The sequence below is a fragment of the Manihot esculenta genome, chromosome 17 (assembly GCF_001659605.2).
Source record: "Manihot esculenta cultivar AM560-2 chromosome 17, M.esculenta_v8, whole genome shotgun sequence".
NCBI classification, from domain to species: Eukaryota; Viridiplantae; Streptophyta; class Magnoliopsida; order Malpighiales; family Euphorbiaceae; genus Manihot; species Manihot esculenta.
This window is the reverse complement of record NC_035177.2, coordinates 33,179,677-33,251,765: the sequence shown is the minus strand read 5'-3', so window position 1 is coordinate 33,251,765 and position 72,089 is coordinate 33,179,677. Positions and strand designations below refer to the sequence as shown.

The 72,089-nt window shown below is 40.2% G+C and overlaps 2 protein-coding genes and 2 long non-coding RNA genes across 5 annotated transcripts; 3 read left to right on the top strand and 1 right to left on the bottom strand.

Moving 5' to 3' along the window:
- Positions 1 to 7,666: 7,666 nt before the first annotated feature.
- On the top strand, positions 7,667 to 9,648 carry LOC110604969 (condensin-2 complex subunit H2). Its single transcript, XM_043952460.1, has 5 exons — positions 7,667 to 8,006; positions 8,094 to 8,202; positions 8,700 to 8,773; positions 8,859 to 9,010; positions 9,092 to 9,648. The coding sequence occupies exons 1-5, from the start codon at positions 7,838 to 7,840 to the stop codon at positions 9,446 to 9,448; spliced, it is 861 nt and encodes a 286-aa protein (XP_043808395.1). The 5' UTR covers positions 7,667 to 7,837; the 3' UTR covers positions 9,449 to 9,648.
- A 35,754-nt stretch (positions 9,649 to 45,402) lies between these two features.
- On the top strand, positions 45,403 to 45,860 carry LOC110604407. The gene is made up of 2 exons (XR_002486226.2): positions 45,403 to 45,492; positions 45,567 to 45,860. It is a non-coding gene; the product is annotated as an uncharacterized LOC110604407 (long non-coding RNA).
- A 4,875-nt stretch (positions 45,861 to 50,735) lies between these two features.
- LOC110605552 (gibberellin-regulated protein 14) lies at positions 50,736 to 52,307 on the bottom strand. Its single transcript, XM_043952256.1, has 4 exons — positions 52,050 to 52,307; positions 51,923 to 51,949; positions 51,312 to 51,801; positions 50,736 to 51,213 (listed from the first exon to the last, which is right to left on the bottom strand). Exons 1-4 carry the CDS (start codon positions 52,107 to 52,109, stop codon positions 51,029 to 51,031), a joined length of 762 nt encoding a protein of 253 aa, XP_043808191.1. The 5' UTR covers positions 52,110 to 52,307; the 3' UTR covers positions 50,736 to 51,028.
- A 1,421-nt stretch (positions 52,308 to 53,728) lies between these two features.
- On the top strand, positions 53,729 to 55,739 carry LOC122722180. 2 transcript variants are annotated; one of them, XR_006349119.1, is made up of 4 exons: positions 53,729 to 53,909; positions 54,621 to 54,697; positions 54,879 to 54,972; positions 55,485 to 55,739. It is a non-coding gene; the product is annotated as an uncharacterized LOC122722180 (long non-coding RNA). The 2 variants fall into 2 exon arrangements; XR_006349120.1 differs by lacking the exon at positions 54,621 to 54,697 and having other exon boundaries at positions 53,730 to 53,909.
- The last annotated feature ends 16,350 nt before the right edge of the window (positions 55,740 to 72,089 follow it).

Genomic DNA, 72,089 nt, shown 5'->3' with positions numbered 1-72,089 from the left:
TCATGAAATGCGTCATAACACAAACATTCCACATCTTGGATTAGACATGACCTCAAAACTCCCTCGACGGGCTATTGATGTCGCCTTGGTCCAATCCTCATAAACAACAATGATAATACAATGCACCATCTTCGTGATTCTAATGCAATCACCCTAATACATATCATGGCATTCATGATGCATGAACTATGCTGAAAAGCATTCTGTTTCGTTAATAAAAAGATTAAGTTTAGTTCTACTCACCTCTGCTCCTCTGGCAGAAACTGTACTGACTCTGCAACTGCTAATCCTGACGACCTCCCTGAACTGTCGGGTCCAATCCTACACAAATGGACTCGAATGAGGTGTCAAACATACTCCTATAAACTCTTAACCAATCCCCCATAACCCCTTCTGAACCTCTAAACACAATCACACAAAGCATGCAAAAGAAGGCTGGACAGAACACATTCGGCGGCAGGTTCGGCGGCCGAATGTCCTGAACAGAGCCGAAACTCAAGTACCTTCGGCGGCCGAATATCCTCTTTCGAGGGCTACTTTCGGAGGCCGAAACCCCTAAACAGAGCCGAACCTCAAGGCTCTCAGGAGCAAGCTGTGGCAGTCTAAGCCACCATGCAAGGGGTTCGGCGGCCGAATCCTTCTTCGGCTGCCGAACCTGAGTTCTTTAAGAACTCAGCTTCTTCCGCAACCTAGCTCCTCCATCTTTTCCTCCTCTCTAAACATGCATAACTCCAAACCTCAACTTACATATACGCAAGTATATGCTCCAAGGGGTCCAAAACTACCTATCAACCCCAACAAGCAACATACATAACACATAATCATGCATAAACCATTAAAACATCACAACTACACCTAGAAACATAACTCTACCCTTAACCTCTTAAACAGCTATGAGAAATCATTAAAACAAGACTTCCCTTACCTCCTGAAATCAGAAGAGGAACAACCAAACTCAGCAACTCCTCCTCCAAAGCTTCAAACCCTCACAACTCTTCTTTTCTCTCAAAACCGTTCAAAACCTTTTTGCAAATGATCAACCCTCTGCATAAGCTGATTAAAAGCTTGCAGATGAGTCATGGGAGACGTGGCCTAATCCTATAGCCATGATCTGGAGGCAACAGCTGGCCAAATCACGGACTGAGGAGTGTGCACAGCTTAACCGACCATCCCAGTTTCGACTGCCGAAACTGCATGCAAAACCATGCAACTTTCGGGGGCCGAACTTAACATTCGGGGGCCGAACATTGGGCACTTTCGGCGGCCGAACTTCACATTCGGGGGCCGAACATGACAGAAACTCCTTTGGCCATTTCTCCCTAAAACTCAGCTATTTCCTAATCAAACCGTTAAAATACTTTTTAGAAAACCTTCACTCTACCCTCAGGAAACCTCTGACATCCTTGAATCCCACCGAACGGTAAGAATTCCGATGCCGGGTTTAGCCGGGTATTACAATCTACCCCCCTTACAAAAAACATTCGTCCTCGAATGTTAAAAACAACAAAGAAACCATCAAGACCTCTACCTATTCCTGAATTCCACAGCTTTCGCTGCACTACTCTGATCCTTACTCCTCTTTCTCTTTATCTTTTTCTAACTGTCACTTTCTAACTCTCACTAGGTGATAGTCAAAGCTCTGATCACATCAAAATAATAATCAACTCTTTTATCAAATCAGCTAGTAGATCATCATTCTATCCTATCTAGGAATACCTGTAACTGCTTCGTAGTGATCTTGTTAACTGAAAACAGTTATAACAAAATCTCAAGAGTCTATCCTTCGTTTTCCACAACAACACTGGAATATTCCAGGGTGAGGTACTAAGTCAGATACACCCTTTATCTACTCAGCTCTCTTATACTTTTTTTACTCTTCTGAACTCTCTCTTTCTCTGCAGGTGCCATCCTGTAGGGTAGAAGGAAAGAAATGATTCTGCGGCCAGATATCATACTCATTCCAAACTCTAATGCCCTAACAGATGGTAAACCTGACAGCTATTCTGGGAAACATCTAGAACTCTCTTTTAGTAAAGGGCACTGAGGCTGATTCCCTGTCCTGACAAACTTGCTCACAACCCTCTGATAACCTTTCCTGAATAACCATGAGCCTGATGGACTGACATCAACTTCTAGGCACCACTAGACACTGTCCCTTTAAAGGACTGCCTAATCCATCCAATTCCCCTACCTTGTCTCTATGGACACAGGTAGTACCATGAGTAATGCATCAATCCGCCCTAGAATGACATCATGCAGTCACCTCTAGAACCATAAGGTCAGCTGGATTGCATCTACTCACCATAACCTCTGAACTGAACTGACTGACTCTACCTCAGATGGATCACACTCCGGTCCACTGACCCAGAGAAAACACGCTAAGCCCAGAAGTCATCAAACCCATCCTATCAACAGCTCACAACAACAGGAAAAGCGAAACACTAGGGTCCAACACAAACAGCATACACATCCAAATACTCACAAGCAAACGTACCTAACGTCGCCGTATTCGATATGTTAGCCTCCTATTACGTCAGGGTAAAGATCCAGGCTAAAGCTAATGGAACTTCTCTCGGGAATCTGCTGAAGAAAAGGCTCACCCTTTTCCTTGCCTCACTACCACCCAATCCCAGACTAATTCTAATCTCTTTCTAAGATCACTGTTACTTTTTCTTTTCCTCTTTTTCTTTTTCTGATCTATCCCACTAGGGTCCACAAAAGAACCATACACATCAAAAACTCTCAAAATGAGCATACCTGGCACCACTGAATCTGATGGGACTATCCCCTGCTGAACAGCTCTACCAGAAAATGTCCGCTGGGACTGAACTATCCAAGGCGCAACAGGACACTCACGTATCATATGCCCTTCCTGACCACACCTATAACATCCTGTTATCCCTACACGACAGACTCCCTTATGCAACCTTCCACACCTCAGACATTTTGGTCCACCTATACCAGCACTCGGACCCGCATCACTATATAAACTAGGGTTTATCCTATTCCAGAACTCCTTTTTCTTTGACCCTTGAAGGCCTCTAACTTTTTTCTTTCTCCCCCACTTCACTCCTTTCCAAGTAGCTGTACTCCAAGAGGAGGGATCATTTTCTCCTATACCTGACATCTTAGAATCTTTGGTCTGGGCAGTTTCTGAAGACCTTTCAGCCAAATTCACCTGTACACCTATATCCCTTCTTTGCACATCCCCTTCCATCTCTTTCCTACCTCCAGATACTCTCCCTCGATCCATTCCTTCCCTGCTTTCATCAAAAGACCCTTCAGACGGATCTGAATCAATCTGTGGACTAACACCACACATCTTAGCTCTTCTGAAAACACAAAACACAAATAGACAAACATGAGCACACATATCGTTCATATGAAAAACACATGAACTAGAACATATACATGCATAGCATACATCATGGCATTTCATAGCAGCATGCAAAACAAAACTTAACAACCTAATGGACATGATTTTTACTTATTGTGCTTGCCTTTCTATGACTGACTCAACCTCTTTCCGATGTGGGATCTCTAATCCTTGAACAAAAATGCTCAACACACCGTACTTAAGAGGCCCTATGCTCTGATACCATCTGTAACAGCCCGAAAATCGGTACCTCTCTGTAACGGTCCAAACTGCTCGGCACTAGGATCCAGATCGGCTTAAGGCCGCCTAAACCCGTAGTAAGCCTGCTATGAACTCTGTGCTCCTGTTAAAATCCCATACATGATCCAACAACTGGAAAACTGTTTTGAAAGACTACCAGACTTAACCTAAAAACCACTCAGATATACTAATCTGAAATAGCCCTTAGGGCTATCTGTAATACACCAGTGACACGTTACCAAGTAACCTCCATGCACTATGCGCTGTGTCATAGAACCCACTCTGTAAGGGTCAGCATATCATAAGTTAACTTGGCTACCATAGAGTCACAGGAATCAAACCTGGTCTTCTCTATTGGCCTCTCTATGGATCACAGGAATCAAACCTGGTCTTTCCTCCGCACTGGTCTTGGGTCAAAGGAAGTAATCCCTGTCTTCCCTCACAGTTATAATTCACTGGGTTTTCGAAACACAACATTTATTAAGCCTGGCTTGACTCATTTCTCATTAAGAAACGTAAAAACAGGATACATGCATATACAAGGGATAAAACATACTGTAGGCAAAGCACATACTAATCCATCAGCACCTTAACTGACTATCTATACATCTGTAACAAATATCTCTTTAATTTATATCATGTCCATTACTCTATTACACAAGCAAAACTGGAGCCAACACTCTGCTGCTTCTAACCTGCCCAGCTAACTCTGTACCTGCAAAACTGGGATTAAGGGAAAGGGATGAGCTATAAAGCCCAGTGAGTAGAAACACTGAAAACAGTTCAGTAAATACACTCTGTCATGAAATGCGTCATAACACAAACATTCCACATCTTGGATTAGACATGACCTCAAAACTCCCTCGACGGGCTATTGATGTCGCCTTGGTCCAATCCTCATAAACAACAATGATAATACAATGCACCATCTTCGTGATTCTAATGCAATCACCCTAATACATATCATGGCATTCATGATGCATGAACTATGCTGAAAAGCATTCTGTTTCGTTAATAAAAAGATTAAGTTTAGTTCTACTCACCTCTGCTCCTCTGGCAGAAACTGTACTGACTCTGCAACTGCTAATCCTGACGACCTCCCTGAACTGTCGGGTCCAATCCTACACAAATGGACTCGAATGAGGTGTCAAACATACTCCTATAAACTCTTAACCAATCCCCCATAACCCCTTCTGAACCTCTAAACACAATCACACAAAGCATGCAAAAGAAGGCTGGACAGAACACATTCGGCGGCAGGTTCGGCGGCCGAATGTCCTGAACAGAGCCGAAACTCAAGTACCTTCGGCTGCCGAATATCCTCTTTCGAGGGCTACTTTCGGAGGCCGAAACCCCTAAACAGAGCCGAACCTCAAGGCTCTCAGGAGCAAGCTGTGGCAGTCTAAGCCACCATGCAAGGGGTTCGGCGGCCGAATCCTTCTTCGGCTGCCGAACCTGAGTTCTTTAAGAACTCAGCTTCTTCCGCAACCTAGCTCCTCCATCTTTTCCTCCTCTCTAAACATGCATAACTCCAAACCTCAACTTACATATACGCAAGTATATGCTCCAAGGGGTCCAAAACTACCTATCAACCCCAACAAGCAACATACATAACACATAATCATGCATAAACCATTAAAACATCACAACTACACCTAGAAACATAACTCTACCCTTAACCTCTTAAACAGCTATGAGAAATCATTAAAACAAGACTTCCTTTACCTCCTGAAATCAGAAGAGGAACAACCAAACTCAGCAACTCCTCCTCCAAAGCTTCAAACCCTCACAACTCTTCTTTTCTCTCAAAACCGTTCAAAACCTTTTTGCAAATGATCAACCCTCTGCATAAGCTGATTAAAAGCTTGCAGATGAGTCATGGGAGACGTGGCCTAATCCTATAGCCATGATCTGGAGGCAACAGCTGGCCAAATCACGGACTGAGGAGTGTGCACAGCTTAACCGACCATCCCAGTTTCGACTGCCGAAACTGCATGCAAAACCATGCAACTTTCGGGGGCCGAACTTAACATTCGGGGGCCGAACATTGGGCACTTTCGGCGGCCGAACTTCACATTCGGGGGCCGAACATGACAGAAACTCCTTTGGCCATTTCTCCCTAAAACTCAGCTATTTCCTAATCAAACCGTTAAAATACTTTTTAGAAAACCTTCACTCTACCCTCAGGAAACCTCTGACATCCTTGAATCCCACCGAATGGTAAGAATTCCGATGCCGGGTTTAGCCGGGTATTACAAGAATTTTCTTTTCACAAATATTCTAAGGAAAGTACCTTTTCTGCTTTACCAGCTTATTCAGCTTTTTGTTCCTCCAACGATCACATTGATGGTTCCACTGGACCCATCGTTTACTGGCCCTGTTCCCATTTTTCTGGGTGTCTGCGCTGCTGGGTTCGGATGAGGTCCTTGTCCTTCTGGTTTCTTTATAAAGTTCTTGAGGTGTCCCCTCTTTATTAGCCTCTCGATCTCAGCAATCAACTGGAAGCAGTCATTGGTGTCGTGGCCGTGCGTGCTATGGTACTGACAATATTTATCAGGATTTCGCTGGTTTGCTTCCGTTTTCATAGGTCTGGGCCATTGGAGGAACTCCTTGTCCTGGACGGCCATGAACACTTCGGCTCTAGAGGCATTGAGTGGGATCAGCTTCTCTAGGACCACCGAAGGGAGTGGCCTCTGTTCCGGGATCTGAGGGGGGAGAGGTCTTTGGTCCCTTCGCTCCCAGGATTGTCTATACGGTTCAGGCCTCTTTCCATGCTTTTTCTCATGCCTTTCTGGTTTCCCTTCCTCTGGTGTTTTCCCTTTATCTGTCGCTCCCCTGGTGAACCTGCTTGTCACCAAAGCATCGTCCTGCTTTTATATTGACTGTGTGTCACCAAAGCATCGTCCTGCTTTTATATTGACTGTGTGTCACCAAAGCATCATCCTGCTTTCACAATTTTTACGTTATATTGACTGTGTGTCATAATTTTTATTTATTTTATTTTTTTATATACTAAAAAAATAATATTTTTTTATTAATTTTTAATTATATTATTTTAAAAATATTAAATTTATTAAATATTAAGTGATATTTTGAAAAAAAATTAAGAATAAAATAAAATAAAATTATAATATTTAATTTATATATTATTATAATGAAAAAAAATGAAAAATAATTTTGAGAATCAATAAAAATTATGAAAGGGTGAGAATATAATTTTTTTTTTGAAATTAATTACATAAAATTATTTTAAAACCTTAAATTCAAATAAAACTTTATTAAATTAAATCCAAACTAAAATTAAAATCAACATATCAAACAACTAAATAGAAATAAAAAAAATTGTACTTTGGTTTCAATTCCAAATGTTTATTTTCAATTTTATGCTAAAATTAAAATCAAAATATACATTTGAATGAATGCCAAAAGTATAATTTACTATTTTATTTGCTCCATTTTTTAATCGCTTTAATTTTTTTATTATATTCTTTTCATTTTATAATTTTTATTATTTTTTAGTTATTATTTATTTTATTTTTTATAATTCTATTTAATTTTATTTTATTTCTAACATTTTAAAAAAAATTTAATATTTAATAAAATTTATATATTTAAAATGAATATAATTAAAAATTTAAAAATATTTTTTTAATATATATAAAAAATAAAATAAATAAAAATTATGAGAATATAAAAATGAGATACATTATTTTTTGCAATTGGAGCATTATGTCTTTACATTTTAAGAATTAAATTATATAGTTTGGATTGATACTGAAAAAAGTTCAAGGAAAGAAAAATATTTTCTAAAAAAATTGATTTAAAGAAAAACATTATTTTAATTTAAAATTATTTTTATACTCTTTATTTTTTTGATTTTATTTAAAAATAAAAGATAAATAATAATATTAAGAAAATAATAGTATTTTCTTTTATTTTTTTATTAAAATAAGGAAAAAAAATTGTTATTTTATTTTTATTAATTTAAACATAATAAAGAAAAATAAAATATAAAAAGTATTTTCTTCAGATACTGTGCTTCCCCTCCGTAACTAATCCAACCAGAGTCTAATTATCGTCCAACATGAAAAACTCCTTTTCTCCAACTTTGAAAACTCATTTTGCAAATCAAATTAAATATCTGGGTTTTTAGGCCATTCCTTGCTCACCCCAGTCAACCCTACCTCTACTTCACCATTCTTTTTCTACTCTTTCTCCACCATGCCAAAACCAACAGAACAGCCTCCAAACAATATCCACACTCTCCGGGCAGAGAGAGACCTAGGAGCCAATTTGGAGGTAGATCTCGCATCGAAGCTCGAAGACTACCTGTTGAAGATTTACTCGGGTGAAATTACAGCCGCTACCGCCTCTCTAAATTTGGCCGAAGGTCTGGGTTCTTTGTGCTTTTATGGTAACACGTTCTTTGCGTTTCTGTTTTCTCGTTAATCAATTGCTGTTTATTTTGGGAATGGAGTTGCTTCGCTGCTTCAAGGATCCGTTCAGGTGTATAGCAGGAAGGTCCAGTATTTATATAACCTGGTGTTGCATGCTTTGGAGTCTCTTTCTCATTTCTTTATGATTAAGTTCTAATTGGACTAAACAAAGCAAATTTTCGTGTAAAAAGTTAATTTCTGTCTCTAAAGTTATTGGATATAGATTTTAGAGTTCTTGTTCAATTAGTTAAAGATCACATCTTTTTTTCCATTTAATTGTAGAATAATTTGTGAGAGTACATATATGTAGCTTTTAATTCTGTCATTGTGCTCATGATTTTGTAAATTTATTGTTGCAGAATTCAGATTGACTTTTAATTTTCAAAAATTTGTTATGTCTTTTTTATATCTGATATGTAAGGCTGACAATGTGTTATATATCTTAGAATGCATTATGTCCCTGCACACCCACAATTTATGCTTATTTTGTCAACAATTTTCACAAGGTTTACTTTTGTGGATATAGATGTCCAGATCATTTTATCAATATTTTGAATTTGGTTTACTTTTACATCAGCTTGCCCATTTATTGGGAGCCACTATGCCAACTATGTAGTACTTTTGTTGATTTTATGCATTTGGAATAGGCAGGAGCAATCAGAGGGCACATTAGTTCAGGCTGAGCAAAGTGGTTTTCTGATGAAGAAAATGATCAATTTTGGTGCCTAGATGATGTCCCTGGTGGGTTTAAATACTGCACTCTATATGGTGATGCTATAATGCAAATATCAGCTAAATTGTTCATTATACTGCAGTGGAAGCAAATAATTCCTTAGATGATTCAACTAGTAAAGATGCTTCTTTCTATAGCTTTGTGAAACCACCAGCAAACCTTGTTGTCCTTGAAGGGGATTGCTTGGATGCCAGTGGTGATGGTGGAGAATTAGAATCATACCTGGTATGACTTATGTTTGCACCTTTTCTATATTGATGAGTTTTCTATCTGCTTGATCACCTGTCTTTTTCTGCATTCTTGCAGTTAGCCACCAATGATTTCTACCGGGATTTTATTCCTTTAGACCCATGTGATTCTGTGGCGGTGGATGATTTTTTGAAGGGAGATGAAACTGGAAAAGTACCAAACAGTTCTGGAAGAACTGCACTCAAATCATCACTTGGAAAGAACCTGGATGAAAATTTCAACCAACCTCCTATGACTGATTGTAGTGTTGGAGTGAATAACTGTAATGTAGAGCCAGATCTACCTACTTATGGGAATTATGAAGATGGTAACCATGGGTTTGATATGGACGATGGATCTGGGAACTTGGAGGATTTAGAGGATGATGATAACGATGGAGCCCGAGGCATATGCAACTTAAATCTAGACCGATAGCTATCACCAAAAAGAAGATTTCATTTCTAAAATCTTTGCAAATCGCGACTAATTGAAACCTAGTAGAAGCCACCATATGTTTAATTAGGGTTGTGCATGGTTTTTGTGGGTTCTAATGCAATTTAAACCATGCGTACAGAAGAAAAAGAAAAAAAAAATTGATAGTGTAAAAAAAAAAAAAAAACTGATAGTGTAAAAATCACGATAAAAAATGATAGAGTAAAAATCAAATCAAATTTGAATGGAATTTATAAGTGATGAATTTTCTATCTCTTCAGACACTTTTCTTTTCTACATTCTTGCAGCCATTGATGATTTTTATAGGGATTTTATTCTTTTAGACCCATGTGATTCCGTGGCCGTGAATGATTTTTTAAAGGGAGATGAAACCGGAAAAGTACCAAAACAATATTTATAGGGAAGCACAACTTGCAAGAGCTTTCAGTCTTGTGAGTCCCCCACAAGACGTTCCAGGGAACTGCACACAAATCATCACTTGGAAAGAACCTGGATGAAAATCTCAACTTCCTATAGCCGATTGCAGTGTTGGAGTGAATAACTGTAACGTAGAGCTGGATTTTGCTGCTTATGGTAATTATGGTAATGAGCTGCCCTAATGGGCCTGGCCCTAGACCGGGGTGAAGAAACCCAGCGGTCATCAATTGCCCCTTTACCTTCTCGTCAGTTATTGCTTCGACTGATGAGGGGGTAAATCCCAAGAATCATTATGACCGCGTCTGTTTATGTACTGCTTCCTTCGTAATGCCTTTTCATCTTTTTGTCATTTTGACTTTCGAGTCCCCTCTGTCTTTTTCCATTTCTGGCTTTCCTCTGTCCTTCATGCATACTGCCATCTCCACTTTCTTGCTTTTATTTTTCAGGTACGCTTTCCTTCCCCATGAATATCTTTTAAGGATCCTGGTATCGCTGGCCTAGAGTCTAGCATCATCCCGTCCAATATAAGAACCTCATTCTTAGGGTATATCTTCATATTGTCCCTATTGCAATCTTCAGGACCCTTACCGGAATGGAGGATCTTTCTTTCCGATTTGCATACTTCTAGAGAGTGGCTTAAGATCGCCTTTGTGAGGAATGTCCATGGGGTCCTTTCCGAGGTCGGCCCGACTGCCGAGGATAAGGAACTCAGCCTTGTAGGTGATGGGGGTGTAGCGGAGAAGGTCGGGGGCAAGCGCCCCAGAGAAGTCTCGGCCTTCTAGAAGACCGGCTCCTGCCTTTCTCCCTTTCGGGAAGAAGGAGAAGGCTCCCATGGTGCCCCTGACATCTGTTCCTGACTCAAACTCATGGAATAACATGGTTTCTGAGACCTATTGTAGAATACAAGATGCAGTTCATATATGTAACATAAAGCGACTCGTGGCGGGCTCGTGTCAAGATTTCAATATAGGGCATTTGTGCTATGAGGGACAGAGATTTGCTACACTCAATCGAGCTTCTGTTGATGCTTTCAAACATGTGTTCCGTGATATTCAGAGTTTGGCTCAAAAATATGCAAGTGAGGACAATGCATTAATGGCTATGTTTAAATCAAGAAGCAAGGGTAACCTGCTAAAATTAGTCCAACATAGTATGTGTGTAGGTTTGTAACATTCACTTGTTCCATTGCTCTTCAGAATGCCTCGTCAATTTTCCCATGGAATGTTTTGTTCATTCAGTAACCAGTCGACAAGGCTGATCTTCCTGGGACTTTAACTCGAAGACTTATGTTTTTCATGCGTGATATACACACAACATATGATGGAACAGTGAGAGATGCTCATGGGTATCAACTCGTTCAGTTCTCCTATAATATCTAGGCAGAGTTTCGTTGGAATATAAGGAGCATCTAAAGGAGTGTAGGGAGTCTGCCGAGCTAAAAAAGAAGAGGAGAATCCAACAGACTCGTGAAGCTCATCCTCCGGACTGTAAGGATTTATTGAAAGCTAAGATAATAGTGTAGGTGATAGTGATGTAGATGATAATGTACCTAGGCATGTAAGTCCTTTGAGGACGGTTTTTCCTTCAGTGGCGTGTATGATTAGACTGTGGCCCTTCTTTTTCTTTGAATGAAATTTCATTTTCATTTATTTTGCTTGTTTTCCTCTTCTTTTGCTTTCAGACTCATCGGAACTAAAATTCTATTATTTGACTGGATTTTTAGCTTATAAACTTGTTTATTTTGCTAAGGCATTTTTATCCGTAAGCTCTTTCTGGGCTGAACTATCCTTGCCCATGAGCTTTGTTTTTAACATGGGACTGGACTCTCGACCTACGAGTCCTTGTGATTCTTGTAAGGACTTCATTATTATGAGCTCGGGCATACAGCCTTTGCTTAATAATAATAGGTCAGATCATGTACCTTTGAAGGTGATAAGCAGGGCTGGCCTTTTTGTCTTTAGTTCCAATTTGATAAGAGCTGAAACCGGGGTCTCATCTGCTCATGCCCTTGGATTTCTCCTCGAGTTGCCCCTTTTACCTCCTTAGTATTTATGACGTAAGTGGTGAGGGGGTAAATCCCTAGGCTTCATTTGGGATGGCACTGCTTTATTTTAGACGATTTTACCTCTCTATCTGGTAATGAGTTCGGGCATCTGGTCTCCTTTGAGGTTATCCTTTGTTAGTCGGTGCGGTGTGGGCTGTATGCCCCACTGGGAGGGAGAGTTCAGCTGTATTGTTGTTTTCCTCTTCCAGGGTTATTTTTGCTGAGCGTTTGTTTATTGAGAGTTAATCTGAGCTGTGGGCGGGATCATTTGCTTTTGTCGTGAGTTCATCCGTTCAGCGGATTAAGGAGCTCAGATTTCTGTTCTTTGCTTGAATTTTTGTGCTACAGCTTTTGCGCTGTTTGTGTGACGGGCTCAGGAGTTCGAAAATTCTCCTTCCTTTTTTGTGGAGTCATCACTTAATTTCTTGTTTTCTTGATGAGCCTCATACGGGCTATGTTCCAGGGCTCCAGGTCATTTTTGTTCCGAGGAGATCCTGTTGATCCCGCCGGTCGTCTTTGCTCCAGGAGATCTTACGGGATCCTGGCCGTTTTTGCTCCGGGGAGATCTTGTTGATCCCGCCGGCCGTTTTTGCTCCAGGAGATCTTGCTGGATCCTGGCCGTTTTTGCTCCAGGAGATCTTACGGGATCCTGGCCGTTTTTGCTCCGGGGAGATCTTGTTGATCCCGCCGGCCGTTTTTGCTCCAGGAGATCTTACGGGATCCTGGCCGTTTTTGCTCCGGGGAGATCTTGTTGATCCCGCCGGCCGTTTTTGCTCCAGGAGATCTTACACAAGATTCAGGCTCATTGACCTTACTGTCGCTTCGTCATCTCAGCTGGTTTTGTGCCTAACTGAGGTCTTGGGTAAGATTCAGGCTCGTTGGCCTTACTGTCGCTTCATCATCTCAGCTGGTTTTGTGCCTAACTGAGGTCTTGGGTAAGATTCAGGCTCGTTGGCCTTACTGTCGCTTCGTCATCTCAGCTAGTTTTGTGCCTAACTGAGGTCTTGGGTATTTATTTCTGTTTCATTTTTATTTCTTTCATGAAAGCAATGTGAGTAGAGACAAATAATGAGTTAAGACGATAAGCATCGCCTATTTTATTACCGTCCTTTTTAAGATACAATAGGTCTTTTGTATTTGACGATACCTTAAGGGAAGTACCTTTTCAAGTGCTGGATATTCCAGGCATGGGGCTCAGGGTTTCCCTGCATATCTTCAATTCGGTATACCCCTGGCCTGACTACTTTTGTTATTCTGAAGGGGCCCTCCCAGGTCGGTGCTAACTTGCCTACTGCCGCTCTTTTTCCCGTAGCCTCCAGGTTTCTCAGGGCTAGGTCTCCCACCTTTAGGCTTCTTTCTCTGACCCTTTGGTTGTAGTAGTGAGCTGCTCGTTGTTGGTAAGCGGCAGTTCGGACTTGGGCTTCCTCCCTAACCTCTTCGAGGGCATCCAGGTTGCTTCTCAACTTGTCATCGTTAGTGCTCTCGTTAGCAAATTGGACTCGATGAGTGGGGATTTGCAACTCGACGGGGACTACGGCCTCTGTGCCAAAAGCGAGTGCAAAGGGCGTTTCCTTAGTGGACGTTCTGGGGGTAGTTTGGAGTGCCCATAGGATGCTGTTGAGCTCTTCCGCCCAGTTCGCTTTTGCCCCATCCAGCCGTTTCTTCAATCCTTGGAGGATAGCCCTGTTGGTGACCTCTGTTTGGCCGTTGGTCTGAGGATGGGCCACTGAGGAGAACTTGTGCCATATGCCTATGTTGGCCGTAAATGCTCTGAAGGTGTTGCAGTCAAATTGCCTGCCGTTGTCTGAAACGAGCACCCTCGGTATGCCAAATCTGCAGATGATGTGCCCCCATACGAAATCTATCATCTGGCGGGCTGTGATTGTAGGAATTGCCTCCGCCTCTGGCCATTTTGAGAAGTACTCCACAGCCACCACCACAAATTTTCTCTGTCCTGTGGTCTTGGGAAAGGGCCCCAGGATGTCTATTCCCCATTGTGAGAAGGGCCACGGGCTGGATATACTGGATTGAGGAGTGGCTGGGATATTGATGGCGTTAGCAAACCTCTGGCATACATCGCATTTTCGGACGAACTCTTCTGCCTCCCTTTTGACAGTGGGCCAGTAATACCCTTGCCTGAATATTTTGTTAGCCAGTGTTCCTGCCCCTTCGTGAGCTCCGCATATTCCTCTCTGTATTTCTTCCATCACCTTCATTGCTTCCTCCGGGCTTACACACCGGAGCTAGGGGCTGGACTTCCCTCTTCTGTATAATGTCGCCCTTACTGCTTGGTAGTTAGCAGCTCGAGCTGCTATCCTTCTTGCTTCATCCTTGTCTTCAGGGAGCTTTCCCTTTTCCAGATATTCTAGGTATGGAGTCATCCAGTTCTGGCCTTGTTCTACCTGCAACACGGTGGCTGTTTTATTAAAAGTAGGTGTGTTGACATGCTGTATGTATACTTCGTCAGGGAGCTGTTCTAATTCTTCCTTGGACAATCGACTGAGCAGGTCTGCTTCCTCATTTTCTTCTCGAGGTATTCTTTGGTATTTGACGATGGTTCCCCGACCCTTGAGCTCGGCTTCTATGGCTTTTACCTTTGCTAAATAATCCTGCATGGTTGGATCTCTGGCCTGATATACCCCAGTTACCTGATTGATTACCAGTTGGGAGTCACTATTTACTTCGAGGTCGGTTACCCCTATCTCCGTTGCCACCAGCATCCCATTTATTAAGGCTTCATACTCTGCCACGTTATTGGAGGCCTTAAATTCCAGGCATAGGGCGTAGCAGACCTTAAACTCTCCAGGTCCTTTAAGCATTATCTCAGCGCCACTGCCCCCAGCGCTTGATGCCCCGTCTACATACAACTTCCAGTCAAATTCTTGGAGAGGCTCTTCTTCTCTCCCACTCCCCGACGCTTCAGAAGATGACTCTCCCTGTTCCTTGTTGAACGAGCATTCCGCTATGAAGTCAGTAAGGGCCTGAGATTTTATAGCGGTTCGAGGTCGATATTCTAGGCAGTAAGGGCTGATTTCCATGGACTAAGCGAGCATTCGACCTGATATTTCTGGCCTGTGCAGAATCTTCTTCAGAGGTTGGTCCGTCATCACTATACCTTGATGGCTTTCCAGATAGACCCTAAACTTCCGGACTGCTAGCAATAGAGCATACACCTCCTTTTCAATGTTCAGGTATCTGGTCTCGGCACCCTTAAGCACTTTGCTGACGTAAAATACCGGCTTTTGTTCTTCTTCGTCTACTCTTACCAATACTGCACTAATCGCTTGTTCAGAGGCCGCCAAGTATATCAGAAGTTTCTCTCCTTCCAAGGGGCTATTGAGCACATGGGGGTAGCTGAGGTAGCCTTTAAGCTCTTCGAAAGCCTTTCGGCAATCTTCCGTCCATTCGAAGTTTGGTATCTTCCTCAACTTTTTAAAGACTGGCAAGCATTTCTCTACCGACCTGGACATAAAGCGGTTTAACGCCACTACTCTCCCAGTCAGTCTCTGGACATCCCTTACACAGGTTGGTTCTGGCATATTCAGTATAGCTTCTACTTTCTCTGGATTGGGTTCGATGCCTTTTCCACTCACCATGTATCCCAGGAACTTTTATCCTCTGATGGAGAAAGCACACTTTGCTGGGTTCAGCCTCATTTTATACTGTTCTAACACACTAAATACCTCCCTCAGATCTATCATATGCTGTTGGAAAGTGGGGCTTTCGACTACCATATCATCTACATACACTTCTATATTCCTGCCGATCTGATTTTTGAAAACCTTGTTCATCAGTTTTTGGTATGTCGCCTCGGCGTTTTTCAGCCCGAATGGCATGGCTTTATAGCAATAGGTCCCATCTTCTGTTATGAACGGGGTCTTTTCTTCTTCTGACCTGTCCATTGGGATTTGGTGATAGCCAGACATAGCATCCAAAGAAGATATGTAATCGAAACCAGCCGTAGAGTCGACCATTTTATTAATATCAGGGAGGGGATAACAATCTTTTGGACAGGCCTGATTTAGGTCAGTAAAATCTATGCACATCCTATATTTGCCATTGGCCTTTTTGACTAATACAGGATTCGCTAACCATTGTGGGTACATGACTTCCCTAATAAAGCCTGCTTCTTCTAACTTCCGCACTTCCTCCCTGATGGCCTATTGCTTCTCCCTTCCTACCACCCTCTTCTTTTACTTTACCGGTCTGGCGTTGGGGAGGACGTTCAGTTTATGGGTCATCACCTCAGGGTCAATCCCGGGCATGTCAGAAGGCTTCCAGGCGAAGCTCGATGCGTGGCCTCGGATCAAGGTCATGACTTCAGTTTTTTGTTCTTCAGTGAGGCTAGCATTGAGACTGAAGATTTTATCTGTCTCTGCTTCTGATAAAGGAAAGGTCTCTAGATCTCCGATCGGCTCTGTTCTGGTCTCTTTCTCCTCATCCCTGACCTCTAGCACCTCTGGGTCGAGTCTCTCTGCCGCAGAGCTCGGCTTCGCCACTGTGGCCAAGTACACTGCTCTCGCTTCCTCCTGGCTTCCCCGGACTACTCCTACTCCTGCCTCAGTTGGGAACTTCAACGCCATATATCTGATACTGGTGACCGCCTCAAAGTCAAACAATGTAGGTCTCCCCAGGATGGCGTTGTAGCTCAACGGGAGTTTGACCACTAACAACACCGTATAATGGGTGCGAGTTCTTGGTGCTTCGCCTAAGGTGAGAGCCAGCTTCACTTTCCCTTCTACGGGTACTAGTACCCCTCCAATCCCCTTGACCGGTGCCTGATCCCGAACTAGCTGTTCCTCGGGGATTCCCATCTGTTGGAAAACCCGGTAGGGTAATAGGTTCACCTTGCTCCCATCATCCACTAGAATCTTCTTGACTCGATAGTTGTGAATGATGGATTCAACGGCAAGGGCATCGTCATGGGGCATCTAAACACCCTGGGTGTAACAGCCCGGACGTGATTCCCGGCACTGTTACCGTTCACGGCCCAGGGCTATCCCTCGCCTGGCCTCTTTGCCACCTCAGGCTTTCCACTGGCGTCGTGAACAGCTCTTAACATCCATTCACCCTTACGGGTTCCTGGCAGGATTTGTCCCCTTGGGTTCTTGCATCGAATGCATCCTTCCCCAAGTGGATTTGGCCCAAATTTCCCTTTGGAAATTAGGTCGCCTCCCCCACTACTCGAACCCTTGACCTCCCACTTTAAGGGAATAGTCTGGTGAGAGTGAGTACCAATTGTTCCTGGTACTCACTCTCACCAGACTATTCCCTTAAAGTGGGAGGTCAAGGGTTCGAGTAGTGGGGGAGGCGACCTAATTTCCAAAGGGAAATTTGGGCCAAATCCACTTGGGGAAGGATGCGATGCAAGAACCCAAGGGGACAAATCCTGCCAGGAACCCGTGAGGGTGAATGGATGTTAAAAGCTGTTCACAACGCCAGTGGAAAGCCCGAGGTGGCAAGAGGCCAGGCGAGGGATAGCCCTGGGCCGTGAACGGTAACAGTGCCGGGGATCACGTCCGGGCTGTTACACTGGGCATCCTCCGGAGAGAAGGTGATGGTTACTGGAGAATGCTCGACTACCTGCATGACTTCGGCACTGCTGCTTTCTCCCTCTCGACTCCTCTTTTTTCCCCTACGGCTCATCCGACCTCCTGTTCCTCCAACAATCATGTTGATGGTCCCCTTGGTCCCATCATTCACTGGTCCAGTTCCTGCCTTCCTTGGTGCTTGTGTTGCCGGATTAGGCTGAGGCCTCTGTCCCTCCGGTTTCCTCACGAAGTTCTTGAGATGCCCTCTTTTTATCAACCTTTCGATCTCTGTGATCAACTGGAAGTAGTTATTGGTGTCGTGGCCGTGTGTGCGATGGTACTGACAATATTTGTCAGGATCTCGCTGGTTTGCTTCCATTTTCATAGGCCTAGGCCATCGGAAGAACTCCTTGTCCTGGACGGCTATGAGCACTTCGGCTCTAGAAGCGTTGACCGGGGTCGGCGTCTCGGGAACCCATGGTGGGAATGGCCTCTGTTCTGAGATCCGAGGAGGGAGAGGTCTTTGGTCCCTTCACTCCCAAGGTTGTCTATACGGTTCAGGCCTCTTTCCATGCTTTTTCTCGTGCCTTTTTGATTTCCCTTCCTCTGGTGTTTTCCCTTTATCTGTCGCTCCCCTGGCGAACCTGCTTGTCACCAAAGCATCGTCCTGCCTTATGTATTTTTCAGCCCGCTTCATCAGCTCGGCCAGTGAGGTCGGAGGTTTCCTGCTCAATGAACCAAAGAACTCGACCGAGGTCGTCCCCTTTTGCATGGCTTCTATAGCCCTTCCTTCATCAAGCTCAGAAATTTGCAAGGCTTCCGTGTTGAAACGAGCGACATACTCCCTGAGTGATTCGTCTCTCCTTTGCCTAACTGTCTTCAGGTAACTCGTCTTCCTATCTGCGGGCACCCCGGAGATAAACCGGCTGATGAAGCGGGTGGCCAGATCTCCAAAGCTACTAATACTTTCTGTCTCAAGGCTGTTGAACCACGCCCGTGCTGGTCCCGAGAGCGTGGTAGGAAATACCTTGCACATCAATGCATCTGACAAAGTCTGCAGCTCCATGAAAGTCTTGAAGTTCAAGACGTGCTCCCGGGGGTTTTCGGCTCCGTCGTATGCGGCTATAGGCGGCATCATAAATTTCTTGAGAACGGTCTTCTGTTGTACCCACTTCGAGAAGGGCGAAGAGGTGTGCAAGATAGTTTGGTTCTGATCCTTCGTCCCCAGCTCAGCCAAGAGCTGCTCTCTCATCTTTTGCAGCTTTTGGTCTATGCTCTCCTCTTCTTTCCTGAGTTTCTTCTCCTGGCGGTACTCCTCTTCTTTCGCTTCGCTTCTTGTCCACTTGGTTGTTTCGGCGGAATAACTGTCGGCCCCATCGTTCTCAATCATCTCTCTCACTCTCCCTCCATGAACCCTGGCCTCTGGCTCTTCCTCTTCTCCAGCTCTTCTTTCCCTTTCTCCGGTTTCCTGGCTAACAGTTTGAGGATGGTTGTGGGTAAGTTGAGGTCCGTTGGTCTGGGGCTCTTCTACCATTGGCAATACGTTTGTTGGGGTGCTAAGGCCCCGATGCTGCATTATCTGCCCCAACCAGTGGGCGGTGTTTTGTAGTTGGAGGGCCATGGATTGGAGGTCCTGGTTGGACAAGGTAGCGGTGGAAGCGTTCCCTGCCAAACTTGGCGAGGGGTTGAAAGGAATGGGTGTTTGGTTGTTTGGTGTTGCGGGGCTAGAAAAGGAGAACTGCTGCCCCCTCTTGGGCAGAGCTCAGGTCATTCGGGATGTTAAGGTTGTTGTTTTCATTGTGATTAGCCATCGTGGATCTCAGTGGGTGTTGTAAAAGTGGAACTCCGGTGATGAAAAGATCTCCTTCGTTTTCCCACAGACGGCGCCAATTGATAATCTGAGATCCAGAAAATAGGGTTTTACAATGGGTTCTGTAAAAACTAGAAAAACTTAGACCTAGAGGAGGGTATTTCTCCTTTTATATGTTTCCTTTTGTCTGCTAGTAGTGACGTATTAACAGAACGAGTATCATTGGACCACCTGTCCCTGCTATGTTGATATAGACGTACGAGGGAATCAGATCTCTGTCCCATGCACAACGGCCCCTGATTCTCCCCAGACGCGCATGCGGATGGTCCCACAAGGCGAAGGGGTTGAACTCCTTTCGGGTTCTGAGCTGGGCCGGAGGATGAGGTTAAGACTAGGCCCGGAGGGGATCTGTCCATTGGGCCGGAAGAGCTAGACCGGCCTGCTTGAAGAAACGGACTGGAGCCCGGTCTTTAAACTGAATGGACTGAACCTGGTTCTTGGAGGAGGCTTAGTAGCCTTCAGGTTATGAGCTGCCCTAATGGGCCTGACCCTAGACCGGGGTGAAGAAACCCAGCGGTCATCAATAATTATGAAGATGCTCACCATGAAGTTGATATGGATGATGCTGCTTAGCTGGATTTTGCTGCTTATGGTAATTATGAAGATGCTAACCGTGAAGTTGATATGGATGATGCTGCTTATGGTAATTATGGTAATTATGAAGATGCTAAACATGAAGTTGATATGGATAATGGATGTTCAAAATGATGATGAATGATAGAGCTCGAGGCATCTTCAACTCAAATCTGAACCGATAGCTATCATCAAAAAGAAGATTTCGTTTCTAAAACTTTTGCCAATCGCAATTAATTGAAATCGAGTAGAAGCCAGCATACTCTTACCTAGGGTTGTGTATGATTTTTGTGGGTCCTAATCGAATTGAAAAATTATTTTAAAAGTATACAATAATAAAAAAAAATTCATAACTTAAAAGTCGAATAGAATTTATCTAGTTTTTTAATTTAAGTTATGGTTCTTTATGAAGACCGTATTAAATTTTATCAAAAAAATTAATATTAAATTAATATTATTTATATTTTTAAATAATTTATAATGATATTATAATTTTAATATATATTTCAACTATACATTTTATATTACATATAATTTTAATAAAATTATGGATATATATAATTGTAATAATATTTAATTTTTAAATATTTCTTATCATTTTATTTATATTATATTATATCTAAATAGATGATATATAATAACAATATAAAATTATTATATATTTTAATTACTGATTAATTATTAAAAATTTACAGTAGTATTTAACTAATTTAATTCATTAATTATAGTTTGTACTATTTAAATAGATTATATTATATAATATTTCTATATTAATAGAATTTATACAAATAAAATATAAATTATTAAAATCAATTACATATATACACGTACTTATTATTATTATCCATATATATAATTATTAATTAAATTATATATTAATAAAATTATAAATAATTAAATTAAATTAATTGTAATTATTTTTTTAAAATATACTATTTTCAAGTTTAACTACAAAACTACGTAGTTTTCTTATAGGAAACAAATAAAACTAAATAAATATACAGCATATTAGAAGAATGCTAAAAGTTCATTTAATTATAGTATATTTTTTGTGAAAAAAATGTAATAAAATTTTTGAAAGTTTTATTGAAAGTTTTTTTTTTCTTTTAAGAATTTAAAAATTATAATAATAAAATTATATTATATTTAGAATTTTTTATTAATTTAAAATTAAAAATAAAAAAATTATAAATTTAAAGTCAAAATAAAATATTTATGGATATGGGTTTCATCGTCAGATGGCGATAAAAAATAATCTCTGATATTTTTATAAAATACGTCAGAATTTTTTTTTTTAAATAATGGTTTGGAATCCCTTTGACATTAAGCTATTATTTATTTTTTAAAAATTGTGGCATGGTGTCATCTAAAGCCGCGTTAAATTAGTTTTAATTTTTTTTTTATTGTTAATATATTATAATAATATATTTATATGATATTAATTTAATAATATTATTTATATTTTTATAATAATAAATATTTTTTATAATTTTAATATATTAATATTTAAATAAAAAATTACTTAATATTATATAATTTCAAAATTATAAAATTAATATTATGTTGTAATTAAATATATAAAAATAATTCAATGATATTATATATATTTATTCAGTGATAAAATTTGTTATTATTTTAATAAATTAACACAGAATCAGTAATTTTATACATGTTTAATCATATAATAATATTATTTCATAACTCTATAAATTATTAGAACTAGTTATAAATAGTTATTATATTTTAAAAATATAATTTTAATATATAAGAGTATTATAAAATTTAATAGTAAAGGGGTTGCAATAAAAATATTTAAAATTATAATATTATTTTATTATTAAATGTATATAAAAATCACTTTGAATTAATTATTTAATTTATTTATTTTTTCTTTTAATAAATTATAAACACGTCAGTAATTACATATAATATTTAAAATTATTATATTATTTTGCTAATGAATGGTATACGAATATAATGTGTTGTTTATAATTTATAAAATAAATAAATAAATAAATAAATAATTCTAATTACATAATAAATTAATTAAATTTATTATCTTTCATAAATTATAAACAATTAAATAATTGCATATAACAGTATAATTTTATTCTATAATTTTAAATATTAATATATTTTTATTTTAAAAAAAATATTAATATATTTTATATATTAATATTTAATATATTTTATTATTCATATTTAAATTAAAAATATTTTGTATAATAATTATATAAAATATCATAAAATTAATATTATTCTGTAGTGTGTAGAATTGTAATAAAAAGTAAATTTAATTTTTACAATTTTAAACATTCATTTTAATTAATTAATTAATTAATTTTATTAATTATTTAATTCAATTCTTTTAATAACATGATAATATTATAATTTTAAATATTTTTAACCTTTTTCTTTTATCAATTTTTATAATATTTTATTATCAATTTTAAATATTATAATTTTTATAATATTATAATATTTTATTATTAATATTAAAAATAATAAAATATATAAAATATAATAATTAGATATCAATAAATTTATAATGGATAAATAAATTTATAATTAATATTATTTAATTATAATATTATTATAATAATATATTAAAATTAATAAAATATAATATAAAAAAATTTATTATAATAAAAAAATTATTATAATAAAAATTAATATAATATAAAAATAATATATTAATTATTAATATAATTATAATATTTTAATAATTAAAAAGATAAAAAAAAAAAATTAAATGCCATGGCGTCATTGTGGCTATTCTTAAAAAGAATAATAATAATAACTAATACTTTGGCGTCCCTTTTTAAAAAGACACTAAAAATGAATTTTGGCGCTCTTTTTTATAAAGACACTAAAAATCAATTTTGATTATGGTTTCGTGGACAAATTTTAAATTCATAAATATTTAATTTGTGATCTTAAATTGATAAATTTTTTTTTTATTTTTAATCTTAAAAATTGATAAAAAGAAAACTCTTATATTTAATTATTTAACACCTGATACATATTAGTTAAAAATATTATATAATATTATAAATTTTTAATATTATTTTAAAATTAAAATGTATGACTAATTAGTTTGATATAAATAATATTAATATTATTAAAAGTATTTGATTATTTGTGTGAATTTTAAATTTTATTATAAAAATTAATAACCACACCGAAATTAAAATAAAAATAAAAATTTATACTAAAGTTAAATTAGAATCGAAAATATATGAAACTATTTTGATTTTGATTTAAAAAATTGAAGAAACTTACTTTTAATTTCAATTTGGATCCTTACAAGAAACCGTGTCAAAATCAGAATGAGAACCACCGCACAGCTCTATACTTAACCATCAAAGAAAGGAAAAAGACACTTGTTGTTTGCCTTTCACACTAATTAGATTTAGCATGGACAACACAGATCTTGAGACCTCCTTGACTTACACAAATAAATAAATAAAAACATTAAATAATAAAAAAATAGTAAATGCGAAAATATTAAAATTTTCATAACTATCATATCAAATAACAAAATAAAATACTTGCATTCTCACTTACAACCGACCAAGACAAACTTATATCCAAATAAAATATATTTTTAAAAAAAATAATAACGACTACGAAAATCTGCTATCACATAAAAGAGAAAACGAAAGAAGAAAAATTTTTCTCTATGAGAATACAGATAAAAATAGACAGTGAAATTTTCTTATTTGTTTGTTTTATTTATGTATATGAATCAAATTTTACTTAATGCAGAAATAGAGTTTTTCATAATCTTTATTTTCTATTTCTGAATTTATACAAGATTAACTCAAAATATAAAAGATATCCTATGATGTTTGGAAGCCTGCTTCTTGCCTTTTTAAGTTTAATTGTGAGAGTTGAAAAAATAAAAACCATCACGGTTGAGCTTTATATTACTATTTATTTTAGTTTCTAGAACCGGCATGTTCAAGAAGATTAGAATACAAGAAAAAAAAACAATAGCAAAATCCATATTCAACTATGAAAGGATTTTGTTTTTACGTTATATTGACTGTGTGTCATAATTTTTATTTATTTTATTTTTTTATATATTAATGCACATGAACCCGCATCACAAACATCACATATCATTAATGCACATGCATATCATCATGGCATTTCACATCATCATTCAAGACAGGATTCTTTATCCTATCCTAGTGGACATGATTTTCCTATTGTGCTTGACCTTCTATAACATCTATGAGCTCGACACTCTAGGTCCGACCATATGAACTTAGGGCTCTGATACCATTCTGTAACGACCCGAAAATCGGACCGCTACCGGCGCTAGGATCTAGATTGGCATAAGGCCGCCGGGACCCGTAGCAAGTCTGACATGCATCCTGTAAACCTGATTAATCCCATACATGATCAACAACATACATAAAAATTTGAACTTTTCTTTTCTTTTACCAAGCTCAACCTGTGCATGCACATAAACACATACATAAACATAAACATAAACCCCACACTGGAGCTCTCAACAAACGCTCCAATGGGGCATCTCATCATACACGAGCTTGGTGGAGCATAAACATGTTAAACATAGATCATGTTTACAAAAGGGATTACTATACAAACTCGGTCAAGCACAAATTCTAAACCTCAATCTCAAAATCAACATTTACAAGACATAACTTTACATCATTATACAATTTATCATGTCCACATTCTAACTATTACAAACACATGACTTCACCCATCTTGACTTCTCTGTCTAGCCCGTACCTGCAAACCTGGGGGATTAGGGAGAGGGGTGAGCTACAAGAGCCTAGTGAGCAGAATAATAAAAACATTTAAAATCTCATGCTCTCATGTAATGCAACACATCACAACAAGTCACATCAAGGATGGTATTGTCACCAATAGTCCTCTACATTCCAAAGTGCCGGGACGTAGAATGGGTCAACCGGTCTTTCTCTTAAACATAACATAACATAACATTCCAATGTGCCAGGGACGTAGAATGGGTCAACCTGGACTTCCATACCATATCATACCGTAACATCATCATATCATATGAGGACTAAAGGATCATCCAATAACCAATCCGCATCGACATCATAAAGTGCAATGCAACATATTCATGAATTCTAATGCAAACAACCTAAATCATCACATGGCATTCATGATGCATGACCATGCTCAAACTTTAATAATTTATTTGCTTTAAAACATAAAGGTTTATTCTACTCACCTCAGTTAGCTCTGACAATGACTGAAGCAGTTGACTCACTGCTGGGGTCCTCGGTTCCTCGGGTCCGAACCTACACAGATGGACTCGAATGAGGGACCAAACAACTAGAACATGACTCTAAAAATATTCCCCAAAAACCCCCTAAAACACCTCAAAACAATCATGCAAAACATGCAAAAGAAGGCTGAACAGGGCACTTTCGGCGGCAGGTTCGGCGGCCGAAAGTCCCTTCAGAGCCGAAAGTCAGGCAGGTTCGGCGGTACCTTCGGCGGTCGAAACTCCCAGACAGAGACGAAACTCATGCATGTTCAGCGGCACTTTCGGCGGCCGAAACTGCCCTCCAGAGACGAAAGTCCTCTTTCAGGGGCAAGCTTCGGCAGCCGAAGGCTGCCTCCACAAGCGGGTTCGGTGGCTGAAACTCCATTCGGCGGCCGAACCTGAGTCTCTCCAAAGTGGCAGAAACTCAGCTCCAACATGCACAAACGCCTCCCAAACCTTCCAAACATGCATAGATCTATTCCACAACATGCATAGATCTATTCCACAACATGCATACTCAAGCATACAAGCTCCTAGGGGCTTCAAACTATCCTAAACCCCATCTACAACACATCAAACAACCACAAACATCATACATTGTCCATAAAACACATAAAACCTAACAATGCTCAACTAACATAAACATACATTTCTACCCCATGAATCAACTTAAAACTTGTTTAAAACATATAGTGAGCTCAAGATCGGCCCTTACCTCTTGAAGATCGAGAGGAAAACGACCCTAGCTCGGAGATGGGAGAGATTGAGTTTCTTGAACCTCAAAGCTCCAAAACTTGCTTTATACTCGAAAATCTTCAAAATAAAGGTGAAAACTTGAGAAAATCGTAAAAGATCTGAAGGAAGGAACTCAAAATGGCGAGGGATGGCGGAGAGCTCACCTTGGCCGACAATGGGGAGAAAAGCTCGCCCATTTTCGGCTAAGGGGTCCCTTTATAGGTGGCTGGCTAGGCCACATTCGGGAGCCGAACGTGCCTCCGCATGCATGCCATGTTCGGCAGCCGAACATAAGGTTCGGCGGCCGAACCTGGACTTCTCTCACTTATGCTTTCGGGGGCCTAAGGCATACCCGAAGCGCATGCATGTTCGGCGGCCGAACTTGAGGTTCGGCGGCCGAACCTGAGTTTTCCTCCAAGGCTATTTTCATGCAAAAAAACTCATTTCTTACTTGATTAAAAACATAAAACCCATTAAAACATTTTATGAAAACATGGTTTTACCCTTCTAGAGGTCTCCAACACCCGAGATTCCACCGGACGGTAGGAATTCCGATACCGGAGTCTAGCCGGGTATTACATTCTCCCTCCTTAAGAACATTCGTCCCCGAATGTTCACCAGACAACACATAGCATGGCATACACATAACATACATACAAAGCACATAAAAATCATGAAATACACATAAAGCTAACCTTAGAAGAGATAAGGGTACTGCTGGAGCATGGACTCCCGTGTCTCCCAGGTGCACTCTTCCATATTGTGGTGGTTCCACAGCACTTTCACCATCGGGATTTTCTTGTTTCTCAGCTTCCTGATCTGGGTGTCTATGATCTGTACTGGCTGCTCAATATAAGTGAGATCTTCTTGGATCTCCACATTAGGCTCACTAAGAACCTTGCTCGGATCTGACACAAACTTCCTCAACATAGAAACATGGAAAACCGGATGGATTCTTTCCATTGAAGCAGGTAAATCCAGCTTGTACGACACATTCCCAATCTTTTGCAAGATTTCAAAGGGTCTGTTGTATCGTGGAGCTAGTTTACCTTTCTTCCCAAAGCGAACCACTCCCTTCATAGGAGACACCTTGAGCAATACCAGATCCCCCTCCTGAAACTCTACTTGCCTCCTGCGGATGTCTGCATAACTCTTCTGTCTGCTTGCAGCAGTCCTGATCCTTTCTCTGATTACGGGTACCACCCTGCTGGTGATCTCTACTAGCTCAGGCCCTGCCAAGGCCTTCTCTCCAACTTCCTCCCAGCAAACAGGTGATCTGCACTTCCTCCCATATAAAGCTTCATATGGAGCCATCCCGATGCTAGCATGATGGCTGTTATTGTAGGCAAACTCCACCAAAGGTAGATGCTGCCTCCAAGAACCGCCAAAGTCCAGCACACACATTCTGAGCATATCCTCTATTGTCTGGATGGTCCTCTCAGATTGTCCGTCCGTCTGTGGATGGAAGGCAGTACTGAAATCCAACCTGGTACCCATGGCATTCTGCAGACTCCGCCAAAACTTGGAGGTGAACTGGGGTCCTTTATCGGACACTATTGAAATAGGAACCCCATGCAGCCTGACGATCTCATCAACATACACCTGCGCTAACTTGTCCACAGAATAGCCACTCCTGACAGGGATGAAGTGAGCAGATTTGGTGAGTCTGTCCACAATCACCCATATGGAGTCCAATCTGTTGGACGCCGCCGGTAACCCCACTACGAAGTCCATAGCTATATTCTCCCATTTCCACTCTGGAATAGGTAGCGAGTTAAGCATTCCAGCCGGCTTCTGATGTTCCAGCTTCACCCTCTGACACACTTCGCAGGCTGACACAAACTGTGCCACTTCTCTCTTCATAGCTGGCCACCAATAAACTTTCTTCAGATCTTGATACATCTTGGTGGCTCCGGGGTGAACGCTGTATCTGGTATTATGAGCCTCTCTCATAATGTCTCCCTTCAGCCCTACATCATCTGGTACACACAATCGGCTCCCATAGCGGAGGATCCTCTTGCTGTCGAATCTGAACTCACTAGCTTTGCCTGACTGAACAGTCCTGGCAATCTTCACTAATTCTGGGTCCTCATGCTGTTTCTGAGCCACCTGCTCCAGAAACACGGGTACCACTCTCATCTGAGCAATCAATGCACCTGTACCAAACAACTCCAACTGTAGACCTTCATCAATGAGCTTGTAAAACTCCTTCACCACTGGTCTCCTCTCCGTCGTGACGTGGGATAGACTGCCTAGTGATTTCCGGCTTAGGGCGTCTGCCACAACATTCGCCTTACCCGGATGGTACTGAATCTTGCAATCATAATCACTCAACAGCTCTACCCATCTTCTCTATCTCAAGTTCAAATCTCTTTGACTCAGGATGTACTGCAGGCTCTTATGATCTGTGAAGATCTCACATTTAACCCCATAGAGGTAGTGCCTCCACATCTTGAGTGCAAAGATTATTGCTGCCATTTCCAGGTCATGTGTAGGGTAATTCAACTCATGCTTCTTCAGCTGCCTAGAAGCATAAGCAATCACCCTTTCATTCTGCATTAACACACAACCCAATCCCACTCGAGATGCATCACAGAAAACTGTGAAATCCTCATTGCTAGCTGTCAAAGCTAACACTGGTGCTGACGTTAACCTCTTCTTAAGCTCTTCAAAACTCTCTTCGCACTAGTCAGTCCACACAAACTTCTGATTCTTCCTGATTAGTCTGGTCTGAGGAGCTGCAATTTTTGAGAAGTCCTGAACGAACCTCCTGTAGTAACCTGCCAAACCCAAGAAACTTCTAAACTCTATCACTGAAGTGGGTCTAGGCCAGTTAGCCACAGCTTCTACCTTCTTGGGGTCCACCTCTATTCCATTTTCCGATACAACATGCCCCAAGAATGAGATGCTCCTCAGCCAGAACTCACACTTGGAGAACTTGGCATACAAGCCATGTTCCCTCAAGGTCTGCAGAACCAACCTCAGATGATGGGCATGCTCCTCTGCATTCCTGAAATACACTAAGATATTATCTATGAAGACAATGACGAAGTGATCCAGGTACTGGCTAAACACTCTATTCATGAGATCCATGAATGCTGTAGGGGCGTTGGTTAACCCGAACGGCATAACAAGGAACCCAAAATGCCCATATCTGGTCCTGAAAGCTGTCTTTGGCACATCTTCCTCTCTTATCCTCAGCTGATGGTACCCAGATCTCAGATCTATTTTGGAGAAACAACCCGCTCCTGCTAGCTGGTCGAATAGATCGTCGATCCTTGGCAATGGGTACTTATTCTTGGTAGTGACCTTGTTCAACTGCCTGTAGTCGATACAAAGTCTAAGGGATCCATCCTTCTTTCTCACAAATAAGACTGGAGCACCCCAAGGTGAGGTACTCGGTCGAATGAAGCCCTTTTCTACCAGCTCTTGCAACTGTTCTTTCAATTCCTTCAACTCAGCTGGAGCCATCCTGTAGGGAGGGATAGAGATCGGTCGGGTTCCAGGCATCAATTCTATCTTGAACTCTATCTCCCTAACAGGTGGTAAACCTGGCAGCTCGTCTGGGAAGACATCTAAGAACTCTCTGACCACTAGCACCGAGGCAGGCTCTCTAACCTAACTACTAAGCTCTCTCACATGAGCCAAATACCCCTGACATCCCTTCCTAAGCAACCTACGAGCCTGAAGAGCTGATATCAGACCTCTAGGTGTACCCCTCCTGTCTCCCCTGAAGACAACCTCTGACCCATCCTGACCTCTGAACTTGACTACTTTGTCCCTGCAGTCCAAGGTAGCACCATGGGTAGATAACCAGTCCATCCCTAGAATGACGTCAAAATTAGTCAAATCTAGAACCACAAGGTCGGCGGAAAGGCATCTTCCCTCAACAAAGACTGAACTGCACTGGCAGACTGACTCTGCCACTGATGGATCACACTTGGGTCCACTGACCCAGAGAGGACACTCTAACCCAGAGATCATCAGACCCAACCTCTCTACGGCTCTCGGAGCAATAAAAGAATGAGATGCACCAGGGTCCATCAAGGCATACACATCTGAACAACCAATGACTAAGTTACCTGCCACCACGGTGTTAGATGCATCTGCCTCCTGCTGAGTCATCGTGAAGATCCGTGCTGGAGCTGATGGACCTTCACCTCTGAAACCCGCTGAAGAAGAGGTTGCCCCTCTCCTTCTGCCTCTGCCACTGGTCTGAGTCGTGGCTGGAGCTACTGGCTGCGCTACACTACCTGAAGCTGTCTGCTGGGACTGAGCCATAGGTACTGTCCTAGGACACTCCCGAGCCATGTGTCCCTCTTGCCCGCATCTGAAGCAGGCCGCTGTCCCAGCCCGGCAAACTCCCTTGTGTGGCTTACCACACTTTGCACAAACTGCATTGTCCGCACCAGAGCTTGAGCCACTCCCTAGTGCCAGACTGGACTTGATCTTGTTCTAGAACTTGTTCTTCTTCAGCTTCCTAGTGGTGTTACTCCACCTTTTGCTACCTGAAGCTGCTGCACTCAGAGAAGAAGAGCCTAGGATCTTAGAACCCGAGGGTTGTGCCACTGACTGCTTAACCGTCCCCTGAATGATGGCACTGGCCTCCATTTTCTGGGGCATATCCACTATGGCATGGAAGCTCTCCCTATCTGCTGACTGGATCAAGGAGGAATATCTGGAGTGGAGTTTCATGATATACCTCCTTGACTTTTTCTGGTCTGAGTCAAGATTTTGCCCTGCAAATGGCAACAGCTCCAAGAATTTGTCTGTGAACTCATCTACACTCATATCATCAGTCTGCCTCAACTGTTCAAACTCTATCATCTTCAGCTCCCTTGAACTATCGGGGAAAGCCCATCCTGCAAACTCGTTTGCAAACTCTTCCCAAGACATGCTGTCCACCCTCGGGTTCACATACATCTTAAACCACTCTCGTGCCTTCTTGCACTTAAGCGTGAACCTAGCCATCTGAATGGCTCTACTGTCATCAGCCCCAATCTCATCCATGATCACCTTGACTCTCTCAAGATACACAAACAGGTCATCCCCTTTTTCATACTGAGGAGCACCCAGCTTCATGTAGTCGATCATCTTGACCTTGCTCCCACCAAATGAGCTAGGCTTAGGTACTGGGATTTCTGGAACTGTGGGTACTGCTGGTGGAGGAGGAGGGGCAGCATCCCCTGGGATAGGGTTTGCTGGATTTGGATGGTAGGGCGGGGGTGGATACATTGGGTACTGTGGGTATGGTGGATAGTAAGGTGGGTATGGTATCTGTGTGGGATAAGGGTTAAAGCTATGGTAATCCGATGTGCCTCCCATCGAATACCCGGGGTTTTATGAGAAGGGTGGGTAGAAAGGTGGCTGAACAAATCCCGAGGCCTGAGTGCCTCTTTGGGACTCTCCCATTCCTTCTTCTGACATGCTAACTCCCAGACTGCCATCCCTCCTTTGCTCCACATCCATATCATCCTCCATGTCCTCTGACATTCCTCCCTAAGTTGTTCCCCTCACTGATCTGCTTCTACCCAGATCCAAAGACCTTCTAGGGTCTCTTACTGCTCTTTCTCTGCTGGACCTACTAGACATTGCCCTAGGCAATGCAGGAGGACAGGCGCTCGTGCCCTCATCCTCAGGTGGTACTCCAGTCAATCGTGCAGATCGACGATTTCCTCTCATTCTGTTTTCTGAAAAATAGTACACATCACAAAAACATTAGCACCAAATGGTTCATGTGGAAACACATGAACCCGCATCACAAACATCACATATCATTAATGCACATGCATATCATCATGGCATTTCACATCATCATTCAAGACAAGACTCTTTATCCTATCCTAGTGGACATGATTTTCCTATTGTGCTTGACCTTCTATAACATCTATGAGCTCGACACTCTAGGTCCGACCATATGAACCTAGGGCTCTAATACCATTCTGTAACGACCCAAAAATCAGACCGCTACCGGCCCTAGGATCCAGATCGGCATAAGGCCGCCGGGACCCGTAGCAAGCCTGACATGCATCCTGTAAACCTGATTAATCCCATACATGATCAACAACATACATAAAAATTTGAACTTTTCTTTTCTTTTACCAAGCTCAACCTGTGCATGCACATAAACATATACATAAACATAAACATAAACCCCACACTGAAGCTCTCAACAAACGCTCCAATGGGGCATCTCATCATACACGAGCTTGGTGGAGCATAAACATGTTAAACATAGATCATGTTTACAAAAGGGATTACTATACAAACTCGGTCAAGCACAAATTCTAAACCTCAATCTCAAAATCAACATTTACAAGACATAACTTTACATCATTATACAATTTATCATGTCCACATTCTAACTATTACAAACACATGACTTCACCCATCTTGACTTCTCTGTCTAGCCCGTACCTGCAAACCTGGGGGATTAGGGAGAGGGGTGAGCTACAAGAGCCCAGTGAGCAGAATAATAAAAACATTTAAAATCTCATGCTCTCATGTAATGCAACACATCACAACAAGTCACATCAAGGATGGTATTGTCACCAATAGTCCTCTACATTCCAAAGTGCCGGGACGTAGAATGGGTCAACCGGTCTTTCTCTTAAACATAACATAACATAACATTCCAATGTGCCAGGGACGTAGAATGGGTCAACCTGGACTTTCTCTTACATAGTGTCAGGGACGTAGAATGGGTCAACCTGGACTTCCATACCATATCATACTGTAACATCATCATATCATATGAGGACTAAAGGATCATCCAATAACCAATCCGCATCGACATCATAAAGTGCAATGCAACATACTCGTGAATTCTAATGCAAACAACCTAAATCATCACATGGCATTCATAATGCATGACCATGCTCAAACTTTAATAATTTATTTGCTTTAAAACATAAAGGTTTATTCTACTCACCTCAGCTAGCTCTGACAATGACTGAAGCAGCTGACTCACTGCTGGGGTCCTCGGTTCCTTGGGTCCGAACCTACACAGATGGACTTGAATGAGGGACCAAACAACTAGAACATGACTCTAAAAATATCCCCCAAAAACCCCCTAAAACACCTCAAAACAGTCATGCAAAACATGCAAAAGAAGGCTGAACAGAGCACTTTCGGCGGCAGGTTCAGCGGCCGAAAGTCCCTCCAGAGCCGAAAGTTAGGCAGGTTCGGCGGTACCTTTGGCGGCCGAAACTCCCAGACAGAGACGAAACTCATGCATGTTCGGCGGCACTTTCGGCGGCCGAAACTGCCCTCCAGAGATGAAAGTCCTCTTTCAGGGGCAAGCTTCTGCAGCCGAAGGCTGCCTCCATAAGCGGGTTCGGCGGCTGAAACTCCATTCGGCGGCCGAACCTGAGTCTCTCCAAAGTGGCAGAAACTCAGCTCCAACATGCACAAACGCCTCCCAAACCATCCAAACATGCATAGATCTATTCCACAACATGCATACTCAAGCATACAAGCTCCTAGGGGCTTCAAACTATCCTAAACCCCATCTACAACACATCAAACAACCACAAACATCATACATTGTCCATAAAACACGTAAAACCTAACAATACTCAACTAACATAAACATACATTTCTACCCCATGAATCAACTTAAAACTTGTTTAAAATATATAGTGAGCTCAAGATCGGCCCTTACCTCTTGAAGATCGAGAGGAAAACGACCCTAGCTCGGAGATGGGAGAGATTGAGTTTCTTAAACCTCAAAGCTCCAAAACTTGCTTTATACTCGAAAATCTTCAAAACAAAGGTGAAAACTTGAGAAAATCGTAAAAGATCTGAAGGAAGGAACTCAAAATGGCGAGGGATGGCGGAGAGCTCACCTTGGCCGACAATGGGGAGAAAAGCTCGCCCATTTTCGGCTAAGGGGTCCCTTTATAGGTGGCTGGCTAGGCCACATTCGGGAGCCGAACGTGCCTCCGCATGCATGCCATGTTCGGCGGCCGAACATAAGGTTCGGCAGCCGAACCTGGACTTGCCTCACTTATGCTTTCGGGGGCCTAAGGCATACCCGAAGCGCATGCATGTTCGGCGGCCGAACTTGAGGTTCGGCGGCCGAACCTGAGTTTTCCTCCAAGGCTATTTTCATGCAAAAAAACTCATTTCTTACTTGATTAAAAACATAAAACTCATTAAAACATTTTATGAAAACATGGTTTTACCCTTCTAGAGGTCTCCGACACCCGAGATTCCACCGGACGGTAGGAATTCCGATACCGGAGTCTAGCCGGGTATTACATTCTCCCCCCCCTTTAAGAACATTCGTCCCCGAATGTTCACCAGACAACACATAGCATGGCATACACATAACATACATACAAAGCACATAAAACTCATGAAATACACATAAATCTAACCTCAGAAGAGATAAGGGTACTGCTGGAGCATGGACTCCCGTGTCTCCCAGGTGCACTCTTCCATATTGTGGTGGTTCCACAGCACTTTCACCATCGGGATTTTCTTGTTTCTCAGCTTCCTTGTAATACCCGGCTAGACTCCGGTATCGGAATTCCTACCGTCCGGTGGAATCTCGGATGTCGGAGACCTCTAGAAGGGTAGAATCATGCTTTATAAAAATGTTTTAATGTGTTTTATGATTTTAAGTATGAAATTAAATGAGTTTTTGCATGAAAAGTCCTTGGAGGAAAACCCAGGTTCGGCCGCCGAAAGCCAAGTTCGGCCGCCGAACATGCATGCGTTTTGGAGGCACGTTAGGCCCCCGAAAGCATGAGTTAGGGAAGTCCAGGTTCGGCCGCCGAAAGTCAAGTTCGGCCGCAGAACATTGCATGGATGCGGAAGCGCATTCGGCCCCCGAACGTGGCCTGGCCAGCCACCTATAAAAGGGGCACTTAGCCGAAAAGGGCGAGTTTTCTCCCATTTTCGGCCACAGCAAGCTTCCGACCTTCCCTTTGCAACTCTTGTGTTCTTCCTCCAAATCTCTTCCATTTTTCTTGAGTTTTAAACTCACATTTGCAAGTTTGAGCATTTAAACCAAGTTTTGGAGCTTTGGGAACTCAGGAGCTCATTTTCGTGGATCTCCAAGTTTAGGTCGTCTCCCTCTCGATCTTCAAGAGGTAAGAGTCGATCTTAAGCTCCTTATGTGTTTTAAATAAGTTTTATGCAAGATCTATGGGTAGAAATGCATGTTAGGTTATATGTTGAGTTATGGATTAATGTTGATGTTTTGAACAATGTGTGTGGATTTTGTGTATTTAAAGTGTTGTAGTTGGGGTATATGACTGTTTGAGGCCCCTAGGAACTTGTATGCATGTTTTGGTTGAGATTTATGCATGATTTGAGGTTTTGGGAGGCAAGGGGTTCATGTGAACCAAGTTTCTGCCCTTCTGGCAGAAACCAGGTTCGGCCGCCGAAGGGAGTTTTGGCCGCCGAACCCCCTTGTGGAGGCAGCATTCGGCTGCCGAAGCTTGCCCCCGAAAGAAGACTTTCGTCTCTGTCTGGGAGTTTCGGCCGCCGAAGGTGCCGCCGAACCTGCCTGACTTTCGGCTCTGGAGGGACTTTCGGCCGCCGAACCTGCCGCCGAAAGTGCCCTGTTCAGCCACTTCTTGCATGTTTTTATGTGATGTTTTCATGATGTTTTAGGGGGTTTTTGGGGAGTAGTTTATAGTTATGCTCAGGTGTGTTGGTCCCTCATTTGAGTCCACATGTGTAGGTTCGGACCCGAGGAACCGAGGACCCCAGCAGTGAGTTCAGCTGCTTCGGTGTTGTCAGAGTCAGCCAGAGGTGAGTGGAACTAAACTCAATCTTTTAAATTAAATGTTTTATCATGTTTCATGCATCATGATTATGCAGTAGGATGATTGCATTAGTATTCACGAATATGCCGCATTGCATCGATTGTTGTTGATGTGGGTGAATGTTGGATGACCCAATTAGTCCATGACAGGAAGACCAGGCCCCATGCTACAGGCCTGGCACAGAGTAAGAAAGACCAGGCCCCATTCTACAGGCCTGGCACAGAGTAAGGAAAGACCAGGATCCCATCCTATGGTCTAGCACGGTTACGGGACTCGAAGACCAGGAGCTCAGAGGAGGCCCTGGGGAAATGGTAAGTAAAGTATGTTCTGACAGGAAAGACCAGGACCCCATTCTACAGGCCTGGCACAGAGTTAACTTGGACTAATTGGTGACAAGTTCACCCAACCCTTATGTGAATTGTTTGTGTTATGATGCATTTCATTAAAGCACAGCGTTATTATGTTTTATAGTTCTACTCACTGGGCTTTTAGCTCACCCCTCTCCCTTTAACCCCAGGCTTGCAGGTTCAGTATAGTGCGGGAGTTCGGATAGAGTAAAGAAGTCATGCTTTTGTAATAGCTAGCGATGGACATGATCAAATTGTAATGTAAAAGTACAGTATAGTTATGTAACGATGTTTATGGATGATTAGAGGTGTGCTTGACCATAGATTGTTGTATCCCTTTTATACATGATCTTAGAGATTTATATGATGTTTTTTTGTAAACCAACTCAGCATGTGTTTGTCACCCATTGGGGGGCATTGTTGAGATCCCACAGAGGGATTAATGTTATGTCAATGTTTATGCAGGTTGAGTTTGGTTGATGTTCATGTAAAGAAAAGTTTAAAATTTTTATGCATGTTGTTGATCATGTATGGGATTATACAGATTTGTAGGTTTCATGTCAGGCTTGCTACGGGTCCCGGCGGCCTTAAGCCGATCTGGATCCTAGCGCCGGTAGCGGTCCGATTTTCGGTTCGTTACATTCCTGATCTGGGTGTCTATGATCTGTACTGGCTGCTCAACATAAGTGAGATCTTCTTGGATCTCCACATTAGGCTCACTAAGAACCTTACCCGGATCTGACACAAACTTCCTCAACATGGAAACATGGAAAACCGGATGGATTCTTTCCATTGAAGCAGGTAAATCCAGCTTGTACGACACATTCCCAATCTTTTGCAAGATTTCAAAGGGTCCGTTGTATCGTGGAGCTAGTTTACCTTTCTTCCCAAAGCGAACCACTCCCTTCATAGGAGACACCTTGAGCAATACCAGATCCCCCACCTGAAACTCTACTTGCCTCCTGCGAATGTCTGCATAACTCTTCTGTCTGCTTGCAGCAGTCCTGATCCTTTTTCTGATTACGGGTACCACCCTGCTGGTGATCTCTACTAGCTCAGGCCCTGCCAAGGCCTTCTCTCCAACTTCCTCCCAGCAAACAGGTGATCTGCACTTCCTCCCATATAAAGCTTCATATGGAGCCATCCCGATGCTAGCATGATGGCTGTTATTGTAGGCAAACTCCACCAAAGGTAGATGCTGCCTCCAAGAACCGCCAAAGTCCAGCACACACATTCTGAGCATATCCTCTATTGTCTGGATGGTCCTCTCAGATTGTCCGTCCGTCTGTGGATGGAAGGCAGTACTGAAATCCAACCTGGTACCCATGGCATTCTGCAGACTCCGCCAAAACCTGGAGGTGAACTGGGGTCCTCTATCGGACACTATTGAAACAGGAACCCCATGCAGCCTGACGATCTCATCAACATACACCTGTGCTAACTTGTCCATATAATAGCCACTCCTGACAGGGATGAAGTGAGCAGATTTGGTGAGTCTGTCCACAATCAACCATATGGAGTCCAATCTGTTGGACGCCGCCGGTAACCCCACTACGAAGTCCATAGCTATATTCTCCCATTTCCACTCTGGAATAGGTAGCGGGTTAAGCATTCCAGCCGGCTTCTGATGTTCCAGCTTCACCCTCTGACACACTTCGCAGGCTGACACAAACTGTGCCACTTCTCTCTTCATAGCTGGCTACCAATAAACTTTCTTCAGATCTTGATACATCTTGGTGGCTCCGGGGTGAACGTTGTATCTGGCATTATGAGCCTCTCTCATAATGTCTCCCTTCAGTCCTACATTATCTGGTACACACAATCGGCTCCCATAGCGGAGGATCCCCTTGCTGTCGAATCTGAACTCACTAGCTTTGCCTGACTGAACAGTCCTGGCAATCTTCACTAATTCTGGGTCCTCATACTGTTTCTGAGCCACCTGCTCCAGAAACACGGGTGCCACTCTCATCTGAGCAATCAATGCACCTGTACCAGACAACTCCAACTGTAGACCTTCATCAATGAGCTTGTAAAACTCCTTCACCACTGGTCTCCTCTCCGTCATGACGTGGGATAGACTGCCTAGTGATTTCCGGCTTAGGGCGTCTGCCACAACATTCGCCTTACCCGGATGGTACTGAATCTTGCAATCATAATCACTCAGCAGCTCTACCCATCTTCTCTATCTCAAGTTCAAATCTCTTTGACTCAGGATGTACTGCAGGCTCTTATGATCTGTGAAGATCTCACATTTAACCCCATAGAGGTAGTGCCTCCACATCTTGAGTGCAAAGATTACTGCTGCCATTTCCAGGTCATGTGTAGGGTAATTCAACTCATGCTTCTTCAGCTGTCTAGAAGCATAAGCAATCACCCTTTCATTCTGCATTAACACACAACCCAATCCCACTCGGGATGCATCACAGAAAACTGTGAAATCCTCATTGCTAGCTGGCAAAGCTAACACTGGTGCTGACGTTAACCTCTTCTTAAGCTCTTCAAAACTCTCTTCGCACTGGTCAGTCCACAAAAACTTCTGATTCTTCCTGGTTAGTCTGGTCAGAGGAGCTGCAATTTTTGAGAAGTCCTGAACGAACCTCCTGTAGTAACCTGCCAAACCCAAGAAACTTCTAATCTCTATAACTGAAGTGGGTCTAGGCCAGTTAGCCACAGCTTCAACCTTATTGGAGTCCACCTCTATTCCATTTTCCGATACAACATGCCCCAAGAATGAGATGCTCCTCAGCCAGAACTCACACTTGGAGAACTTGGCATACAAGCCATGTTCCCTCAAGGTCTGCAGAACCAACCTCAGATGATGGGCATGCTCCTCTGCATTCCTGGAATACACTAAGATATCATCTATGAAGACAATGACGAAGTGATCCAGGTACTGGCTAAACACTCTATTCATGAGATCCATGAATGCAGCAGGGACGTTGGTTAACCCGAACGGCATAACAAGGAACTCAAAATGCCCATATCTGGTCCTGAAAGCTGTCTTTGGCACATCTTCCTCTCTTATCCTCAGCTGATGGTACCCAGATCTCAGATCTATTTTGGAGAAACAACCCGCTCCTGCTTAGGGCTGAGCAGATTTCGGTTTAAACCGAAAAAACCGACCGAACCGAACCGATTTAAAATTTTGGTTCGGTTTTTTATATATTTCGGTTCGGTTCGGTTTTTCATTTTAGAAATTTCGGTGATTTCGGTTCGGTTCGGTTTTAGATTCAAAAATTTCGATTAAACCGAACCGAACCGAAATCACCTATACTACGTCGTTTTGAAATATACTCTTATAAGCGTTTGCCCTAAATCTAAAAGATGTGCCATTGAGAGTAGAGACGCAGAATCCACGCCGCCTCACTCACCCCTCCCGTCACACCTGTGCCTCTTCTTCTCTGAGCACTGAGCTCCACCACTTCCAGCGGGTCCACCGTCCACCGTCCACCGTCCAACCTCCACTCTCCTCCCGACATCGACCGATTAACCATCGCGGCTAACTCGGGTCATCGATCTTCACTTGCAACGCTGAGTCGCCGACTGTCGTCGCTCTCCACTGTAGCTCTCTATTCTCTCTCTCCAGTCTCCACACAATCTTCGGCCGTCGCTCTCCACGCAATCTCCGGCCGTCGCTCTCCACGCAATCTTCGGCCGTCGCTCTCCACACAATCGTCGGTCGTCGCTCTACAGGTTAACATATGCCTTAACTATCCGCTTGTAGCATATTACATTGTTAAGAGTGTTGGCCAATTAAGGGATAGCTTGCTTCTCTTGAGACCTGTTCATATGTTTTAGATTTATGGTTCCCTCCTTTAAGTTCAACTAGCTTCCTGCTGTGGAAATAGAGAGCAGCAATACAAATTTTGTTGCTTGCTGGTGTTGTAAATTTGTATTGCTTGCTGGTGTTGGTTTCAATTTGCTATTTTATGGTATTGGTTAGTATTATTTTACTGTTATTGCTCTATTTTGTATTCTTGCGTTCAGATTTTATCTTCCCAATCTGTACATCCGATGACACACTGCTTTTTGAATTGAGTATTGGGGCATTTCAGCTGGGGTTCGCATGAATATATGAGTTGTTTGATTTTTTATTTGTAAAATTTAAAATTAAAATATTTTAATAGAATTTTAGAATGAATTTAAAAAAAAAAAATTGAAAATCGGTTCAACCGATCGAACCGACCGAACCGAACCGAACCAAATCGGTTCGGTTCGATTCGGTTATTCCTCTTATTCGGTTCGGTTCGATTTTTGTAAAATTCTACAATTCGGTTTTCGGTTTTTTCGGTTCGGTTCGGTTTTGAACCGAACCGACCGAATGCTCACCCCTACTCCTGCTAGCTGGTCGAATAGATCGTCGATCCTTGGCAATGGGTACTTATTCTTGGTAGTGACCTTGTTCGACTGTCTGTAGTCGATATAAAATCTAAGGGATCCATCCTTCTTTCTCACAAATAAGACTAGAGCACCCCAAGGTGAGGTACTCGGTCGGATGAAGCCCTTTTCTACCAGCTCTTGCAACTGTTCTTTCAATTCCTTCAACTCAGCTGGAGCCATCCTGTAGGGAGGGATAGAGATCGGTCGGGTTCCAGGCATCAATTCTATCTCGAACTCTATCTCCCTAACAGGTGGTAAACCTGGCAGCTCGTCTGGGAAGACATCTAAGAACTCTCTGACCACTGGCACTGAGGCGGGCTCTCTAACCTAACTACTAAACTCTCTCACATGAGCCAAATACCCCTGACATCCCTTCCTAAGCAACCTACGAGCCTGAAAAGCTGATATCAGACCTCTAGGTGTACCCCTTCTGTCTCCCCTGAAGACAACCTCTGACCCATCCTGACCTCTGAACCTGACTACTTTGTGCCTGCAGTCCAAGGTAGCACCATGGGTAGATAACCAGTCCATCCCTAGAATGACGTCAAAATCAGTCAAATCTAGAACCACAAGGTCGGCGGAAAGGCATCTTCCCTCAACAAAGACTGAACTGCACTGGCAGACTGACTCTGCCACTGATGGATCACACTTGGGTCCACTGACCCAGAGAGGACACTCTAACCCAGAGATCATCAGACCCAACCTCTCTACGGCTCTCGGAGCAATAAAAGAATGAGATGCACCTGGGTCCATCAAGGCATACACATCTGAACAACCAATGACTAAGTTACCTGCCACCACGGTGTTAGATGCATCTGCCTCCTGCTGAGTCATCGTGAAGATCCGTGCTGGAGCTGATGGACCTTCACCTCTGAAACCCGCTGAAGAAGAGGTTGCCCCTCTCCCTCTGCCTCTACCACTGGCCTGAGTCGTGGCTGGAGCTACTGGCTGCGCTACACTACCTGAAGCTGTCTGTTGGGACTGAGCCATAGGTACTGTCCTAGGACACTCCCGAGCCATGTGTCCCTCTTGCCCGCATCTGAAGCAGGCCATTGTCCCAGCCCTGCAAACTCCCTTGTGTGGCTTACCACACCTTGCACAAACTGCATTGTCCGCACCAGAGCTTGAGCCACTCCCTAGTGCCAGACTGGACTTGATCTTGTTCCAGAACTTGTTCTTCTTCGGCTTCCTAGTGGTGTTACTCCACCTTTTGCTACCTGAAACTGCTGCACTCAGAGAAGAAGAGCCTGGCGTCTTAGAACCCAAGGGTTGTGCCACTGACTGCTTAACCGTCCCCTGAATGATGGCACTGGGCTCCATTTTCTGGGCCATATCCACTATGGCATGGAAGCTCTCCCTATCTGCTGACTGGATCAAGGAGGAATATCTGGAGTGGAGTTTCATGATATACCTCCTTGACTTTTTCTGGTCTGAGTCAAGATTTTGCCCTGCAAATGGCAACAGCTCTAAGAATCTGTCTGTGAACTCATCTACACTCATATCATCAGTCTGCCTCAACTGTTCAAACTCTATCATCTTCAACTCCCTTGAACTATCGGGGAAAGCCCATCCTGCAAACTCGTTTGCAAACTCTTCCCAAGACATGCTGTCCACCCTCGGGTTCACATAATTCTTAAACCACTCTCGTGCCTTCTTGCACTTAAGCGTGAACCCAGCCATCTGAATGGCTCTACTGTTATCAGCCCCAATCTCATCCATGATCACCTTGACCCTCTCAAGATACACAAACGGGTCATCCCCTTTTTCATACTGAGGAGCACCCAACTTCATGTAGTCGGTCATCTTGACCTTGCTCCCACAAGATGAGCTAGGCTTAGGTACTGGGATTTCTGGAACTGTGGGTTCTGCTGGTGGAGGAGGAGGGGCAGCATCCCCTGGGATAGGGTTTGCTGGATTTGGATGGTAGGGCGGGGGTGGATACATTGGGTACTGTGGGTATGGTGGATAGTAAGGTGGGTATGGCATCTGTGTGGGATAAGGGTTAAAGCTATGGTAATCCGATGTGCCTCCCATCAAATACCCGGGGTTTTGTGAGAAGGGTGGATAGAAAGGTGGCTGAACAAATCCCGAGGCCTGAGTGCCTCTTTGGGACTCTCCCATTCCTTCTTCTGACATGCTAACTCCCAGACTGCCATCCCTCCTTTGCTCCACATCCATATCATCCTCCATGTCCTCTGACATTCCTCCCTAAGCTGTTCCCCTCACTGATCTGCTTCTACCCAGATCCAAAGACCTTCTAGGGTCTCTTACTGCTCTTTCTCTGCTGGACCTACTAGACATTGCCCTAGGCAATGCAGGAGGACGGGCGCTCGTGCCCTCATCCTCAGGTGGTACTCCAGTCAATCGTGCAGATCGACGAGTTCCTCTCATCCTGTTCTCTGAAAAACAGTACACATCACAAAAACATTAGCATCAAATGGTTCATGTGGAAACACATGAACCCGCATCACAAACATCACATATCATTAATGCATATGCATATCATCATGGCATTTCACATCATCATTCAAGACAGGACTCTTTATCCTATCCTAGTGGACATGATTTTCCTATTGTGCTTGACCTTCTATAACATCTATGAGCCCGACACTCTAGGTCCGACCATATGAACCTAGGGCTCTGATACTATTCTGTAACGACCCGAAAATCGGACCGCTACCGGCGCTAGGATCCAGATCGGCATAAGGCCGCCGGGACCCGTAGCAAGCCTGACATGCATCCTGTAAACCTGATTAATTCCATACATGATCAACAACATACATAACAATTTGAACTTTTCTTTTCTTTTACCAAGCTCAACCTGTGCATGCACATAAACATATACATAAACATAAACATAAACCCCACACTGAAGCTCTCAACAAACGCTCCAATGGGGCATCTCATCATACACGAGCTTGGTGGAGCATAAACATGTTAAACATAGATCATGTTTACAAAAGGGATTACTATACAAACTCGGTCAAGCACAAATTTTAAACCTCAATCTCAAAATCAACATTTACAAGACATAACTTTACATCATTATACAATTTATCATGTCCACATTCTAACTATTACAAACACATGACTTCACCCATCTTGACTTCTCTGTCTAGCCCATACCTGCAAACCTGGGGGATTAGGGAGAGGGGTGAGCTACAAGAGCCCAGTGAGCAGAATAATAAAAACATTTAAAATCTCATGCTCTCATGTAATGCAACACATCACAACAAGTCACATCAAGGATGGTATTGTCACCAATAGTCCTCTACATTCCAAAGTGCCGGGACGTAGAATGGGTCAACCGGTCTTTCTCTTAAACATAACATAACATAACATTCCAATGTGCCAGGGACGTAGAATGGGTCAACCTGGACTTCCATACTATATCATACCGTAACATCATCATATCATATGAGGATTAAAGGATCATCCAATAACCAATCCGCATCGACATCATAAAGTGCAATGCAACATATTCGTGAATTCTAATGCAAACAACCTAAATCATCACATGGCATTCATGATGCATGACCATGCTCAAACTTTAATAATTTATTTGCTTTAAAACATAAAGGTTTATTCTACTCACCTCAGCTACCTCTGACAATGACTGAAGCAGCTGACTCACTGCTGGGGTCCTCGGTTCCTCGGGTCCGAACCTACACAGGTGGACTCGAATGAGGGACCAAACAACTAGAACATGACTCTAAAAACATCCCCCAAAAACCCCCTAAAACACCTCAAAACAATCATGCAAAACATGCAAATGCAAAAGAAGGTTGAACAGGGCACTTTCGGCGGCACTTTCGGCGGCCGAAACTCACACACAGAGACGAAACTCATGCATGTTCGGCGGCACTTTTGGCAGCCGAAACTGCCCTCCAAAGATGAAAGTCCTCTTTCGGGGGCAAGCTTTGGCAGCCGAAGGCTGCCTCAATAAGCGGGTTCGGCGGCCGAAACTCCATTCGGCAGCCGAACCTGAGTCTCTCCAAAGTGGCAGAAACTCAGCTCCAACATGCACAAACGCCTCTCAAACCTTCCAAACATGCATAGATCTATTCCACAACATGCATACTCAAGCATACAAGCTCCTAGGGGCTTCAAACTATCCTAAACCCCATCTACAACACATCAAACAACCACAAACATCATACATTGTCCATAAAACACATAAAACCTAACAATGCTCAACTAACATAAACATACATTTCTACCCCATGAATCAACTTAAAACTTGTTTAAAACATATAGTGAGCTCAAGATCGGCCCTTACCTCTTGAAGATCGAGAGGAAAACGACCCTAGCTCGGAGATGGGAGAGATTGAGTTTCTTGAACCTCAAAGCTCCAAAACTTGCTTTATACTCGAAAATCTTCAAAACAAAGGTGAAAACTTGAGAAAATCGTAAAAGATCTGAAGGAAGGAACTCAAAATGGCGAGGGATGGCGGAGAGCTCACCTTGGCCGACAATGGGGAGAAAAGCTCGTCCATTTTCGGCTAAGGGGTCCCTTTATAGGTGGCTGGCCAGGCCACATTCGGGATGGCGGAGAGCTCACCTTGGCCGACAATGGGGAGAAAAGCTCCTCCGCATGCATGCCATGTTCGGCGGCCGAACATAAGGTTCGGCGGCCCAACCTGGACTTCCCTCACTTATGCTTTCGGGGGCCTAAGGCATACCCGAAGCGCATGCATGTTCGGCGGCCGAACCTGAGTTTTCCTCCAAGGCTATTTTCATGCAAAAAAACTCATTTCTTACTTGATTAAAAACATAAAACTCATTAAAACATTTTATGAAAACATGGTTTCACCCTTCTAGAGGTCTCCGACACCCGAGATTCCACCGGACGGTAGGAATTCCGATACCGGAGTCTAGCCGGGTATTACATTGCCCATTTATTGGGAGCCACTATGCCAACTATGTAGTACTTTTGTTGATTTTATGCATTTGGAATAGGCAGGAGCAATCAGAGGAGCAAGCAAAGGGCACATCAGTTCAGGCTGAGCAAAGTGGTTCCCATGCAGTTTCTGATGAAGAAAATGATCAATTTTGGTGCCTAGATGATGTCCCTGGTGGGTTTAAATACTGCTCTCTATATGGTGATGCTATAATGCAAATATCAGCTAAATTGTTCATTATACTGCAGTGGAAGCAAATAATTCCTTAGATGATTCAACTAGTAAAGATGCTTCTTTCTATCGCTTTGTGAAACCACCAGCAAACCTTGTTATCCTTGAAGTGGATTGCTTGGATACCAGTGGTGATGGTGGAGAATTAGAATCATACCTGGTATGACTTATGTTTGCACCTTTTCTTTATATATAAATAATTAAGAAAGTTTAATTAGGAGGTGGAATAATGTATATAAAGACTTCTCTTTCTTGGAAATTCTTTGGATGATGAAACCTATGAATATAATCTTATCTTGTCTTTTTGGAAAGTTGTTTATGACATAGTAGTTTTAATAGTTGACATTGGAATTGGGAAAATGAAAAGAAATTCATGGCCAATAAGGACATGGCAATTGATAAATGGTCTTTGCTGAGCAAATGATAATAACAAAAGGAAAAAAAAAATTTCTTGCTTAATTTCTAAAATATTCATTGTTCACCAATGTTGATGGACTCTTGTCGTATGTCAACTACATATTTGGCATTTCCTTTCATGGGTGGTAAAACTATTTAATTTTCAATTCAACTCTAAATTTTTAACTTTTCAAATTTGTTCTTACTGACCTTGAAATCAAATTTCAATTGGTACTATCTAATATCGTGATACTACCAATTAAAATTATGATATGTTAATTTTTTTTTTTATTTTTATGATTGGATGTACAGATATCTGGGTGTCTATAAATAAATTTGCAAGAAACAATGGACTTTATAGATATATTTCAAATTTTGAAATTTAAAAATACATTATAAAGTTGCAACAAACAGCAAAATTAACTAAATTAAAAGACAACCTAAAAAAGACGCATGATGTTTCTTTAAAAGTTACTTTGAAACATGTGAATACTATGATCATGTGATATGTTTCAAAAGTTCCTGGAGTTTTATGTCCCACAGGGGAAATGCTAGAGATCGTTGGGCAGGGACAGATCCGTGCCGAGCAGGCCATGTCTCTCCTGAAAAATTTTAAATTATATAAAAATATTTATATATATATATATATATATATATATAGTAAAAAAATTATTATTAAATCTCAATATATTTAAAAAAAATTATTAATTAATCTTTATTTTAAAATTACTTAATTAAAATATTTTATAATTTATAAAATTAAATTCTTTTAATTTTTTTATTAAATAAATTCTTATCCATTTAATACTATTTAGTTTATTTTATTTTAATTGTTCATTTTATTTTATCTCTTTCCTTTTCTTTTTTTTTTTCAATTTAAAAAATTTATTTTTTAATTTTTAAAATTTCAATTTTAATATGTAAATTTTTTTAAAATTATCAATTCATTGCGTAATTTAATTTTATATACTATTTTTATTATTAAAAAGTAATTATCTCACTTAATTAATTTATAATTTATTTATATAATTAAAATTATTTATTAAATTATTTAAATATTAAAAAATAAATTTTAAATTTTTATAAATAAAAGTGTTTATTAATTAATGAGTTTTATGGACTATTTAAATTTAGAAAATAATTTAATTTTAAAAATATAAATTTAATGAGTAATAGGTTAGATAATTTAAATTTAAAAATACTTTAATATAAATCAAGTATTATTTTTATAGATAATATGTTAAATTATTTAAATTTAGAAAAATAAAATAAAAATATTATTTTTATAGTTTATGGATTTGATAATTTAATTTAAAAAATAATTTTATAGTAAATATTATATTAAATTATTATTTAATTTAATAATATTATTTTTTATAAATTCACAACTATTAAATTTTTTCTATAATAAATATTATTAAAAATCAATCTCATAATAAAATGAGAGATGAGCTATAACAATTGAAAAATATAATTATAAATATTATAAATGAAGTTGTTATTAATATATTTTAATTAATAAATAAATAAATAGTAATTTAATTATAATATTTTATTAATTTTTTATAAATTTTTAAATATATATTTATTTTATCTATTTTATTTTTATTAATATTTTTTAAAACTAAATCCCTAAATAAAATTTTGAAATCCGTCACTTAGCCTCGATTCTGCTACTGCATTGGAGAAAGCAATTCATACTCAAATAATTATCCTTACATATAGCGCAATGCCAAGCACAAAACCTCATTCAATAAATCCACTTGAGTTTTGGCAAATTCATTCAGTCAACTAGGGCTCGCTTAAATATTGTTTTTCCGGAGAACCGAGGATGGGTGGCTTAGTTACTTTCTCTGGGTTCTAACTCCATTCACCTCTGTAGTACATGGAGTGAAACTTATTAAAACTCCTTTGTTTCTCAATATATGGTTAGTCATTGGCTCTAGTACTGATGGGTGGTCACCACTTTTCCTAACTATGGGATTGCGGCTTTTGTTAAGCTCTATGTTCAATTGAGCTTTGGTTCTTGAATATGTATCTTCTAATAATTGGGTCTTTTCTCCAAAATAATAGTGCCTTATTCTGAAGGCCCTTCTCTTTTTGGCGACCGTTAAAAGATCTCGTTATTATCTTACCAGTTAGGGTTTCAGTAGTGGGATTGATTTGTATTGGATTGAGCCTATATTTTTATTATATATATATAAATTAGTCTTTTCAACTAATTTTATATCGAAATTACTATTAATTTTAATAAAAAATTAAAATGTTCTTTATTATATTTTCAACTTAAAATGCATAACTCCTAAAATTTTATTTTATTAATAAAATAAAATATTAATTTAGATTTATATTTAAAAAGAAATAATTGTATATTGTATTATACATAATAAATATTTTATAATACTATAATTACACATATTATATAGTATTATTTTATTTTTTTTTAATATTACAGACATGTTAAATTTAATATTTAAATAGAAATTTAGATAGAGGAACCTATATATATATAAAAAAAATGTCTAAATTATTTGATTTTTAAATCATAAAAACTAAGTTATCTGTTTCTCTAAAGTTAAAAGACTATACTATAATTTGTCAGAAATTTTTTAAAATTTAATTTATTTTTATGGCTAAAATAAATTAAAAATATTAAATTTTATTATACAAAATTTAAAAATTAGAAATAATCATAAACCGTCGTAAACTAAATCCAGTAGGCCAAAACTAACTTTTTGTTCTATGAATCTAAAAATAGGTGAATTTTAAAGTATGAATTGTTTAAATTTTACATTTTATATTGAAATTTTATAATTTTTTATTGGACTAATGCCTCCCATCAATATAAAATATAACTTAAGCTATAATTATAATGTAGTTTATGAAATTTAATAAAATTTACAGTTAATTTAATAAAAAAATAATTTAATATATAAATTTTTATTTTATAATTAAAATAGTCATTCTATAAAAGTTTATTGAGTTTAATAATTTAGGGTGTGTTTGGAAACATGGAAAAATTTATGTTTTTTGTTTTTTAAAAACTAGAAATAATTTTTTAATTTTTGTTATTTACTTTTTAAAAATCGTTTTTTAACAATTATTTATATAAAAAAAAATAAAATAATTTTTTAAGTATGATATTTAATAATAAAATAAGAATAAAAAATAATTTTATAATAATTATATATAAAACTAAATAATAAATTAATTTTAGAAATTATAAGATATTATAATTAATAAAATTATTATTCGATTCCTCTGATTATATGAAAATTCATTAATGATCTAATTTTAAAAAATATATTAAAATATCTTTCAAATTTTAAAAATTTAATAGTTAGTTTTATCATTAACTTTTAATCGTTAAATATTTATAAAAAATAAAAATTATAATTTAGTCTTTATAATATAAAAAAATTTATTAAATAATCTGTTAATTTTAAAAATTAATTAAAATATCTCTAAAATTAAAAAAAAAATATTTTTAATCTATTCATCAATTTTAACTATTAAATATTATGAAAGAATTTTAAATTCTCTCTATGCAAAGGGATTCATTAATAGAAATTTTTACAAAACTAAAAAATCAACTAATAAATTTTAATATAGAGACTAATAAAATATTTAATAATTAAAGCTAAAAAATCAACTAATAGCTATTCTAAAAAAATTTTAAATTCTCTTAAAGAGATTTATTAATAGAAATTTTTACAAAATTAAAAGATCAACTAATAAATTTTTTTATATTATAGAAACTAATAAAATATTTAATAATAAAAAAATTAATTAATATATTTTTAATACATAAAAAACATTTTTTAAAATCAGGAATCAATTAATAAGTTTTCACAGTTAAATAGTAAATTTTGATTTTTAAATTTTGATTGCAAAAAATCTAAAATTCTCTAATGAAAATATTAATTAGTATGTATGTTTATAAAATAAAGATACTAGTTAATAAGCATTTCATATTTAATAAAATATTTAATAGTTAAAATTAATATAATAATTAAATAGTAAATTTTTTAAATTTTGAAGATGTTTTAATATAGAGATTATATATTAATTTTTTTATAATAATAATAAAATAAAAATACATTTTATATATTAATTGAATAAATATATATTCAAAAGTAAAAAAAAATGAATTTGATTATAAAGATAAAATCTTAAAATTTTTAATGATAATTTAATAAAAATTATAAAGAAAAATAATAATTTATTAGAATATGGGACAAGAAAAATTAATATTTATAGTTTTCAATTTTTTTTTATTTTAAAAATATTTTTAACAAGTAAAAAAATAAAATAAAACCGCATCACTAATAAACAAAGTCATGTGTTTTTTATCAAATAAAAAAAGATAGAAAATCACAATGATAGCGAAGGCATTCTTAATTATTTAAATTTCATTTTTATGGTAGTTTAATTTTTATAATTTTAATACTGATAATAATTTATGAGCCCGATTTCTTCAGCTATACTAATGGTAAATTTAATAAAATAAATTATTTTATAAAAAAATAAAAATTAAATTACTTAAAAAAATAATAAAAATATTTTTATATTTTTATGCTTTCAATTTAAAGCAATTATTTATAAAAATATTTAAATATTTAACTTTAAAAATATAAAAATCAATCTTATACAACTCAATAATTAAAATATAATTTACTCATTTATTTATTTAGTGAGAACTAAATGATTATACACAATCTTCTCAAGAGCTTAATATCTTTCTATTTAATTTATCAACAGAAAATATTTTCAAAAAATTTAAAAGTCAATTGAAAAACAAAGAGAAATTGCATTAACATATTACCAAAACAACTTATATTAATATCTCCAATCAGCATCAGAAAACCCAATAAACAGCTAAGATAAACACAGATTTGGCCACACTCCACAAAACAAGAGACAAAACACTGATTGCTCTATTAATATAAAAACCTGCTTCTAAGGAATAGATCAGAGATTAAACACTTATTTTCCTTTTGGCTTTTTTTCTTTTCCCCTGCTTCAAAACATTGATGACAACACATAATTTTTAATATTGGCTAGGCTAACATATACTGAATTTTCAGGGACACTTGGGCCTGTTGCCTCTGGTAGTCATGTTGGTGTAGCACTTGCCACATTTCTCTCTGTTTCCATAAGTTCCTGGAGGCACACACTTGCATCTGTCACAACAAGTTACACAAGCTCTCGCACATACATTCTTCCTCGAATGTAATTTGCATCTCTCTGCACACAGCGGTATGCAATCTGCCAACAATATCATCAAACACAATGTCGCTCAAATTTGGATCAAACAAGGAGGAAAAAAAAAAAACCTATTACTTGTAAGGGAAGATGGATTTTACCTGCTTTTGTCCTCACTGGAGGCATTGGTGTTCCGGTCGGTGGTTTCACTGGTGGCACTGGAGTTGGAGGCTTGACCACTGGTGGATAAGGAGTTGGAGGCTTCACTACTGGTGGGGTAGGAGTAGGGGGCTTCACTACTGGCGGGGTAGGAGTTGGGGGCTTCACTACTGGCGGGGTAGGAGTCGGGGGCTTCACCACTGGCGGGGTAGGAGTCGGTGGCTTTACCACTGGCGGTGTAGGAGTTGGTGGCTTGACAACTGGTGGAGAAGGACTCGGTGGCTTTACCACTGGGGGTATAGGAGTTGGTGGCTTAACTACAGGTGGAGTAGGAGTGGGTGGCTTCACCACTGGCGGGTAAGGAGCTGGTGTCGGTGGCTTGACCACTGGTGGGGAAGGAGTTGGTTTCTTGACTGAGGGTGCAGGACTGGGAGTCTTGGCTGGCGGAACAGGAGAAGGAGATGGAGCGACTAGTTTTTTCGAATAGATGTCCTGTACCAAATCAGCAAAAATGTGGTCTATATCATAAAGTGGTCCTGGATTCAACTTCTACTACCACATTGACAAAGAAACAAGAAAATTTACAGAAACAGTGACCAAAAGATAAACTTACCTTCTCCGAGAACTCTTCATATGAAGCCTGCAAGAAACAAAAAAACCCAGAAATTTTACAAGGACATGTCATGCAAGAACCACTTTAATCTGTCTGAAAGACAAAGACATAACCAATTTAATCGTACCTTAGCATCAGTAAGTAGAAGAAAAGAAGCAACCACAAACAACACAGCCTTGGAAGCCATTGCAGGAAGCAAGCAGAGTGAGGAGGTGTGCTATTGAAGAAGCAGGAAGAAGTGGGTATAAATAGAGTAACAAGAAGTTGAAGATTGATTGGAAATAAATGTGAATGCCAGCTATTCCTGATCAGACCGAGACATAAGAGTAATGGGTAGCAGTCCGAAATCTGACTTAAGGTTCGACCCCCACCTGCCCCAAGGAGAGTGTCTCCTAATTAACAAGATTTATCTTTTCAATCATATCACTCAGTGACGGTGTGTACAGGTGTAGCCCCATGATTTTTTTTTATTAAACGGTACACGAGGTCTGTTCTTGTGATACTTGAAAACGAAGTTACCATTATGGACTTGGGATTTTTATTTTATACAAAAAAAGGTTGGTGGGTTCTCTTGGTTTTGATTATATGTTGAGATTAGGTTTGTCTTTTGACCAACAGGAGAACTCCACATGACCAAATATTGAAGCATGTGGAGCTACCCACTACCCAACTTCACAAGTATATAGCTGTCTTAGTAATTTCAACGTTTTTGTTATTCATATAATGCAACTTTTACCAAGATTAATCCAAATATAGTCCACTTCAGATTTCCCATTTGTTAGAAGTAATAAATCCTTGATCTTGATTTGAGTAAAAAAAAAAAAATGTTGTCTTCTCAAGTCAACTATTTGATCAGCAAAATAGGTCAGCCGTATTAAATAAATTAACGGTTATAATTATGCAATAATTAATCAAAAGATTTGAGAGAATTAATAATATTATGAAATGAATGCACTTTATGGTATTTGGCTTAGTCGGTGCTTTTAAAGTGATTTTTTTTTTTACTCAAACGACGTAAAAGTAGTATGATCGAATATTATTTTCTGTTTTTTTAGGAATTGATATTTTTCTATATTATTTTATTACAACTGAATGTATTTTTTTAATATTTTTTTATTTATAATCTTACCCTTTGAAAGTTAGAAGCTAATGCTTTATAAGTTTTCTTCATTTTTTGTACATTAATAAATTTTGTATGACTTCTAAAACTGCTACAGAGAGATTATTCTTTTTATTTAGTACTGCTATTACCGATGATTGATATTTTTTTTTAAAGATAGACAGCAGCACAATTTGTAATTTTTAACTAGAATAAACTTGATTAAGAACGATTCAAAGAATTTATTTACTTTTTTGAATTATTTTTTTTATAAACTTACTAACTAGTAGGTGTTATGTTCGCTTTAGACTTTAACATTTAATATTTGTAATGAAATAATTTTTTACCTATAGGTTTAGAGGTATGATATAGTTGATATGAATATGTAAATATATGAATGAGATCCTTAATAATTTTGAGGGAAAAAAAGTAATTTAAGAGAATAATATGCTATTAAAAATTGTCAATACACTACAAAAAAACAAGGTATCAGTGACGGATTTAGCGACGGAATTTACTTCCGTCGGAAAAAAAAAAATTTAGCGACGGAATTAGCGACGGATCAGCGACGAATATTGTATTTTGGCATTTCTGACAGATTTCCGACGGATTAGCGACGGATTATAAAAATATTAGCGACGGAATAAATTCCGTCGCTAATCCGTCAGAAAATGCAAATAATATAAAAAAAAAAAACCCTAATCATTCATCCTCACTTCTGATTTTAGCCGCCCACTTCATCTCCTCTCCTCTCCTCTCCTCTCCTCTCCTCTCTCCTTGCCGAAATCGCCGCCGCCGCCGCTGCCGTTGATCCCGTCACTGTCGCCGCTGCTGGACGCTCCTCTCGCCACTACCGCCACTGCCGCCACTTCCGCCACTGCCTATCAAGTAAGTGTCTACTTTGATTTTTACTAATTATATTTTAAAAAAAAAAATAAATTGTGGGCAGCTACTGCTGGGCAGCAGCTTGCTGCGTGGGCAGCAGCAGCTTGCTGCTGCTGGGCTGCGCAGCTGCTGCTGCTGGGCTGCGCAGCTGCGTGCCCAGCAGCAGCTGCTGCCCACAGCAGCAGCAGCATGCTGCGCAGCTGCGTGCCCAGCAGCAGCTGCTGCTGGGCAGCAGCTGCAGCATGCTGCTGGGCAGCAGCTGCAGCATGCTGCTGGGCAGCAGCTGCAGCATGCTGCGCAGCTGGGCACGCAGCAGCTGCTGCCCACAGCAGCAGCTGCGCAGCAAGCTGCTGCTGAGCAAGCAGCAAGTTAATTTTATTAATGTATATTTAAATTTTTTATTTATGAGTTTAATTAATTTTATTTTATAATTATGTAGGATAATTATTAAAAATTAATCATTTTGATAATATTTAAATTAATTTTTTTTGGTAAGATTATTAAAATAATAAATTTAAATATTAATTAAAAATATTAAAATAATTATCATGATATTTTATCATTATATTTAAATTGGTAATTTTTTGAGTTTCATTAATTTTATTTGACAATTAATTAATATATTTTAATAATTATTATCTTAAATTTTTATCCTTGATGTAATTTGTGCATTTAAAATTTTGATATTTTTTAACATTCACTTTCATTGGTCAGATATTTCAGTTGGAGATGAGTATCTGCCAATTGCAACTGCAAATGGAAGCATTCTGACTTGGTCTATATTAGGCAGTGTATATCCCATGCATACAGTAGTTCTGATTATTTTATCTTCTTTGATTTATATTTTATTGAATGTTTTGGTTGTCCTAGTTTATACACGCACATGCACTCCCACTTATTTGTTATAAAAATGCTCATGGCTGGGTTATTTTGAAGTCAATTGATTTAAGCTTTTCGTTTACCTGATGGCAGGGGAGGATTTGGTAGAGGTCAGGGTCATTCTGGTGGAAATGAAACTGTTACTGGAAGGGCATGTCCAAAAGGGCTTTATGGTATATTCTGCGAGGTATTTTTACTAATACCATCTTGTCAATTTCTCGTTGACCATTTGAATATTTTGAACATCTTATGATCTTATGCCTGTACAATTTCTAGGACCACTGGCCTTGATATATTATTATATTTATATCCTCATTCTGGTTGCCCTATATTGAGAATCCCATTTGTGTTGAAAAATTATTATGACCAAGGATATGTATTTGTACATCTCTATGCCCAAAAACCTTAGCTAGATCTATAAAATAATCAGTCAGGGTTCTTACTGTTTGTCGATTGCATTTTTAATGTTCCCTTGTTAGTGGATTAGTCAAAGATGCTTTTTGGTTAATTGCTATAAATTGCAAAACAGGAATACCCTGTTGGGACTTTCAAGAATGTTAATGGATCTGAAATTTATTTTTACTTATTATATAAATTTATTTTTATATATTTTTAAAGACTTATTATTTGATGTTTTATTATTATTTACAATTATTGTTAATTGAAATTTATATATAAATTTTTTTTTCATATGTCTAGAAGAGCAGTATTATCTTAGAGGTAGAGGGCATGGCCAGCAGCTCTCTATGAATGAAAGACATGAGACAACAGAGATGCAAAAGGAAACACGAGAGCATACTCCACAAGCAAACATATTTTCATCATCACACAACTGTAGATTCTACTTCTCCATCAGATGTTTCAGCAAACTGATAGATTTGTTTTAAATTTTATGAATATTGTTAAGTATATGGATTTGTTCTAAACTTTCGATTTTGTAAATGTTGTGAAGTATTTGTGTGTTTGAATATGAATTATAATGATTATGAATGATTTTTAATTTATATTAAATTTATTTTTTAGTTGTAAACTATTTAGATTATAAGAATATCTAAATAAAATCGAAAAATATTTTGTTAACGATCATGAATATTATTGAAAATATAAATAATATTATTAATATTATTGAATATTAATATTTCCGACGGATTTCCGACGGAACTTTTCCGTCGCTAATTATTTGCGACGGATTATGCATCACGTGAATTATGAATTTCCGACGGATTTAGCGACGAACTAGTTCGTCGCAAAAATTTCTGACAAAATTATCCGTCGGAAAAGCCGTCGCAAATTTATCCGACGGAATTCAGATCCGTCGGAAATCCGTCGCTAATATTTCCGACGGACGCCCGATCCGTCGGAAAAAATTAGCGACATGACTTTAAGCGACGGACTTGAGTCCGTCGCAAATCCGTCGCTGAAAGTTTCAGCGACGGATTTTTTACTTTCAGCGACGGAAAAATCCGTCACTGATACCCTGTTTTTTTGTAGTGATACGCGTGTGATAGTTCCATAACTAATAAATTTATATGGAATATCGAATAATTTTATGGTTTATCTCTTAAATCTAAATTGCCATTTGATTTCTCATTTAAATTCTAAATTAATATATTTATGATTCGGATAAATTAAATAATAAAAGTCAAAAGTCGATATTTTTTGTGGTGCATCTATTATTTTTTAACTCAGTTGGAATAAATGTTTTTTCGTTTTTTATTCTCTAGGTAGTTTGCATTGCTAGATGAAACTTAGAGTTTTTTTGGCAATGAATAAATTTTTAAACTTGAATTTTTTATACCAAAATATAATTTTAGTAAAATATGAAATATATATTTATCATTGAGCTAGTAGTTAACAATTTTTTTCCAAAATAATAATTTCATTAATTATATATTGACATTAAATCATTATCCGTTTATTTAGTATGAATGATTTTATATGAAAAAAAATAAATTCTTCAAAATTATATATGATGAAAATTTTTTAAATTAAAAAAATTATAAAAAAATTAATTAAACTAAATTTTTGTAAAATTTTTTACTTCAAATAGAGGGTATATAAAAGGAGCTTACAAATAAGGACAAGGATTAAAAAATTCAATCCTACGCCTAACTGAATCTAGTATTCTATGCTTTTCTATTCAATTTACTAAAAGTTAGGTTTTGTTTAGCTAAAGATAATTTAATTAAGCAGTTTTCAAATTTCTATTTATTTAATCAATTATATTTTTCTCAACTTCACTCAAAACTTTACTTCATAATAATGTACTTTCTTTAATTAAGTTAAATTAATTTTTGAAAAGTAAATTTTCAAAACGAAACTTATTTCAACTAAGTATCACATTAGCAAATTTGGTAGGTTAATCATTAATGCATATTTTATGACGCTATAAATTAATATTAGGATATTTAGATTCTGTTTATTTATAAATAAATAATTTATTTTAATTTAAAAATTTATTAATAAATTTATATATAAATCTTAATAAAAATTTTAAAAAATAACTTTCTTTTAACTTATTTTTTTATAAAAAATAATATTTTTATTAATTAAAATTTATGAATATTTTAAATATTAAAATATAAAAAATATTTTTCGTCTAATAAATAAAGACTTCTTATAAATAAATTACTTTAATTAGAGTATCTAAGAGTATCAAATGCTGCGGTGGCGTTGCAATTTTCTCTCATGTTACACGTGAGTTCACATGCTATGCTAGACACTGGTCAAAATTATCGCTTGAAGAGTTGGATTTGGACATGCCCCAGAAACTTCTACTTTTGTTTTTTCCATTTCAAGATGAATTATTAAATTTGCTACTTATATATTTAGGAAATATTTTTTATTATAAAATATTTTTTTATAAAAATAATTTATTTTTATCTTTTAATTATAATTAAAAAATAAAAGTTATTAATAAAAAATTTAAAAAATATCTTTTTTAAAAGAAAAGGATTATTTTTCAAAAAAATATTTTTTTTTATTTTTAATGTTACTGAAATTAAATTGATAATGTGGTTGGAATAAAATTGTGTTATAATTGATTAGAACCTATAAAAAAAGAAACGTAAGGCGATGGTGATTGTCTATAGCAGTTACTCCGATATTCAAATTAGTATTTTGAAAAATATAGAAAATACAGTGAATTGCTAATTAAGAACTTTTGTATTAGAGTATAGCGTATATTTGTTTCTGTGATTTTTCTCCATTTATACTATATGAGATAGAAATGAGTATGTTATTTTTCTGATAATCTGGCAGTAATGCAGCTGTCTACTTGATACAAGATATCATTGGCCAATAAGTGGGAATCCCGGGATCACACAAGTAATATGTTTGATAATGGTAACTTTGTGTCAAGACTCGGCTCATTGAAGGAGGGGTGAGTCTTTTAGTGATGATGCAGGTGTTAAAGTGTCCGGGTCTTCTCTTCCTCGTGTTGGTTTGCATTTCCTAAATATCTGATCCTCGCCATGTGTCCCTACCAAGTAGCGACAGCTCACGGCTTACTTTATGTAGCATCAGAGGCCCCTGGACTAGTTTTTGATTCTTTAAATTCGAATGTGGCGCTTTGTCTTCTTGATTACATGACACAACTTGTCTGCTAGTATCCTCTTGTCTTCCTTGGTTATAATAACAGTCTCATTTTTTGGTCCATATTAAAGGCTTTACCGGTCATGCCATTGTATAAGAACCCCCCCCCCTTTTCTCCTTTGTTTTTTGTTATTACCATCTTCGGGAGACATAGATGGGGGCAGTTATTTTCTTCTTCTTAAGGGTAGCCATATATGTGTGGGAAATATCATCATGGTTTACGAAGTGCAGTTGAAGATGAGTTTTTGTGAGGATGCAGACATACTGCTGAAAATTGCATTTGGTCTGACTATAATGCCTTTTTGGAGTTGTGATTCTTAAATTTTTGACGAAGATGCAGTCGCATTACTTAGCTCCACGAGTTGCAACCAGCCCGACTATAACGTCTTCTCAATCCTAAAGTGAGGATTGTGCAAGATTAATTTCGAGGGTAAGGCCAGAAAGGTAGTTGAAGAGACAATTCTTCGTATGGCCTTCCAACCGGTGTCATAGGATGAGTGGAGTTTATGTTAATATTTTTTTTAGGGTTCTGGTGTAATAGAGACTTTATTCGAGTCCCTTTTATCTCCTTGTAATATTTTGTAATAAAAATGTTTATTTTGCTTATTCTTGTTTGTTAGTACAAACATATCTATTTGTTGACTTTTAATCTCGATTTATCAAATATTCCTTAAAAAATAGGATAGAATGAGTACCTGAACATATGGGCTGGCAAGTATGCGCTTCTTTCTCGCCCTATGCATTTTTGTGATAAATGGCCTTCATTCATCTTGGTTCTTGACTTATCCTTTATGTTAGCCTCTGATGTTTGATTGGCTTCTTCTTTGTCCTTTGAGGATTAGTATTGTAACGACCCGGAATCGGACCGCTACCGGCGCTAGGATCCAGATCGACTTAAAGTCGCTGGGACCCGTAGCAAGCCTAACATACATCCTGTCATACCTGATAAATCTCATACATGATCATACATTTACATAAAAACTTTAAACTTTCCATCTACCAAGCTCGACCTGTGCATGTACTGAAACTGAATACATAAAACTCTCATACTAGAGCCCTCATCAAATGCTCTAGTTGGGCCAACATTACATTAATCAAGCTTGGTTTACATTTCTCAACACATTAATAAAAATATTTCATAATGATCATGTATCAAAAGGGATTAACCATAACTCTAGGGTCAAACACAATACTAATCCTCCATACAAATCTGTACAATATCTTACATTACATTACATTACATTACATTACATTATCTTTCATGTCCACAACTAAACTATTACATATTTAAAACTTTTACTCTTGCTGACTTCCTAGTCTATTCCGAACCTGCAAACCTGGGGGTTAAGGGAAAGGGGTGAGCTACTAGAGCCCAATGAGCAAAATAGTAAAACAATATATTAAAATCTATGCTTTCATGAAATGCATCACATCACAAACAAATCACATCAAGGATGGACTTGTCACCAATAGCCATCTACATATCCAATTGTGCCAGGGGCGTAGAATGGGCCTCACTGGTCTTTCTCTTAACATAACATAACATAACATTCCAATGTGACAGGGGCATAGAATGGGCCTCACTGGTCTTTCTCTTACTCTGTGCCAGGGGCGTAGAATGGGCCTCACTGGACTTCCGTACCGTATCATCGTCATCATATCATATCGAGGACTAATGGATCATCCAACATCCATCCACATCAACATCATAGTATGCAATGCAATATATTTGTGAATTCTAATGCAAACAACCTAGCATATATCATGGTATTCGTGATGCATGAACATGCTCGAAATTTATTTGCTTTGAAATATAAAGATCCATTCTTCTCACCTCAGGCTGACTCTGAACAAACTCTGAAGCAGCTATCTCACTGCTGGGGTCCTCGGTTCCTCGGGTCCGAACCTACACAGGTAGACTCAAATGAGGGACCAAACAAACTCTAACATGACTCTAAACATCTCCCCAAAAACCCCCTAAAACATCATAAAACAATCATATAAAACATGCAAAGGAAGGCTGAACAGGGCACTTTCGGCAGCAGGTTCGGCGGCCGAAAGTCCCTCCAGAGCCGAAAGTCAGGCACTTTCGGGGGCAGGGTTCGGCGACCGAAAGTCTGTCCAGAGCCGAAAGTCACCAACCTTCGGCGGCAGGTTCGGCGGCCGAAACTCCACTCCAGAGCCGAAAGTCCAAACTTTTGGGGGCAAGTTTAGGCGGCCAAACCACCTCCACAGGCAAGTTCAGCGGCTGAACATGGTTTCGGCAGCTGAACTTGAGTTCTTCCAGAATGGTAGAACTCAAGCCTCTCACACACATTCAGCCAACCAAACCTCACAACTCAAACCAACTCATGCATAAACACATTCTTAAGCATTTAGGGGCTTAAAACTAGCCTATACCCCAACCACATCAACATTTAGCATACATTTAATCATGCATTTAACCTTCAACTACCATAAACCCTATCATTTTACAACTAGCCTAATCATACATCTTTATCCCATAACCCTTCATAACACTTGCTTAAAACATCAAAGACGGTGAGGATCGACGCTTACCTCTTGAAGATCGAGAAAAGGCGTGACCCAACTTGGAGATTTGGGGAAAACGAGTTTCGGAGGTCTCCAAGCTTCACAACTTCGATTTTGAGCTTAAAAACTTCAAAACAAGATGAAAACTTGTTAAAAGCTTGAAAGATTTGAAGGAAAACATCAAAACTAACCATAGAAGGGTATGGACTCACCTTTGCCCGAAAATGGAGAAGAAAACTCGCCTATTTTCGGACATGGGGCCTTTTATAAGTGGCTGGCCAGACCACCTTTGGGGGCCAAAGGTGCTCCCTAAGCTTCACCATGTTCGACGGCCGAACATGAGGTTCGGCGGCCGAACCTGGCTTTCCTTTCTTGGTGCTTTTCTTTCAAAAATTCAATTTCTTTCTTACTTAAAACTTTAAAACACATGAAAACATTTTAGAAAAACATATTTTACCCTTCTAGAGAGTTTTGACATCCGAGATTCCGCCGGAAAGTAGGAATTCTGATGCCGGGGTCTAGCCGAGTATTACATTCTCCCCCCTTAAGAACATTCGTCCCCGAATATTCACCAAAAAAGCATAGCATGGCATAACACACATAAACACATAAAAACACACAGATACTAACCTTAAAAGAGATAAGGGTATTACTGGAGCATAGACTCCCGTGTCTCCCCGGTACATTCTTCTATGTTATGGTGATTCCAAAGGACTTTCACCATCGGGATTTTCTTGTCCCTCAGCTTTCTGATCTGCGTGTCTAGGATCCGCACTGTCTGCTTAACATAAGTGAGATCTCCTAGGATCTCCACATCAGGCTTGTTAAGAATCTTGTCCGAATCTGACACGAACTTCCGCAACATGGAAACATGGAAAACCGGATGGATTCTCTCCATTGAAGCAGGCAAATCCAGCTTGTACGATACATTCCCAATCTTCTACAAGATTTCAAAGGGTCCGATGTACCGTGGAGCTAGTTTACCTTTCTTCCCAAAATGGATCACCCCTTTCATAGGAGACACCTTGAGCAACACCATATCTCCCTCCTAAAACTCTACAAGCTTCCTGCGAATATCTGCATAGCTTTTCTGCCGACTCACAGCAGTTTTGATCCTTTCTCTGATGATGGGCACTACCCTGCTGGTGATCTCTACTAGCTCAGGCCCTGCTAAAGCCTTTTCTCCAACTTCTTCCCAGCAGACAGGTGACCTGCACTTCCTTCCATATAAAGCTTCATATGGAGCCATCCCTATGCTAGCATGATAGCTGTTATTGTAGGCAAACTCCACCAAAGGTAGATGCTGCCTCCAAGAACCACTAAAATCTAGCACACACATTCTGAGCATATCTTCAATTGTCTGGATGGTCCTCTCTGACTGTCCGTCAGTCTGTGGATGGAAAGTAGTGCTAAAATCCAACCTGGTACCCATAGCATTCTGCAGACTCCGCCAAAACCTGGAGGTGAACTAGGGTCCCCTATCTAACACTATTGAAACGGGAGCCCCATGCAACCTGACCACTTCTTCAATATACACCTGCGCCAATTTGTCCACAGAATAGCCACTCCTAACAGGGATGAAGTGGGCAGATTTGATCAGTCTGTCCACAATCACCCATATGGAGTCTAGTCTGTTGGACGTTGCCGGTGTAATACCCGGCTAGACTCCGGTATCGGAATTCCTACCGTCCGGTAGAATCTCGGATGTCGAAAACCTCTAGAAGGGTAAAATCATGTTTTCATAAAATGTTTTAATGTATTTTATGACTTTAAGTAAGAAAGGAACTGAGTTTTGAATGAAAAAGACCATGGAGGCATTTTCAGGTTCGGCCGCCGAACATTGGATAGTTTAGGGGGGGCAAGTTAGGCTTCCGAAAGTGGCTCAAGTTCGGCTGCCGAACTTGCATGAGTTTTGGAGGCACTTTAGGCTTCCGAAGATGGTCTGGCCAGGCCCTATAAAAAGGGCTCCATGGCTGAAACGGGCGAGTTTCCTCCCCATTTTCGGCCAACGGTGAGTCCATGCTCTCCCATGGTCGTTTTTGATGATTTTCCTTCAATCTTTCAAGCTTTAACAAGTTTTATCTTGGTTTGAAGATATTTGAGCAAAAGAGCAAGTTTTGGAACTTGGAGACCCCAAGAACTCGATCTCCCCCATCTCCGAGTTTGATCGTCTTTCCTTTCGATCTTCAAAAGGTAAGAGTAGATTGTAACGACCCGAAAATCGGACCGCTACCGGCGCTAGGATCCGGGTCGACTTAAGGCCGCCGGGACCCGTAGCAAGCCTAGCATACATCCTGTGAACCTGCTTAATCCCATACATGATCAACAACATACATAAAAATTAAAACTTTTCTTTCCATACTCATCAACCAAACTCAACCTGTGCATAACATAAACATAACATTGATCCCTCTGTGGGATCTCATCTGTGCCCCCAATGGGTGACATAGCATACGTTGAGTTGGTTTACATAAACATCATAAAATCTCTAAGATCATGTAATAAAAGGGATAACAACAATCTATGGTCAAGCACACACTAACATCCATGAACCTCATTACCTAACTATACTGTACTTTTACATTACAATTTGATCATGTCCATTGCTAGCTATTACATAAACATGACTTCTTTACTCTATCCGGACTCCTGCTATATCCTGTACCTGCAAGCCTGGGGGTAAAGGGAGAGGGGTGAGCTAAAAGCCCAGTGAGCAGAGCTATTAAAACACATTAACACTATGCTCTATGAAATGCATCATAGCCAGACAATTCACATAAGGGTTGGGTGAACTTGTCACCAATTAGTCCAAGCTAACATGGTGCCAGGCCGTAGCATGGGGTCCTGGTCTTCCTGTCATACATACATTACTTACCATTTTTCCAGGGCCTCCTCTGGGCTCCTGGTCTTCGAGTCCACAATCGTGCCAGGCCGTAGAATGGGGTCCTGGTCTTTCATTTCCGTGCCAGGCCGTAAAATGGGGTCCTGGTCTTCCTGTCATGGACTAATTGGGTCATCCAACATTCACCCACATCAACAACACATGATGCAATGCGGCATATTCGTGAAACTAATGCAATCACCCTATTGCATAATCATGATGCATGAAACATGATAAAACATTTAATTTAAAAGATTAAGTTTAGTTCCACTCACCTCTGGCTGACTCTAACAACACCGAAGCAGCTAAACTCACTGCTGGGGTCATCAGTTCCTCGGGTCCGAACCTACACAGGTGGACTCAAATGAGGGACCAAACATACTTGAACATAACTCTAAAATACTCCCCAAAAACCCCCTAAAACATCATGAAAACACCACATAAAAACATGCTTTTTCCCTTCTAGAGGTTCCCGACATCCGAAATTCCACCGGACGGTAGGAAATTCCGATACCGGAGTCTAGCCGGGTATTACATTCTCCCCCCCTTAAGAACATTCGTCCCCAAATGTTCCTCAACTAGCACATGCAAGGTATACAACATAACATACACATAAAACACATAGAGACTAACCTTAAAAGAGATGAGGATATTGCCGGAGCATAGACTCCCGTGTCTCCCAAGTGCACTCTTCCAAATTGTGGTGGTTCCAAAGGACTTTCACCATCGGGATTTCCTTGTTCCTTAGCTTTTTGATTTGAGTGTCCATGATCCGTATTGGCTGCTCAACATAGGTGAGATCCTCTTGGATCTCCACATCAGGCTCACTAAGAACCTTGCCCGGATTTGACACGAACTTTCTTAACATAGAAACATGGAAAACCGGATGGATTCTCTCCATTGAAGCAGGTAAATCCAGCTTGTACGATACATTCCCAATCTTTTGCAAGACTTCAAAGGGTCCGATGTACCGCGGAGCCAGCTTACCCTTCTTCCCAAAGCGAACCACTCCTTTCATTGGAGACACCTTGAGCAATACCAGATCCCCCTCCTGAAACTCTACTTGCCTTCTGCGGATGTCTGCATAACTCTTCTGTCTGCTTGCAGCAGTCTTGATTCTTTCTCTGATTAAGGGTACCACCCTGCTAGTGATCTCTACTATCTCAGGCCCTGCCAAGGCCTTTTCTCCAACTTCTTCCCAGCAAACAGGTGACCTGCACTTCCTTCCATATAAAGCTTCATATGGAGCCATCCCGATGCTAGCATGATGGCTGTTATTGTAGGCAAACTCCACCAAGGGTAGATGCTGCCTCCAAGAACCGCCAAAGTCCAGCACACACATTCTTAGCATATCTTCTATGGTCTGGATGGTCCTCTCTGACTGTCCGTCTGTCTGTGGATGGAAGGCAGTGCTAAAATCCAACCTGGTACCCATGGCATCCTGCAGACTCTGCCAAAACCTGGAGGTGAACTGGGGCCCTCTATCTGACACTATAGAAACAGGAACCCCATGCAGTCTGACTATCTCATCAACGTACACCTGCGCCAACTTGTCCACAGAATAGCCACTCCTGACAGGGATGAAGTGAGCAGATTTGGTGAGTCTGTCCACAATCACCCATATGGAGTCCAATCTGTTGGACGTCGCCGGTAACCCCACTACGAAGTCCATAGCTATATTCTCCCATTTCCACTCTGGAATAGGTAGCGGGTTAAGCATTCCAGCCGGCTTCTGATGTTCCAGCTTCACCCTCTGACATACTTCGCAGGCTGACACGAACTGTGCCACTTCTCTCTTCATAGTTGGCCACCAATAAACTTTCTTCAGATCCTGATACATCTTGGTGGCTCCGGGGTGAATGCTGTATCTTGCATTATGAGCCTCTCTCATAATGTCTCCTTTTAGCCCTATGTCATCTGGTACACACAATCGACTCCCATAGCGGATGATCCCTTTACTGTCAAATCTGAACTCACTGTCCTTGCCTGACTGAACAGTCCTGGCAATCTTCACTAACTCTGGGTCCTCATGCTGTTTCTGAGCCACCTGCTCCAGAAACACGGGTGTCACTTTCATCTGAGCAACCAAGGCACCGGTACCAGACAACTCCAACTGTAGACCTTCATCAATGAGCTTGTAAAACTCCTTCACCACTGGTCTCCTCTCTGCCGTGATGTGGGATAGACTGCCTAGTGACTTCCGGCTTAGGGCATCTGCTACGACATTCGCCTTACCTAGATGATACTGAATCTTACAATCATAGTCACTCAGCAGCTCCACCCATCTCCTCTGTCTCAAGTTCAAATCCCGCTGACTCAAGATGTACTGCAAGCTTTTATGATCTGTGAAGATCTCACATTTTTCCCCATAGAGGTAGTGCCTCCACATCTTGAGTGCAAAGATTACTGCTGCCATCTCAAGGTCATGTGTGGGGTAATTCAACTCATGCTTCTTTAGTTGCCTAGAAGCATAAGCAATCACCCTCTCATTCTGCATAAGCACACAACCCAGTCCCACACGGGACGCATCACAAAAGACTGTAAAGTCCTCACCACTAGATGGCAGAGCTAAAACTGGTGCTGAAGTCAACCTCTTCTTAAGCTCTTCAAAACTCTCTTCGCACTGGTCGGTCCACAGAAACTTCTGATTCTTCCTGGTTAACCTGGTTAGAGGAGCTGCAATTTTCGAGAAGTCCTGAACGAACCTCCTGTAGTAACCTGCCAAACCCAAGAAACTCCTGATCTCTGTTACTGAAGTGGGTCTAGGCCAGTTAGCCACAGCTTCTACCTTCTTGGGGTCTACCTCTATCCCATTCTCTGACACTACATGCCCCAAGAATGAAATGCTCCTCAGCCAAAACTCGCACTTGGAGAACTTGGCATACAAGCCATGTTCCCTCAAGGTCTGTAGAACCAACCTCAGATGATGGGTATGCTCCTCTGCATTCCTGGAATACACCAAGATATCATCTATGAAGACAATAACGAAGTGATCCAGGTACTGGCTAAACACTCTGTTCATGAGGTCCATGAATGCTGCAGGGGCGTTAGTTAACCCGAACGGCATCACAAGGAACTCAAAGTGCCCATATCTGGTCCTGAAAGCTGTCTTTGGTACATCCTCTTCCCTGATTCTCAACTGATGGTACCCGGACCTCAAATCTATTTTGGAGAAACAACCCGCTCCTGCTAGCTGGTCGAATAGATCGTCGATCCTTGACAATGGGTACTTATTCTTGGTAGTGACTTTGTTCAACTGCCTGTAGTCGATACAAAGTCTAAGGGATCCATCCTTCTTTCTCACAAATAAAATCGGAGCACCCCAGGGTGAGGTACTCGGTCGGATGAAGCCCTTGTCTACCAGCTCCTGCAACTGCTCCTTCAACTCTTTCAATTCTGCTGGCGCCATCCTGTAGGGAGGGATAGAGATCGGTCGGGTTCCAGGCATCAGTTCTATCTCGAACTCTATCTCCCTAGCAGGTGGTAAACCTGGCAGCTCGTCTGGGAACACATCTAAGAACTCTCTAACCACTGGCACCGAGGCGGGCTCTCTAACCTGACTGCTAAGCTCTCTCACGTGAGCCAAATACCCCTGACATCCCCTCCTGAGCAACCTACGAGCCTGAAGAGCTGATATCAGACCTCTAGGTGTACCCCTCCTGTCTCCTCTGAAGATGACCTCAGACCCATCCTGACCTCTGAACCTGACTACCTTGTCCCTGCAGTCCAAGGTAGCACCATGGGTAGATAACCAGTCCATCCCTAGAATGACGTCAAAATCTGTCAAATCTAGAACCACTAGGTCGGCGGACAAGCATCTTCCCTCAACAAACACAGGACTACACTGGCAGACTGACTCTGCCATAGATGGATCACACTTGGGTCCACTGACCCAGAGAGGACACTCTAACCCAGAAGTCATCAGACCCAACCTCCCCACGGCTCTTGGAGCGATAAAAGAATGAGATGCACCAGGGTCCATCAAGGCATACACATCTGAACAACCAATAATTAAGTTACCTGCCACCACGGTGTTAGATGCATCTGCCTCCTGCTGTGTCATTGTGAAGATCCATGCTGGAGCTGATGGACCTTCACCTCTGAAACCCGCTGAAGAAGAGGCTGCCCCTCTTCCTCTGCCTCTGCCACTGGTCTGAGTCATGGCGGGAGCTGCTGGCTGCGCTACACTGCCTGAAGCTGTCTGCGGGGACTGAGCCATCGGGACTGCTCTTGGACAATCTCGAGCCATATGTCCCTCCTGACCACATCTGAAACAGGCGTTTGTCCCAAACCGACATACTCCCTTGTGTGGCTTACCACACCTCGCACAAACTGTACTATCCGCACCAGAGCTTGAGCCACTTCCAAATCCCAGACTAGACTTAACTTTGTTCCAGAACTTGTTCTTCTTACCCTTGGGCTTACCCCATCTCTTACTGCCTGAAGCTGCTGCACTCAGGGTAGAGGGATCTAATCTTCCCCCACCCGGAGTTTTAGAACCGGAAGACTGTGCCACTGACTGCTTAACTGTCCCCTGAACGATGGCACTGGCCTCCATTTTCCTGGCCATATCTACTATGGCATGGAAGCTCTCCCTGTCCACTGACTGAATCAAGGAGGAATACCTGGAATGGAGTTTCATGACATACCTCCTTGACCTCTTCGAATCTGTATCCAGACTCTGCCCAGCAAAAGGCAACAGCTCCAAAAATCTGTCGGTGTACTCCTCCACACTCATTTCATCCGTCTGCCTCAACTGTTCAAACTCTATCATCTTTAGCTCCCTTGAACTATCGAAAAAAGCCCATCCTGCAAACTCGTTTGCAAACTCTTCCCAAGTCATGTTGTCCACTCTCGGGTTCACATAATTCTTGAACCACTCCCGTGCCTTCTTGCACTTAAGCGTGAACCCGGCCATCTGAATGGCTCTACTGTCATCAGCCCCAATCTCATTTGTGATTACTCTAACCCTGAGGTAGGGTTTGCTGGATTTGGATAGTAGGGTGGAGGTGGATACATTGGGTACTGAGAGTATGGTGGGTAGTATGGTGGGTATGGCATCTGTGTGGGATAAGGGGTGAAACTAGGGTAATCCGATGTACCTCCCATCGAATACCCGGGATGTTGTGAGAAATGTGGGTAGTGGGGTGGCTGAACAAATCCCGAGGCCTGAGTGCCTCCTTGGGACTCTCCCATACCTTCCTCTGACATGCTAACTCCTAAACTGCCATCCCTTCTCTACAGGTTTACAGGTTATATGTCAGGCTTGCTACGGGTCCCGGCGGCCTTAAGCCGATCTGGATCCTAGCGCCGGTAGCTGTCCAATTTTCGGGTCGTTACAAGATCCTTAGCTCTTTTCATGTTTTGAGCAAGTTTTATAAAAGTTTATGGGGTAGAAATGCATGTTTAAGTTATTATTGAGTTTATGGGTTAATGTTGAGTTTTTGAGCAATGTGGGTTGTTTATGTATGTTTGATGTGTTGTAGTTGGGGTTTAGGATAGTTTGAAACCCCTAGGAGCTTATGTATGTGTGTATGCATGTTGTGGAAGTGTTGGTTTTGAGTTGAATGGGTTGGGAGGCAAATGTGCATGTTGGAGGCTGAGTTCTGCCCTTTGGAAGAACTCAGGTTCGGCAGCTGAAGGGACTTTCGGCCGTCGAACCTGCCTGTGGAGGCAAGCCTTTGGCTGCCGAACCCTGCCCCCGAAAGTGGACTTTCGGCTCTGGAAGGGAGTTTCGGTCGCCGAAGGTGCCGCCGAACATGCATGAGTTTCGTCTCTGGAAGGAACCTTCGGCCGTCGAAAGTGCCGCCGAAGGTGCATGACTTTCGGCTTTGGAGGGACTTTCGGCCGCCGAACCTGCCGCCGAAAGTGCCCTGTTCAGCCTTCCTTTGCATGTTTTCTAGGATTGTTTTAAGGTGTTTTAGGGGGGGTTTTGGGGAGTATTTTAGAGTCTTGTTCATGTATGTTTGGTCCCTCATTTGAGTCCACCTGTGTAGGTTCGGACCCGAGGAACCGAGGATCCCAGCAGTAAGTCAGCTGCTTCAGAGTCTTGTTAGAGCTAGCCTAAGGTGAGTAGAATGACTCTTTATGTTTCAAAGTAAATAATGGAAGTTTTAGCATGATTCACACATCATGAATGCCATGAGATATATTAGGGTGCTTGCATTAGAATTCACAAATATGTTGCATTGCATATTATGTTGTTGATGTGGATGAATGTTGAATGATCCATTAGCCCTCGTATGTTATGACATGATATAATGAGGATATGATATGGAAGTCCAGGCGTGCCTGCACTATGCCCCTAGCACAATGTAAGAGAAAGTCCGGGTGTGGCCTGCACTACGATCCCGGCACGATTGGATATGTATGATATGTTATGTGTAAGAGAAAGACCAGGTGTGACCTGCACTATGCCCCTGGCATGATTGGATTATGTAGAGGGCTAAATGGTGACAAGTTCATCCTTGATGTGATTTGTTTGTGATGTGATGCATTCTATGAAAGCATGAATTTTAAATGTAATGTTTTATTATTCTGCTCACTGGACTCTAGTAGCTCACCCCATTTCCCTAATCCCCCAGGTATGCAGGTACGGGATAGGCCAGGAGGTCAAGAAGAGTAAAGTCATGTTTATGTAATAGTTAGATGTGGACATGATGAATTATAAGGATATTGAGGATTAGAATTGTGCTTGACCCTATGTGTATGGTTATCCCCTTTGATACATGATCTATAAAATGTTTTATGATGTTTATGTTTAACCAAGCTTAATGTATATTATGATACCCCATTGGAGCATTTGATGAGGACTCCAGTGTGGGGTTGATGGTTATGCTTATGAGTTGTGCATGCACAGGTTAAGTTTGGTAAATGAATGAGAAAAAGTTTAAAATTTTTATGTATATGTTTGATCATGTATGGGATTTAACAGGTATACAGGATGAATGTTAGGCTTGCTACGGGTCCCGGCGGCCTTATGCCGATATGGATCCTAGCGCCGGTAGCGGTCCGATTTTTGGGTCGTTACAGATTGGTATCAGAGCCCTAGGTTCATATGGTCGGACCTATAGTGTGTCGGGCTCATAGATGTTCTAGAAGGTCAAGTACAATAGGTAAAATCATATCCACTAGGATAGGATGTAGAGTCCTGTCTTGAATGATGATGTGAAATGCCATGATTCTATGCATATGCATTGATGATATGTTATGTATGTGTTGCGGGTTTATGTGTTTACACATGAACCATTTGATGCTAATATTTTATGTGATGTGTGCTGTTTTTCAGTAAGCGAGATGAGAGGAACTCGTCGATCTGCGCGATTGACTGGAGTACCACCTCAGGACGAGGGCACGGATGCCCATCCTCCTGCATTGCCAAGGGCAATGTCCTGTAGGTCTAGCAGGGAGAGAACATCAAGGGACCCTAGAAGGTCTTTTGATGTGAGTAGAAGGGGAACAGTGCAAGGTGGAATGTCAGAAGATGTGGGAGATAGTATGGATGTGGATCAGAGGAGGGATGGCAGTCTTGGAGTGAGTATGTCTGAAGAGGGTATGGGAGAGTCTCAAGGAGGCACTCAGGCCTCGGGATTTGTTCAGCCACCCCAGTACCCACCCTTTTCACAGAATCCCGGGTATTCGATGGGAGGTACATCGGATTACCCCAGCTTTAACCCTTACCCTTCTCATATGCCATACCCACCTTTCTACCCACCATACCCACAGTACCCTATGTACCCACCCCCATCTTTCTACCCAGGTACAACAAACCCTTACCCAGGGGATGCTGCACCTCCTCCACCACCAGCAGAACCCATGGTCCCAGAAACCCAAGTACCAAGCCTAGCTCATCTAGAGGGAGCAAGGTCAAGATGACCGATTACATGAAGCTGGATGCCCCCCAATATGAAATAGGTGATGACCCGTTTGAGTACCTTGGGAGGGTCAAGATGATTACAGATGAGATAGGAGCTGATGATAGTAGAGCCATTCAGATGGCTGGGTTCACACTAAAGTGCAAGAAGGCCCGAGAGTGGTTCAAAACTATGTGAACCCGAGGTTGGATAGCCTATCATGGGAAGAGTTTGCTAATCAGTTTGCAGGATGGGCTTTCCCTGACAGTTCAAGGGAGTTAAAGATGATTGAATTTGAGCAGTTGAGGCAGATAGAGGAGATGAGTGTAGATGAGTACACAGATAGATTCTTGGAGCTGTTGCCGTTTGCTGGGCAAAATCTTGACACGGATCAGAAGAAGTCAAGGAGGTATATCATGAAGCTCCATTCCAGGTATTCCTCCC

Coding starts and splice junctions, on each gene's coding strand:
- LOC110604969 (XM_043952460.1), top strand. CDS start 7,838: ATGCCAAAACCAACAGAACAGCCTCCAAACAATATCCACACTCTCCGG. Junction 8,007..8,093: donor CTCTCTAAATTTGGCCGAAG/GTCTGGGTTCTT, acceptor TTGGGAATGGAG/TTGCTTCGCTGCTTCAAGGA. Junction 9,011..9,091: donor GAGAATTAGAATCATACCTG/GTATGACTTATG, acceptor GCATTCTTGCAG/TTAGCCACCAATGATTTCTA.
- LOC110605552 (XM_043952256.1), bottom strand. CDS start 52,109: ATGGCTTCCAAGGCTGTGTTGTTTGTGGTTGCTTCTTTTCTTCTACTT. Junction 51,802..51,922: donor ATGAAGAGTTCTCGGAGAAG/GTAAGTTTATCT, acceptor GATTTGGTACAG/GACATCTATTCGAAAAAACT. Junction 51,214..51,311: donor TCCAGTGAGGACAAAAGCAG/GTAAAATCCATC, acceptor TATTGTTGGCAG/ATTGCATACCGCTGTGTGCA.